Source organism: Pararge aegeria, chromosome 14 (genome assembly GCF_905163445.1).
Source record: "Pararge aegeria chromosome 14, ilParAegt1.1, whole genome shotgun sequence".
In the NCBI taxonomy this organism is placed as follows: domain Eukaryota; kingdom Metazoa; phylum Arthropoda; class Insecta; order Lepidoptera; family Nymphalidae; genus Pararge; species Pararge aegeria.
The window spans coordinates 6,932,237-7,004,325 of record NC_053193.1 but is presented as its reverse complement, the minus strand read 5'-3'; the positions used below and the strand labels follow the sequence as shown (position 1 = coordinate 7,004,325).

The 72,089-nt window shown below is 36.2% G+C and overlaps 1 protein-coding gene across 3 annotated transcripts; it reads left to right on the top strand.

The window, feature by feature from the left end:
- The first annotated feature begins 50,948 nt into the window (after nt 1-50,948).
- Nucleotides 50,949-71,523, top strand: LOC120629211 (protein rhomboid-like). Of its 3 annotated transcripts, none has more exons than XM_039898072.1 (6): nt 50,949-51,136; nt 60,575-60,687; nt 62,101-62,218; nt 65,872-66,057; nt 66,415-66,687; nt 67,418-71,523. In XM_039898072.1, exons 2-6 carry the CDS (start codon nt 60,575-60,577, stop codon nt 67,652-67,654), a joined length of 927 nt encoding a protein of 308 aa, XP_039754006.1. In that variant the 5' UTR covers nt 50,949-51,136; the 3' UTR covers nt 67,655-71,523. The 3 variants fall into 3 exon arrangements, with proteins under 3 accessions (XP_039754006.1, XP_039754005.1, XP_039754007.1); XM_039898071.1 differs by having other exon boundaries at nt 67,415-71,523; XM_039898073.1 differs by lacking the exons at nt 50,949-51,136; nt 60,575-60,687 and adding an exon at nt 61,473-61,536 and having other exon boundaries at nt 67,415-71,523.
- Nucleotides 71,524-72,089: the final 566 nt, after the last annotated feature.

Below are 72,089 nucleotides of genomic sequence, written 5' to 3'. Positions count from 1 at the left end.
GTGTACGGAGGAGTTTGAGATTTGGGAAAGTTAAAGTTTAGGTATCTTTATGTATATAATTCTTGTGTGCGTGTGTATGTCACTGAACTCCTCCTAAACGGCTGGACCGATTTGAATGAATTTTTTGGTATGCCTTTGGGTGGCACCCTGGATGGTTTAGATTCACAAATCAGCCCGACAGATGGCGCTGGGGTCCGCTTGTATATGACGAAAGTTTTAAGTGCAGAAAGTTGAAATTTACTTACAATCGGTCTAATTCAATTAATCATCGGTTTGTATTTAAAAAGGTGGTAATTACAAACAACAAAGATATTTAAAAACAACACAGTAACAAGGTTATTTAAAAATGTGATAAGAACAGAGCCCTTAGGATGTATTATTAAAAATTACAGGATGTGAAAACGATATTACTAATGATATATATACTAACCGGTACTAAAGACGTAACGTACTATCCGCGGAAACGATGGATAAAACAAATTCCTCCTTGGCTTGTTCTGATAGCTTCTTGAAAGAAAACCCAATACCTATACATAAATAATTTAAGCCAATCTGACAATCAAATATAGGGTGCATGATAGTAACCAAACTAGCAACCAACGCAAAAGTGTATTCAACGCCAGAAAAACTTAAATTTCTATCAGTTTGAAGTCAAAAATACTTTGCCAGTTACGATAAGGAAGAGCATCCACAGAGAACCGTAGTTTACTGCCGCGTATAATTTAGACACCACGAGGCCTTTTATTGTCCACTATTAATGCGCCGCCTACTAAGACCCGATAAATTATCGTATAAACTCGATACCGATCTGTTAGTTGCCGGTCAAAGAACTAAAATGGTTGTAAATATTTTAGTTCCAGCTCATGATAAATCGATAACATCGTTTTTGGTTCATAGGATAATACTGTGCGATGCTTTTATTTGAATGAGCTTCCCTAGACTTTCTCTCACATTAGTTATTACAAGTGTGGCCCATTTTTTGATGGATCATTCAGGCTTTTCCCGTGGCTCTTGATTTGTTGGTAGGATGGTAACTGGTGACTAGTTACCATCCTACCGACAAATCACGTGCCGCCAAGCGATTATACGTTCCGGTACCAAGCTACCTAGAAATTTAGTTAGTTTTAGTATCTCAGGGACATATGCAGAATCTGTCAAGAGGCGGTGGAAACACTACTACATAATATTATCTGTACTTATTTTTTTTGTTTACGGTGAAGAAATGTTCAAAGAAACACGACCTCAGAAAAGATCGGGTTATGTGGGATAGTATGATCTGTACCTGCCCTTCACTTGTTCCCCCATATGCATTAGCGTAGCATGCATATAGGGAAATTGTATACCCCGAGGAAGTTAAACAAATCTCAGCCTTAAAAGTTCGGCAACCGGTACTGGGGGAACTATCGACAATGGCGATTAAACTACTACTACTTATAATATCAATAGATCGGCCACTAAAAACATGACAATCTCTCTTTCGATATTAGGGAAAAATATAATACTCCTGTTGTAGTTCAAGGTCATTCAGTAATTAAAAGCATATTGGTCTCCGAACATACATTAGTCCATATCGTTCAGACAGTCTGACGACCTACCTTATTTTTATCAATATGACACTGCTGTGGCGTGTTACACGCGACATGGTGTTTTTATGGCACTTATTAACAAACGACCTCTAACATCGAAAGATAAGTTGATTGTACTGCGCCTAGAAAGGCCCAACCTAAGAATGCCTGGATCGGCGCTTAAATGGTTATGGATTATGGCAAATATGTTATAAATTATTAATTTTTTATACTTAATCTAAATCTATCTATCTTTCTCTTAACAAACGATCCCTAACTTCGAAAGATAAGTTGATTGTACTGTGCCTAGAAAGGCCCAACCTAATAATGCCTGGGTCGGCGCATAAATGGTTATGTATAATGGCAAATATGTTATAAATTAACAATTTTTTATTCTTAATCTAAATCTATCTTTCTCATACCTTTAAACAAGCAACTTTGATACAGCTAGGTTACTTGGTGGGGAGGACATTAACAAATAACTGTTGTTTTTTACAGGGTTGCCAGTTTTTTGACACAACGCCAATTTTCCTAAATTAAATATCGATCACGATCCAATAATCTCCTCAGGTAAAAATTATCCGTAGTCGAACATACTTACCACTAGACCAACGGGGAGCTCGGTTATAAATATGCACATAATCAAAAGCGAATTAAAACTTGGCCAATTAGCCAAGCTCAGCTTATCTTCGTAGTTTAAACTGCACATATAATATTAAAGCACATCATGGTGTTAGTTCTGCACAGAGAAACGGAATTTAAGGAGTAGTTGATAATTAAAAATTATATATTAAAACACTGGAAGTTTATTTATAAGTTCCCAATCTGAATGAAATGCAGAGTTAAAAATGACAGTGCCCCAATAAATTCGAACGCTTTAAAAACAAACATGGTTTTTGACATCGTCATATTAAAATAAACGTTATCTTCAAAAGACTTTGAAAAGTTTTTCTTTTTCCTGATCGAAACTTCCAACATTATTTATTTATGCTTCTCCCTATTCTTTACTTCGGTTTGAGTTGTACAGTACCTACTGGAGTTTTGATTGACAATAATTTTGCCACGAAAAGAAAGTTCCAAATAATTAATTTTTTAACTTATTTTATCAAATATATAAAAACAGAAAACGTTGTGCCTGCATAAAAGTCGCTTTATAAATACTCACAAAGAGAACAAACTCATAGCTTGAATTACGTAACTACGAGTTAGAACAACGAACTTAAACTATTGTACCGAATGACTGACAATACGAGTAAATAAATAGTAGGTACACCAAAACATCACACGCATTCCTGCCAGATTTATGTATCCGGCGGAATTAAATTGCAAATGAATAGAGTTGTACCGGCGGACCGCACGAACTTCCTCGCAAGACTTCGTGGGATTTACATTTTCTCAGTATCTACCTACATTCCAATCTACCCTGTTAGTGTATACAGGACCAAAATATTTTACCCTTAGAGTATACTAGCTGCGCCCCACAACTTCACCCGCTTTAATTTAAGGTTAAAAACTATTAAAATTTCTGTATTGTCTAATATAGGAAATTAAGCTATTTTAGTTATATCACGCTATGATCAGTAAGAGTAAGACTATAGAACCCTTACCCTGACTGCCCGTCTTCATAAATCGTGGGTTTCTTATTTTATGACCAAAAGCATAATTTAAAAATACTAAGTTTCATTAATGACATTTGAAAAATGTGAGACTCATAAAAACAAAAATAAAAAATAAAACATAATCAAGTATGTAGAAATCACAAAATTCTTTCTTAGTAGTTACTTAGGGTGCTAAAAAATATACTCTATTTCAAATTTCTGCGTTCAACCGTTTGCGATTTTGGTTTTTTGTCAGTCTATCAGGACAAAGCAATTTGAAGTTATAGATATATTGGATATATTATGTAGTTATTACCACTGTAATGACTGCATTTATGAAAAAATAAGGGTATTCATCGTCATTATATCAACCAATTACCGGCCTACAGTGAGAAGAGCTAAGGCCGTAGTCCAACACTGGCCCAGTGCAGATTGGTGTATTTCTCGCGCCATTGAGAACATTATGGAGAACTCTCAGGCATGTGGGTTACCTCACGATGTTTTGCATCACCGTTTAAGAAAGTGACATTTTTATTACTTTAAACGCACATAAATTAGAAAAGTTCGAAGATTCGATTAAGGTGTGCTGGAATTCGAACTCGGCCCCCCGAAAGTGAAGCCGAAATCCTAACAACAGGGCTATCACCGCCACCCTTCACCATTTTACCGGAATCGGGTATTAAGAAATTTCAATTATCATTTCTTTATTCAAATTGTCCGTGGTGGTACTTTTGATGCGAACCAAGACTCAGATCTTAAAAGGCTTCATATACCCTCTGGTCCTTTTCTATTTCAGGATGGGAGGAGACTGTTGCGTCAATAAAATGTTTTCGCAATACTTTCTTGTTAATGCCACAGACATAACGACACGCGGCGTTAAGAAGTAAAAACAAAGTAAATGCATTTTGCATGTATTAGTACAAGAGGCAATGTTAAAGAGAGCACAGTGAGCGGAGCGGCGCGGCGGCGACGGCGACGCGGATGTCGAGTGTCGACGCTTTTAGACACTTCGGGCGTTGTCATACTGCAGGCAATACCGCTCAGCCAAGCAATTAAACGTTAGATTACCAAATGACGGTGTTAACTTAATAAATTACCATATCGTTAAGGGATATGGTTAGGTTAGACCGGACAGACCGTGTCAAATAAATAAGTACCCGCGAAGCAGTGATAGCTGCGGCTGTGTTACATGAGAATGCAGACAAGCGACGAGTGACGGCAATCTCATCTAAAAAACTGTAAAACAAACATATGTTCAAGCACTTTTAAAATGATTTGAAAAATGCTTGAACTCGCGTGCCTTAATCCTATAACATTAATCATTCGTAAATAGTTCTATCCTCACTGCAGCAACCTCTCACCGAGAGAACCCAATGCAAAATCATAAATAAACAATTTATGATTGAAAGATGCTAGAACACCTGTGACAAACACTCCTATACTCGATTAAGGTGTGTTATTTTTTAGTTAATTTACGTCTGCTACGGCAAGTGCATGACCAGCAAGTGCGAAAAACCTGTCACTACGCTTAAAACGCTCCAAGCCTCACACAGGGCTTAAGCATCTGGCGTCTTAAGCCACTGAAGTTTTGCGATCCATCTTACACCATATGATGCTGCAGGTACCGCGCTGGAGTTATACCTTTTTATATAAAAAAAACACCCTCGCAAATCGCCGGGCAGTGTGGTGAGGCCCTTAAAGGCATAAGATTCGCGACAGGCACCGGCAAAGTGCTGCGTGCCCCTCGTGTTGCGAATTGTCTGAACTAATTTTGGCCATCGTGTGTTTTACGAACGGAAACGTTAAACGTTACAGATAAATATTGCCGAAGCACTAATTTTGCAAACTTAAATATATCGTGAAGTTGAAATTTTCCTTATACTGCAAATGGTTAAATTGGTTTTCCTTGCAGACACCACACCTACTTTCTCGCAAATCAACTCAGTTCCATTTCGCATCTATGCATTTTCACTTCTTGGGATTGGCATCCCCCTCTTACTATACGAGATTTATGCGTAATAAAACTGTAAAAATTGCTGCATTTTCATTTCTAGACGTTCTTGATGGTAGTCGATCCACCGAAAGTGAATTTTTGGAACACAAGACTTTGCCGTCTCGTAAAATGCTGCCCGGGCCATGTAACCCGGTTGTACCCGCCCAAGACCCGTGCTGTATCTAGCAAAATATACTTGCTATATGTATGAAATAACTTCGAAACAGTTGTTTTATGGCATATTAATAGGTTGCAGGTGATATTATAGTCCTTGAATAGTAGCAGTGGGCGCGTGCCAGAGAGCCAGCCTTGTGACCTATTGCGCGGCCTTGCAGATGTGCTCGCTGCAGGTGCCTTACCTTATAACTATTAAACAATTCATTGTCCGTAATAAGAACGACTATTTTTACGTGCTTTTATTTAACTTGCTTCGTTCGTATACCTTACTCCTACCAGGCTCCATATTAAAATATTCCAAAATGCTTTGAATATTTTAATATGTAGCCTGGTTTATCCTTTATCTTATCTTCCTATTCAGTCCAAATTCAGTTGGATTATTTATTAATACCTACATTATAACTAAATATTTATTTTTAAGATTTTGAAAAGATCATCCGAAGCGAAATTTGAACCTGCAATTCTCTGGATTTTTGCCCCAGGATTTCAACCAAGGTCTTCTTGCCCGCCGATGCTGAAATTTCGATATTTTCCATTTCCAACCCCGAGTGCCCTCTAGGCCCCCGGTCCCAATTCCCGGGTAGTTTAACAAACAGTTTAGTATAAATAATTGCATAGGTGCAATAAGGTGTATTTAAGTTCTATAAATATTTCATTAATACGGGCCAGTGCCCAGCAGCCCAGTAGTATTTATGTTTAGAATGGTATATCATAAATCGAGTTAATTCAGTTATTATATGGCGACTGCTACGTACATACCGAATATCTATGCCTGCTGTGATACTTAGCCAGGCAGAATCAAATTACGTTTGCGAAAAATTAACAAAGTTGTAATTGTGTTTTTTTTTGTAACTAAAGGAAATAAAAATAAAGCGACTATAAAATCTAAAGCGATTTATGAAGAGCGCCATAAAGTCTCTTTTCCCCCGTGACATAATATTAATGACGTGCAATAAAAAACTTACCGTTTATAAGATTTGTAGTCCGGGTCCTACAATACATAAGCTTACTTAGTATTTTAGTAAGCCACTCTCATATTCGCTCTATAAATACTAAATTTTAAAATCTTTTTAATATAAAAAAAGTAATTAAAACGATATTTTTAATACGTCAGTATTAGACGTACGTGTCCATGTATATTATAGTACCCAGTGAAGTCGCATTCTAAGCATTTGAATGCGACATTGCACATTTGCAATAATATCAAAGAAAGCAGCATTCTCTACAGATTCCTCAGTCACGATTTACATCAATACCAGTATATACGAAGTGACTAAGCGAGAATTCATTGTACGGTATTCAGTCACTACTCCAGAATGTGATGTTTCTGATATTTCCGTTTGCCATAAGATTGCCTTTCCATCTTTTTTGTCGGATTATAATAAAACCCTTGGTATGAAATTTACACGTTCGCGATTGTAGAGTGGTTTTCCAGTATCGAAACTTATTTTTAACACTGTATTTAGAGACAGATCAATGACAGAACATAAACTCGTACACAATAATAACATAGACACAGACAAATCATTATAAGGCGAATCAACATATTTAAATAAGATCTCATAGCACTGTGAAACAAGCACTATATGGACCATTTTCCTTTGACGCTATACTTTTTTGTACTCGAAAACGATTCTCCCATTACGAGCGTGTAAATTCTATACTAAGGGTACGTGCGCACCTACTTGCTAGAGTAATTATTACCACAGCTTTTTATGACGCCGATCGCGGGAGTTTTGCCAAAGGTTTGAAGATATCAAGGGAAATTTATTTTAAAGACCAAAAAAGGAATTAGGGCATTTACGGAATATCCATTTACGGGATCGTTTAATGGTCAAAGCAGGTGAGAGAATGTTAAGTTTTTTTAAAGTAATTGTCGGACCAAGCAGGTGGGCCATCTGAGGTAACCAAGTGGAAAATCATGTAAACAGAGGAACACTTCGCAGGATATGCCAGGAACACGTCCTCCAATGCGTCCATCGACCTAAAGCTAAGCTGGGATTTGGTGCAGCAAGACATACGAAATACTCCAAGATATCACCGCGCCACTAGGCACGATGGTAGAGAAGAGTAGAAAATTGAAGTTTCGATCAGCACATGTCAATATAACCTTGTCATTGAATATTATAGAATGTCGCAATCATCAGAAAATTCATTAATAATTTACTTATTACAAAATACTAAATAAACAAGTATTTAGATATGTTCAAAAAACTTTTTATTCACTTTGCTATTCACAATTGATCCATTTGAAAATCGTGGAAATAAGTAATCCTGATTGATTATGATATTTGCCACTAGCTGGCGTATAAGTCAAGAAGCGTGGAGTATATATGATACATACTTACGACCAATCCAAATTATTATTTTTAAATAGCGGAAACTACACGGACGTCTGACATAAGTATTACTTCCGCTAGAAAATACTCTGAGTCACTCCCTAGTCGCTCCTAAAGAAGTTTTACTTCAAAAAGTGAGGCTTTCTTTAAGGTAAAGTGATTCTCTAGCTAGTTACCCCTACAAATGTAGTATTAATTGCCGTGCAAGCTGCCTCACACAATCTGGCCTATAGTATCCTATTGATAGTGAGTTAGTGGCCGAAGCGTTTACTTGTACCTAAGTGACGTGTTTAGAAAACACTAGATAAAATGACGCGTGTCACGAAGACGATATCTTAGCTGAATAACACGGATTTTTCTCAAACTGCTGAACTGACATTGAACTCTAAAGAGACAATTAATAAGGTTGCAATTTACTCGATATAGTCTAAGTAGGTTTTCGTGTTAAAGCTTCGATCAAGCTGAGGACTTTTTGTTTTAAAACATTTTGTTTTCGTTTCTGACAGCACTATCAAAAGATCATTTTAAATGCAAGATAGCTAAAGTAGAGATAGATCAGAAAAAATTTCAAAAACGTGTGTAATTCCAAACTAATTGCATTCCAATGTAGTTGAGTAGTACTAGAACGTGCTGTCCTGTGTCCTTAGGTGTAGTTGTTAGAGATTAATCTGCCTGTAATTACCCCGGCAATCACGCCTTTCAGATTGGAACACAGCATTCCAACAATGCTGCTCGACAGAAATAAACATGGCGGAAAAAAGTAAAATGGTTTGGTCTAGGCTGTTCGGTCGGAAACATGTCGCTAATGTGTTTTAGAGCTAATGTTGCGTCGGATGGTTCAAACAAGGTGTTTGCGGGAGATAGCGGCTATCGCCTGGGAACGTCAAACAGGCGGGCCCGTCCGCGTGCCGCCTGCCACCGCCGCCTCGCCACTTGCGCCACGGGGAAATACCTCAGATAAGCGAAGACTAAACAACTGATTCTAAGATGACATTACTTAAGACTAGAAACACACTTTCAACACGCCAGACCCAATGTCTTCCGACGCGTGATGACTTAAAACAAATATTAGGAAAGCATTCCTATTACGGCCTTTCCAATTAACGACAAACCTTTAGTTGATTTTTAAAATAAAAGAATACGGAATCAAACACATTTGTAATAAAATATGAACCTTATTAAGTAATTTACTTTCACATAACTCCTTACTTAAAAGTGAAACATATACTATAATTATATCACTTTTAACCATATCCTATGCATAATTTATGTTAAGAATCAATTTTCTATAATGAACTGTGAATGAACAACATTTAAACATATTTTCCTTGTCCCGAAGCATCTGACAAGATGAGCTTTCCGGTTAGCTGTCACAACAGCACTATCAGTCAAACGATCAAATCTTTATTTGGAAAAATACATTTCGATCGATGATAGGCTAAGAATAGGTAAGCAGAACAGTTTGTAGGTATGAAGTGCAAAGTAAAAGGGCGGCATTCTCTCAAAATTAAAAGAGCCTTTTGTACGTCAGTACCTACTATTATCAGTCGAATCATCACCATGGCGAAATAACTATACATTCAGCCATTAAAAACAATTGCGATAGTCGTAATATGATAATCACGAGATTCGCAATCCGCCTACCGGTAATCAGTACCTAAATACATAAAGTGAAAACCTTCCATGGAAATGAGCAGCTAAGTGACAAAATCACGAACCTAATTCGATCGCTTGCCTTGTCGACTTTAGATATGCGTTTGAACTGGTTTACCATTCCTAATGAGATGATCCTCGCTTCTACAAGACTTGGAAAACATGATCTCGTTATCATAGAAAAGCTCCATACACATGTTAGAAAATATCTTTATTCTCAAGGTTGGTGTTGGGATAATTATTTATTAAGTAAGATAAATATTATTACCGTTTTGAAATCAGGATACAATAACTAACATGTTATTTTAAAATTTTATCGACATATTTTGGATTCTGGGAAAATTTCAGTTATTGTAACACACGTATCGTGCAACATAACAGGTTGTAACACACGTATCGTGCAACGTATCGTAAAAACCCGGTTGATAAAAAAAACTAAATAAGTTGTTTAAATATAATCGACAAGGTTGTTTCATCTAATAGATCAGCCTTAAATCTCAGCCAAAAGCCTTATGTCTGTACTGGAAATTGCAACTTCCAAAATAACTTGTCATAAAAAGTTGCACTGATCACGCTTTTATTGATTTTGGCTTGCATGACAGCATAAACACATCATTGTTAGGGTGAGGTCATACGTGACATTTTCATCCTATAAACTAACCAAAAAAGCAAGAGAAAGTTTTCACATTCTGTGTTAGTTTCTCGTCCTTATTTATTTCTATAAATAAAAATAAGTACAAATTTTTATAACACCTACGTGCATTTAATGTTATTTGTTACAAAAAGGGGCGAATTCGGGATAACCGGAATGATTCCTCATAAGTAAAATTATTAATATGTACTTTTTGAAATCCGTACAACTTAGACAATTAGGTTAGAATAATGGTTAGAAATTATGAGTTCCCCTGAAACTCAGAAGTTCTTATTTCTTCTTTTCCTGGGCCCGTCTCCGGACTTGGTTGGCCTTAACCGTCCGTTGTACTTAATCAGAAGATAACTACTACTAGTTACTGACCTCGACTTCGTTCGCGAGATAATTTTGATTTACGCCTTTATATATTGCTCTCAAACGCAAAACAGGTAGATTTATTGCTATGAACTGTACCTTTTTCGGGATATAAAGTAGTATATATAATATCTATTTCAGGCAGATATCTGCTATTCCAGACTAAAACTTTCTATATGTATCTCTGTGCGGAATTTTATCTGATTCAGATCTGTTCATCCATTTGATGTGACAGAGTAACCAATATCAATTCATTACAACTTTTGCATACTATTGGTAAACACCTACTGTCTATACCAATAGTATGCAAAAGTTTAGTTCCCCCTGATTTCACCCACTTTGACTATGGGGCGAAGCGCTATTTTATAATAACGCCATGTAAAGTAATTTGTTGGACTACCATGTAGGAAGGCTACGACGGACGGACGGACGATAATATCGCAAATGAGAGATGGTTTAAGAGCATTGAGGCTCCACGTTGCTCCAATGCATGTTGAAGGGGTATAACAGTTAAAAGGTATAATTGCATTTTAGTAGCACAAGGGTGACCACTGCGAACTTCCTAACTTCGGGCCTATAACCTTAATGGTATTCTCAGATAGGCTATAGACCCGAAGTTGGGAAGTTACTTGAATAACAAAAATACGTAACAATTTCTGGCTTAAAACGGGAATCGAATTCAGGTCCTCGCAATCCCTCATTAAACATGTTTAACCAACAAAGTCATTCTAAACATATATCAACCCATTACCGGCCCACTACAGGGCACGGGTCTCCTCCCACAATGAGAACTGACTAAGATAGCATAAATTCTAATTCTAATTCGAAAAGGTTTTATTAATGTAGAACTATCGCAGGCACTTTTGACACGTTCATTACCATCATTGGAAGGTGATGCTTTGCTAATATAAAAACTATATTTCATTCAGCCTTTATTAAGGAAGAATCCTTCCCGATAATGAAGAATCGTCAGCCGCAGCCCGCAGTCCAGTCCTCAGATGTTGTCATTTGTCAGAATGCTTCAACAATTGCTAAACCTAAACGAGAAAGATAGAACAGTGGTCTATAGGTTCTAAGACTATCTATCGATGTGTTTGACTAGTTACAATCGTTTTGCTTAAGGTGGTGCTTCTTTTTATATTATCTGCCTTTGCCTGGTAAGTCAACAGATAACATCGGAGGAATGCATAAATTGTTACCAGTTTAGTTAAAATGCGCGTCACAAATTATATCAACCAATTTCCCGCCTATTCTAGCCCTTATCTTCCTTGTTGTTGTTCATTTAGAAGACTATGGTTGTTACTGATCTTTCGCTCAATGTCAATTTCATATCGACAACCTGATTAAGCAATACATTGTTAGAAATAAACTCGTATACTTACTCTCTTTAATTATAAAAAGAAGTTTGAGCGCATAGACAATGTAAAAACAGAAAGAACTGGTGTATTCAATAATGTGGTTCAGCCTTTACGAAGGAAGAATCCTGATCCCGATAATCTAGAGCCGGCAGCCGCGGCCCGCGGTCCAGTCCTCAGACAACATCGGCGGAATGCAACAATCGCACAGGTGCACTCGCACCTGCTCCCTCGGCGTGTCATACTGACGATTACGTGCCCTCGATGTTTGTATCCTTCGTTGTACCGATGTACTTAATCGGAGATATTTCGATTGAACGGAACTAAATACTTGAACGTTGGATTCATTCATACATACCATCAAACCCGTCAAAAATATATTCATTCATTTATTTTTTTATACCCCGCTAGCTCATTGATAGTGCTGTAGTCTTATGTCAGAGGCCCCGGGTTAAATTCCCGGCGGGGTAATTTGGATGTGCATAATTTTATTGGTAGACATACATTTGATGTTATATTTATAACCAAGCAGATTTCCTCATGATGTTTTTCTTTACCGTTAAATGAAGTGTTATTTTAATTGCTTAAAACAAACAACGCACATAAAAGGGAGGTATAAGCTCAAACTACGAGGCCGTCATCGTCAAAGGTAGAGTTAAAGACCGTGATTTTAAATAGCATAAACATAACTTCGAAAAGTGTAAAATGCGTGACGGAGACCGGACTCGGTTCCCCTGAAAGTGAGGCCGAAGTCCTAACTACTAGGCTTTATCCTCCAATTGTTGTCCCACAGCTGGCCTTTTCTCTTATTAGAGACGGATCTTGTGCGTTGAAAATAAGAATTCTTGATAGATAAACCCAAAAGACCCAGAAATCGAAGCTAGGACCACATGACCCGCAATCAATCATAGTAGTAGTCAGTAGTATTACGGGAAGTGTAAAAGAGAATTTCTTGCCGGCTTCTTCGCGGTTGAATATGCCTTCAATGATATAGTTACGACAAACTGATAGACTTTTCTTTCCAAAACTTAGGTCATAAGTTTTGAAAAGAAAATATTAATTTAAAAGAAATGAATTGTTTATAATAAAAACAACATTAAAAAGCTTATTTTGACCATAATCTTCTGACTTCAATTCTAACAACCTTTTTACCATACTAACATAATCTTTTTATTACTTTATTTGTTCTTTATTCCGTCTAAATAGTGACGCAATAAGTCCTGACGTTTTTTTAACTTTCATGTGAGGATTCAAGCGTTAACATCTCGCGTGAAACGTAGGTAATTAACTGTAACGAGCTTTTTTGTCCGTGTGTAATTTCATGAAATTCTTATGCCGTCCGTCTGTCGGTCTGTCAATTTTAACCTTCTAAGGTTTCGGCCGTTTCGTGATGTTGTCTGCAAGGTGCATGTACATCTGTTTGCTTTTTTAAACAAATACTTTTTAGTTATACCTGAAATCTATTTGAGACGCATAACTTCTGAAGTGAAACTTGTTTAGGATCGCTGTGATTTGAAACTCGATGAAAAGAAAATACGGCACGACAAAGCAGAAAACGGCGGACTGGCGCAGTGGGCAGCGACCCTCCTTTCTGAGTCCCAGAAAGGAGGGTCCCAGGTCGTGGGTTCGATCCCCACGTCTGGAAATTTTTTGTGTGATGTACATGATTGTTTTTCAGTGTCTGTGTATTATAAGTATTTATGTCAATTATATTCATTAAAATATTCAACAGCTATCTTAAGAAGAAGAAGAAGAAACACTTTATTACACGTATAACATACAGCAAAAGAAACAGTAAGGAGTATACAGTACACAAAGTAGACATGCAAAGGCGGCCTTATTGCTTCAAGCAATCTACAGTAGTTATCTTTGTAGTAGCGATGTTTGTACTGTCGCATTATATTTATTATTTATCTATTTAAACATATGTATAGGATGAATTCGGCCAGAAAATGAGATAGATGATTAGAAGTGTTGTTTTTTGTTATCATGTAAACTGAATAATATAATATTTTAGTTTTAAATATTAAATATATTTTTAAGCTTTCTAAAAAAAATAAATATAAAATACTTTATAACACACAAGAACAAAACAGAAATAAATAAAAGAGAACAACGCTACAAGTCATTTAAATTTATGTAACAAAGGCGGCTTTATCTCCAGGCAACCATTATGAGGAATTGACTCACATATGAATCCTTATAGCGGTAATCAGAAATGCGCAAAGCTCTAAGAATTTACATAGATAGTAATAATTACAAAAAAGGCATTAAATAAAAGAACCAGAGTTGACGTCTTCTTAAAATCCTTAGTAACACGCATGATAAAACCAAGCATTCCAAATGCCCTATTAGTAATTATATTTATGTGCGACCTGAACAAGAGCTTGCTATCAAGTTGTACTCCCAGGTCACGCAGCTCATCCACTCTAACAAGCAAGCTATTGCTTAGGTAATAATTACTAATTATATGATTTTTCTTTCTGGTAAAAGTAATAACATTACACTTCTTGACATTAATATCAAGAAGGTTGACTTTACAATACGTATTCACTCTAAAAAGATCTTCTTGTAGGAGTTTACAATCATGAAGTGTATTGATAGACCTATAAATTTTCATGTCATCTGCAAAAAGCAAAACCTTTGAATTTCTAAAACAAGAAATAACGTCAGTGATAAAGATGTTGAATAGCAACGGACCAAGATGTGAGCCTTGAGGGACACCAGAGGAGACTGGCAGGAATGAGGAACAGTATCCTTTTATAGCTACAGCCTGGGTACGATCACTAAGGTAAGATGCAAGCCATCGTAACAGGTCACCATGTATACCAATTTTATCGAGCTTCTGTATGAGAATTTCATGCGATATTTTATCAAATGCTTTAGAATAGTCGGTATACATTGCATCAACCTGAACCCCGGCATCCATGGCTCTGTAGACATAGTCGAGGAATTCACAGAGATTGCTTTCTGTAGACTTCCGTGTAACGAACCCATGTTGTTCCTGTATAATTATTGGTCGAATAATACGAAAAAGGGTATCATATATAATTTTCACGAATAATTTGGGAATAGTACTCAACTTTGAAATAGGACGATAATTACTAATATTGTGCTTGTCACCACATTTGAAGATAGGAGTAATAAATGACTTTTTCCATACCATAGGCATTTTGCCCTGCCCTAAGGACTGTCTAAATAATAATACTAAGGGATACGCCAGCTGATAGCAACAACTTTTCAAAAATATAGGAGAAATACAATCGGGTCCTGCTCACTTACTAATATCTAATTTTTTTAAATACGAAGCTACTAGGGGCACACTGAAGGAAACAGAATTAACAAATATTGAAGTGAACGAAGTTAAAGACTGAGTATCCCTAGGGGAGTCCTTATTTTATTTACGAAGTTTATTACGGATCCCGTGGGAATCATTTGTTTTCTTGTGATAAAAGGTAGCTTATGTTATATACTCTCCGTCCACTCCTGCCAAAACTCAAGTAATGACAACAAAACAAACAGACAGACAAACACACTCGCATTTTTTAATATTGGCATAGAATATGGATACTAATGCTATAATTTTACTTAATTATTAATGCCCAAGGCCTTAACTATCGTATAAGAAAGGGATAGAGGCCCACCACGCTGATGCAATGCGCTATCGTGGGCCTAACGTTTTGACGACCTCCCTAACGCAACTGTGAGCGGCAATCCGGTGCAATGTCCTATAGAAACCGATTATGGTAGAGGTTGGGGGGTATACCTACCATTCTCCCTAACTTTTTGCAAATAGTTTGCATCGTAGAGATGGCCATAGGATATTTTTTATCCCCGGAAAATAAAAGATGCCTGCGGGAATTTTAAACATCGAATCGATGATGTCGCATACAATAGTTAGCTAAAATAACGGTTTTCTTTGACTCCACTATCCTTCCCTCCTTCTTTCCACCTGTTAGCACGATTTTCATGAACCTGAAATAATAGGTAAGAGTTAATTTTTCACAGGGCGTGTACTTCTATTACCGCTGTAAAACCAAATGAAAAAAAGTTCGAAATTACATAGAGACTTAAAATGTGGTTTTGGAGATGTTATATTATTAAGGTATAGTATTAAAAAGTGGAGTGTGCATAGTGAGGTACTGAACCCCCTGTGTGTGAGCCCAACTCGCACTTTTCTTTCCGCTGGTTAATTTCTTATTGTCAACTCTTTGTGCGAGTTTGGATTTACGTACTTTTTGTCATCGAATTCCAACAAAATGGACGCGATTGTAACAAGGTGCTAAGTGGATAATCAGCATAGCAGTTTCTTCAGCGTCAAACCGCAATTGCCGGGAGGTTGTTGCCGTCGGCGCCGCTGCCGTGAGAACCGTATCCGGCAATACCCAGACCGTGACAACTGGCACTCCTACTCAAATATGACACGGGAATCGAACGAATCAATTTGTGCCAACCGTGCGATTGTCGTACTAGGTAAAGTAGCAAAAAATATTTTATAAGACACATTGTGGAAATAAAATCCGCTAAATTATCCGGCTACCTCTTAATACCGACATGTTTATTCTAGAAAACGATAGATTAAATGGTTATACTTAACAGGATGGATATTCCAAAATGAGATTCAAATCAAACAAACTAATATTAAATCTATGAAGTTCTTTTCAAGCACAAGATTTTTTATTGTTGACAATATTTCTAACTAAATGGTTATCCACCGTACACAATTGAATTTTATAAACAGGCAAAATTGCCAAAGTTACCCCTAAAGCAAATTTGTAGTAAGGTTTTTTCAGATATTTATTAATGGGATAAAATATAAAAAAGGTATTTTATAAGAATGGATTTCTAATTATTTCGTTTATGTTCAATTTTATTTACGCAATTTAAAATTGAAAATTATAAAAATGGAAAAATGCACAGAGCGTCAAAGTAGCATTTAAGTACTTAAATTTAAGGACACATTTTTTTAAACAATTTTCTGTACCACTCAACTAAATCATTCGTATAAAAGCCTGATAAAAAGATTTATACCTAACACTTTTATAGCAAATGAGGTAGTAGAATATTTATACGACTACTGTACCTAATGCTCTAATTGACTCTACTTGGACCTTACTTTTTGCATAAATTAGTTACATTATGTAAATCTAATGTAACTAATATATCCACATAAGAAATGTAGTTTATTACTTAGTAGGTAAAATATGAACTGAGATTTATCTAAAAGCTAATTAATTAACAAACAGTTCGATTATCCCTGCTAATGTAGCAAAAAATTAAACACCTCTTGAAATCGGCCGATTGATTACAAGTTATCGATGCAAATTAATGCGTTTACGTTTCGACTCTGCGGATTGTTGCGCGTATTAGCAAAATGATTAACTGTTTATCTTACAGAAAATCATTTTGCTAATGCGAGTGACTTGGTAATAAGGTAGCCCCGAGAGTTTAATGTATGACACCTACTGTATATTCCAATAAATTTTCGTGTAAAAGTCAGCCGAGAAACCCCCTTTTTGTCTATGGATATAGTGCAATAACATTCATAATGGTACGGTGTGTACTTTAATATTTTGATATACGTACGTATAAAGGACTAAGTATGTTATCAATTTGTGTTTTACTAATACCGTCTTACGATACCTATTTATTTTACTCTACTTTTTAAGTCGGGTAATATTAGATTATTTCAATTATCCTTTAATAAAAATTATAATACTTTTTCATCCGGGAGGATGTATACGATTGTATGTTTGTCTAATTATATATTACTTATATTAAATATTTTAAATAACGACTCTGTGAGAGGTCTCAACATTTAATAAGCATCATGTAATATGGTGAGAGGATAGGGTAAGATTAGTATCTACGAGTAGTTTCTGTACGGTAGGTAGCGAAAGGCGTGGCGCCTACTCCGTCGGTGCGTCAGTAATGTTTTACAGCAGTTAAGGGCCAGGGTTAAGGTGATTAAAATTCGGCCGGCGCGTGCCCCCGGGCAGTGCTGCCCCGCGTATATCACATTCCAATATAAATTAGTTTCGGTCGGTGTGCTTACGCGCCGAAAATAGCTTAACACAGGTGATTAGCCGCACTAAAAAAGGTATGTACCGTAAACTGTTTCTACACCCACATTTTATTTTTTCAATTTAATATTGTTTAGAAATTTGGTTTTACAGTAACTCTGTAACATCGGTTTTAAATCATCATTTCATCGGATAGTTACCTACTGCTAGAAACAGGTATTTTGTAGCAACTTCCATACACCATGATCTTGTGCTGCTCATTTCACTTTATTGCGACTCGCTGCCCTTTCCGTTTACGGGAACTTCAGCACCTTTCGCTCCGCGTTGCATGCCTGTCTCATTACCACTTTGTTTTTGTAACTCGCTGAACTTTCTTTGGTTCGTCTATGGATCTTCCATTTCTGGTTTGATCAAGTAGAGGTATTTCGAGTGTAGCACTCTAAATGAAAATCTATTTAGAATTAAATCCAACTCTCCAACACTTTAACAAATAGTACGTACAAACCTTATGTAGAACACATTCAACAAAAAGGTAGTGGATTTGTTACGTAATATGCAGGTACAGTGCAGTACAATTTATTTTAAAAAACAAATGTTAGCACAGCAGGTACAAGGTTTTAAATAGTAAGTTTTATTGCACTATGTAAACATTTTTTAGAGTTTTTACTAAAATGGTACACTTAACCATATCGTGCGACATGGGCATCATTCACATTTCAGTATTTTCTAAGGCTTGAAATTATCTTGTTCAATTAAATGGCAAAAGTATAAAACTCAAAACTTGAATATACCTACTGATATTAACCTATTCTCTTTTTATGATGCTGGCAGGTTTTTGATTTATAATATATAATATAATTTTACGTAATTATGACGTTTATATATCTAGCGCTGTTCTAGAAGTATATCGATTTAAACATAATGTGATTAAATAACCGTTCGTACATTTACTTGCACGGTATGAAACTCTCTTTGCGCGAATGTTACTCGCACTTAGCTGTTTTTTGTTATCTGTTGTTGAATTTTAAGTCAATTATTCGATGCTTATGTTACAAGTCATACAAGACAAAACGCAAAGTTTTCGGCTCTTTTCACCACAGATAATAAGCATGTTACGATAAACATAAGACAGGTAGACAATAAGTTAACCGCAGTGGTTGTATCGTCAATGTGGCGTCGGAATTTACGATTGGTAATTGAAGAGCGCGTTTCAAGACGCCGGCTTGCGGTCAACAAGGCGTCCGACACGCGCACGCGATGTGTGGTACAAGCACAAGAAAATTCTTAAAAAAATCGAAAAAAATATATATTAATATTATAGAACTGTAGAGTTTGTTTGGTTGAACGTGCTAATCCCAGGAATTACTGGTTCGAATTGATTTTTTTTTAATCCATTTACCTAGGAAGCTATACAGTGGCGTGCATAGAGGGTATGCACAGGGTATGCAGATGATACAAAATGAAGGAAATCTCCAACACGAGTTATAAATACTAGGTTATTTTTATTATCAGGAGTCCGCGTATCTATAAAAGAAATGACTCATACGCGAGACCTCTAGTTTACACATATCAATCTATACAGTCCCAATATTTAAAACTATTGCGTATGTATTTAGGTTGTATATATATAGTGTACGTAAAGTTATTTAATTTTATTTATTGAATCTCCTATACCTACTTACTAAATTGTTTCTTTTAAATGTGCACCAACCACCGTTAGAAGTCATCTTGGAGAGATCACTAACAGTGATGAGGCCGCCCTTACACCTATTTGGTGTGTAATAAAGAGACCTAACGTCTTCGGTAAGAGCAAAATCCTATGACGATACTCTATTTTAAAAGGTATTTTTTTGTTTTTGTTAGTTGATGCTTATTACTGTAATTGCTACTGCAGCCAACAACAAACTATTGGTTATTCCGTAAGTCAATTGGCCCATTTTGAACGCCAGTATATATAAAGTAAAGGCACGCTCTGATTGTCGGGCTAAAGAATTAAGTCAGTGTAAGTATATAGTTAGATGAACAAAAAGACTTACTTCGCTCCAGCTGTCATGGCGAATCGCCACTTTAATGGTTGACGATGTAAACATTTTTTACAATATAAACTTTGTTGTATGCGGGTAGCCGTTGTGTGTGTTTAGCCTTTACTTGTATATTATGAAAATTAAGCTTAGTATGCTACCTACCTGCTTTGTGGCAAAGTCAACAATTTCCGAAGCTTAACGTTACACGCTTTTGTTTGTTCGTATACGGGCAGCAATAAACGGCAGTCCGTTTTTAAGGTTAGCTTGTCTGTAGTGTACAAATTAATGTACGGGTATAATATTTTACCCGTACATTAATTTGTACACTACAGACAAGCTAACCTTAAAAACGGACTGACAGAATTGCATATCTCTCCCAATCAGTGTAGTTTATTATGACACATCTGAATCCCGATGCAGCAAATCACTTGCCCCACAACTCCGTGAAGGTGCGCTGCTGAAACGCAATTTTTACTTCTACCCTCGGGGCATGGCCAAATTACAGCCGTTGGCGTAATTGCGAGCGATCCTCGCGTGTGGGAACCGACCGATTTATTAAGATTTAATCACGCCCAATTAAAATACGCAACACATTAATAGGAGAAACAAAACCGAGTGGATATTAGCGTAAAAATGTACCGCGAGTTTGTAACTCAACTGCATTTTCTTCATTATAGCTCTCGTAATCTATTTTATTGCTTAGTTGGTCTAGCGAATAGCGTGTTGGACTACGGTCCGGATACGAGGTCTTTGGGCTTTATTCCTGGATCCGACTCAAAATTGTTGTGTTCTTAGTTGGTTCCCTAAGGCGGCCCAGTTAGGAATTAAGTGTTTTCCACCCAATATTTTTTTTGAAGAAACTTAAAGGTTTATTTGGTTTACCTATTGCTGCTCGTGCAAACAAAAAAAAAAGGTGGCCGTCAAAGGACGCCCGGAATATCTCAATTAATTAGGTTAATATTATAATTTATATTTAATGAAATCAATATAGCAAAGAATAATCTTGTTAGTTAATTTGATATGACTATGAATATGGTATTGCATTAGAGAGAGACATGCCGTTTTCCGTGACGGCGTACGGCTTGATTTTCTCTCAAGGTGCGCCAACATATATTTGACATAAAAAAATGAGTCATTATGTATATGATGGAATTTTATTTCCATGCATAAGTTAAATAAACGTCATTGCGCTACGGCGCTACGTACTGCGTAGCGCATAGATCGTAGAGTAGTTGCATTAGAAAAGTTACATACACCAGTAGTACAATGATAGAAAAAAATTATAGTAAAAGAATCCAGTGGCATTCTTTTTCAACGTACCAACTACTAATGAATGCATTTCACAATTTGGTCAATTATGAAGTTTAATGGTAGGCGTAGGAGCATTCTAATAGGGTTCCAAATACGGCACCTGTCTCAATTGTCCATTATTGGGTAAAAGAGAAAGGTGTATGTGGGTACGGTCTTCCCACGACAAGGACCTCCCCGGCGCGCATACATTACGGTAGAGATGTAACAAAGCTTTGCATCCGACTTCAAAGGGGCCCTAAACATGATCCTGATTAATTGGATTGAAACTTTGAACCTAATATTTTTACAATGTAAGTTTTAGTATACTCGCTATTTCTCTCTTTAGTTCTTAGATTTCATAGAATTTATTGTTTTTAAAGTAATTAAGAAAATCGACTAATACAAAATCATAAAACGGGTTAAAGGCAACCGACCTTTTTAAACTTTTTAATTATTATGTTTAAATTTTACCATTTGACTAAAATTAATATAAATATTTAGAGCTATTTGTGATTACGTGCCATTTGTCTTTACGATTACTACTGTGTACTTTTTACAATATTAATATTTTGAGTAAATTCAAACACTGGCTGGTTGATTAAGTTTAGATTCTATTTAAGGTTAATTTCACCTCAATGTACCTACCTACATTAGAAAAAAAATAATTTGGTCATTAGAAAAAGTCTCGAAACAATCTTCATCATCAACAACCCACAAACGTCCAATGCTGAACATAGGCCTTTTCAAGAGAGGAGCTTCCAGCCACCTATTTAAGGTCATCTGTCCAGCGGGCAGTACACTTCGCGCGGTCTGCACTCTAGAACGCGTCTGTCCCACCGGCCATCGGTCCTACGATAAACATGACCCGCCCACTACCCACTTGCTTATCCTTTGAGCTACGTCGCGTCGGTGAGTTTGGTTCGTCTACGGATTTCCTTGTTGCAAATTTTGTCCCGAAGAGAGACTCCTAATATACTCGTAGCTTGCTGCATAGCGCGTTGTGCCACGTCTCGGCTCAATATGTCATTGCAGGCATGACACGCTCTTTAAAAACTTCCTTCCCTAGGCATTGGGCTATCGGCGAATTGAAGACTTGACTCAGTTTTCCAAAAGCTGCCCAGCCCAATTAAATTCTTTAGCGTCCTTGTCGAAGTTCTTTCCACCAAGTTTCATAATTTGACCTAGATAGTTATATTCTTCTAGAAACCAAGGTGGTTGCAAGTCTAGCAGAGACCGTTTTTGGCCACCACCGCCTGCCCGCAAATTAATTGATCTTTGTCGGGAGTTGGTTGGCTAGGTGTACTCTTAAGTCATAAAAATAAACCTTAATCAGATAGAACTATAATTTGAGGCATAGCCGATTTCCCAATCGAAATCTTTATTATAACTATCCCGCAACGTTCTCTTTTCGTGTCGCACGTTACATTACGTGACCAAAAGTACTATAGGTACAGTATTACACCTAAAATAAAATGGGAGTACAATTGAGAAATTAAAAGGCAAGTGAATGATTAGATTAAGCGAATCATTTTCAGCTATTAATCAGACTTTGATTAACAAATATAAACACCCGCCCCGACGTCGCACGGGTGCAATGCGGATACTAATGTGGGGTAGTTTGGCGTGATTATTAATAATAAAAGCCCGTAGTACAATAATGGAATCTATCTCGTAAGGTGTCGTTGGAACGAAAGTGCAAAAAAATATATTGGTTACTATAAGTCTTTGACTTTTTTGCCATTTGTATTCTTCATTTGATATGTATCTATACCCCATACAAACCTTTCGATTGAACTCTATTGCTGAAAACTGCATTGAAATCCGTTGAGTAATTAAAAAGATCTAAGCGTACAAACAGCGGGAGCGGGTTTGGTTTTATACTATGTAAAGAAGTTTAAAAATATTAATACTCAAGCATAAAGTTCACCTATTATACATTTTTTTTCTTCTGAAATAAAATGTTTTAGTACCTTCAATATAAATTACTTTAATTTATAATGATCTCTTATGAACTTTGCTCTAGTTTATTTGATAGCAAAATCTAAAGCCTCGACTAGAGTTCGGATAATCTCCGTACATCCCTATAGTATTATGGTGCATATTGTCGCCTGCGCCGCCCGCCTCACGGCCACACGCATGCCCAAACACCACGGCCAATTGAAAATGGCCTTAATTATTCTCGCTTTCGTATTAAATCAATGTTTATGAAACTGTGAAAGTTGTAAACTTTGTAACCTTTGATTCAGTTTTATTACCTTAATATTAATAATTTTTATTAATTTCTATACCATCGGAATCATTTGAGGATTAACAACTACAACTCTACAGGGTGTTGTTTTTATTTTGACAAGGCCAGACTTATGTCTACATACATGAACTGCATTAAAACTGCACGCCAGTCGCAAAATTGTAATTCGGATGCAGTTTTTGTGGGGTTGAAACAAATGCATCGAAGCTGCAAACATACTGCGAAATCCAGGTTCATTTGTGCAACTCTATCGACTGCATATTGACAGCACGCTAGCTATATGGTTGGTATGCAGTCCTAATGCAGTTGAAACAACTGTAATAGGTTAGGTAAAAAGATTATTAGCAGGCATATTTCACATAAAGGTAGGTACTTGCAAATAACGATTTTAAGCTTGTAAAATCGAGTGGTGGTTGTTGCGATTTCAGCAAGTAATTGCAAAAAATTAACTGTAGATTTCAAAGTTAATTAAAAACTATTAGAAAGGTTTATGCGTATTCCTATATCCTCTTATAATAAACCACCTCATTAGCTGTTTATTAAAAGAGGTTAATCGATTATCAAAACAATACTTTACAGAAAAAGTTCACATTTTATTTTGGGTAGATATGCCGCCGTTTTCTGTTTTAGCCCTTTTAAGCATTCATAGCCCAAATTGAAAAAAAAAACGGATCCGTCGTATCTAAAAAGCATCTCTTTCATCTCTTTCTTCAATTCGTTATAAATTATCATTTCAAGGCTTAATTTTGTATGGTAGTCTAGTAAGTAAAGTGTTAATTGTATCACATCACTCATAATGATATGAAGTGCTCGCCTACGGCGCGTACGCAACCCAGCCTGGACGCACTGGCACCAGAATCAGTATTAGCATGTTAATGAAGGGGCGGGTCGGCCACGGGACCACAAATCACGTCCCGTGTCTCCCACGCGGTTCCCGGCCCAGTGATATATGCACTTTTTAATAACCAATTACATTGTCCAACTTAGCCGACTAAGCAGTCGTTCATTGTTGTTCTACCCGTGTGCCGTAAAAATAGCGTTTATAGTTTTAAGCGAATTTAACATTTAAATCAATGATACAGAATTAATAATCACATTTACGGAGAAGGATTTTTGGCCCACATTTGTACCGAAGGCGTAGTGTTTTTATACACATTTTACTCACCTTCAATTTATAACTGAAACTCGTTTGTACAACTATCCTGATCACCTCAACATTGTGGATTGAAACAGATTTTCCGTATTTTATCTAGGTTCTGTATCTGAGAATTTAACAATACCCTCAGTACCCAGTCTTATAAACCAATGTCAGTGTAGGATCTGCTAATAGCGTCCCCTAGTCACTGGCTCAACAATGCTCACGACCAACTGTCGCCTGCGGCTCGGGTAATACTCCCGTAGTAACATTGCTCAGGAACACACGAGACAGTGTAATCACATACACTAAAGTCAGTACCTCTAAAACTGAGCTTATCTTTATTTTTCTTATTTGTGAAAACGGCTGGTAAGTACTATTTTATAAACATCGTAAAGAATTAAGTACAGTAAAAATTAGTATATTCGAGTATATTAACAAGTCTTTGGGCTCAACAAAACTTGCCGAATGGAAATTGTTGGCGTTATTATGGCTGTAGGTTTGTGAAAATTTATCGCGAATGTTGTCACCATCCCAGGTAATCCCACCTACATTACACTTGGTTGAGCAATATTATCTAGAGTGATTAATGATTGCAGGGTTGACCCTTACGTAGTGTAGAGCAGGAGTAATATTTTATTATTTTTTTAAAACTAAACGAGACTGACAACTTTTCCGTATATAAATATTCCGTATATAATAATTACATGTTGAAAGTCAGATTTAAATGTCACAGACGCTATGCTCATCAAATTAAGACTTTTTTTATTATTTTATAATATAACTAGTCTGCGTTAGTAGGTTACCTACTCGCCGTCCTTTCAACGATCTATATGCCAAAAATTAAGTTAATTGGTTCTTTATTACGGTCGTGTAGGAAGAACAAACAAATTATAAAACAAACTCACTTTGGTTTTTATAGTAAGGATTGATACTTATGTTAATAATGTTTCAACTATCCTGCTTCTCTTTCTCTATACGCTGGCCCGTTTGTATCACACAAAGTTCATGCTTCATATTCAGGCCTTAGCTATGTCACGTAGCCCAAAATTAAAAGTCCAAAAAGTCTTTGCTTGTTTATTACAAAGATGTGCTATGGTATAATACGAGTAAAGGAATGGGATGGTATCTAATGCCAGCTCATCTCAACAGGTACCGTTCAGGTGGCACGATTAACATAGTAACGAAGGGGCGGGCCGTCGGTAACTCACGCCCGCACAAAATAAATAATTTCTCTGGAATGCGACCGTAATAGGCTACTCATAATAAACATTCACGGTTTGGGTGCTGTTAGAGATTTTTGGAATTTTGGAAAACATTCTAAAAGCAATCCAAAATTATGCACACATTATAAAATGATTGGTTAAAAATTAAATTTTCTGATAAATTGAATATCTTATTTAAAAGTAATAATTCTGATCAAATGAATGTCTTAGCAATTAGTTCATTGTAAAGTCAACATCTTCGAGGATGCTCCGATGTCGAAGGGATACGTGAGTAGAGAGGATATTGCGGAAGATCTGTTTCTTGTGGAGTATGAAGATTGAAGAAATCATAAAGTAGTAAAAAAGGTCTGAAATATTGACAACTTTTGATACTCACTGTTATCATCATCTCAAAATACAAAAGGCATAAAGAACAAAACACTTTTATGAATAAGCACTCTCAAAATAATAAGCTCAGAGCTCTCGCTATTGTGGAAATCGGAAACAAAAATTGCATAATGCGCTATTAAAATGACTTTTGTATAACTGCAGCTCAGACTAAAATTCCCGAGGAACTTATTATAAGTTAAAGCTGAAAATGCTCATAAAACTCTGGGGCTTTAAAATAAAGTAACAAAAATAGTACAACTGCAGCGATCAATAAGAACAAAACCACGCTAGAAATAAGTAAACTGATTGCGTAATCTTTAAAATACACATTTCGCATCGTCACTTTTTGCGCGAACCAGATTAATCTCACGATGGATGATTAAAGCAGCGGCCGTCCTTCGGTTGGTATATATTTTTATATTGTCCTCTAATTTACACGCCGGCCAATTAAGTATTAAAATAAGCTCTGCATCGGAATTTGCTTTAGATTTACGTACTGAAGAATTTTAATTGGTTATACTTTTTACTCGATTCTTTCGGAGAATATAAATACTTAAATCTGATCTGAATATAAATATCGAACTTGGGGATGATCTAGGTATTTAATCTTTTTACTACTTAATTCAAAATCAATAAACCTCATCATCATGATCATCATCCACTTAGGCCACTTAGGCCGTAAAACTCAAAAAATTCATATTATATACCATAAAAAATCTTTTAAAGAACCGAATTCGAAAGCCTATGCTAGACTTGAAATAATGTAACTTTAATAAAACAAAACCGACTCCAATCCATAATATAATAATACACATAATACATACATGTTTGTTTGTTTGATTGTGCTTCCTTTACACCCTAAATTAGCAAGCAATGAACTTGATATTTGACATAGAGTTAGTTGAAAGATCGGAGAGTTACATAGATCTACTTTTTGTCGCAGGAAAACAAACTGTTTCCCTATGATTAGTAAACCCCATAATAAACGCCCACAGAATATGTTTATATATAAATTCTAACTAATTCTAAAAGCCTGATGCAGTCTAAGAAGGTCGCGGGCTTACCTGTTAGAGTTATTGCAGTTATATTATACCGATACCGCTATACAGTTTGTATGCGGCATCGTACCGAAACGGTAATAACTAGCCTCAGCCGAAACCTCGATCGGATTACAAAAAAAATCAAATTTCCCCTGATGGGGATCGAACCTGGGTCCTCCTAGTTGATACCTCAGTGCTTTGCAACTGCACCACTCTGCAAAAGTTAAAGTTTTGTGTACATCACCCTCACACGACCTCTTTTGTGTATCACTAGCTTGGTGTGTGAGGGTGCGAAACTCTAAACTTTGACATAGGTATCTAGAATTATTGTTATGTTTTTCATAATACGCTGGTACAATAAATTACAGTAATTTTATAAAGTGGGTAAATAATAAAACATTTCATTAATAACATGACAATTAGTGGGTATTTTGATATAAATACGACTGCTTCATCGATACACTGCAGTCCTACATGGACTCGAACGATGCAATAATACCTCCCGGTGTCTTAGTCGTTTATCATATATTTAGACCTGGTAAAGTTTAATGTCCAACAATATTGCCACAAGTTATATGTGATTTAAATCTATAAGGTAAATGACTCGGTATTATATTCATTCCATCTTACTTATCTCGAAAAAAGATTCACTACAATAGTTTTAAATTAAGCTGGGCTGCTCCAAAGCACGTTGTAGAATTGAATTAAAGAAAAACGGCAGACATAAATATCGTATTTGTTTGAGCGTGTTGCGGCGGGTCGTGCGGCAGTGGGTGGCATCTACATTCGTCACCGCAACCAACGAGCACAAAAACATTGCTTACATACAGTATTTAAATGTATTCCAGCAGGAATCACTATTAGCCTATTAACCTCCCACTGGTGGGCATAGACTTCTCTCAGGGTTTTGGAGCATACACACACTACGCTGCTCCAATACGAGTAGGCGCGTTTTAATGATTATTATTACTTGTTAGTGATAATAACAAGGATTTACATAGAACAAATACTATACCATTATAAAAAAAATAGCTGTCTACTTTACAGCAACGCAGTGGTCTGGGAAGTTACGGGTTCGATACCCGGCAGGTGCAATTAAATACATAGTTACCATCCTACTGACAAAGACGCGGCGTACTCTGGATCAATCACAAGATAAACCTTTACATGTTTATCACTTTCCCTAATATAGTGTGTAAATGGCTTTATAGCAAAGATTTAAAGATTTAGGAATTCTAAACAAATTTATTTCAAGCTTAGGATAACCCTTTACGCACTTTTGAAACGGTAAGTGTGTCTATTTGTTTTGACTCTACACATGTTCGGAAGGCAGATTCCGCTGATTCTGAAGAAGCCGACAAGAAACTCAGCACTTGTTTTTATCACAAATCAACATTTTTCAAGTTAACATTCATTATTTTATATTTTGAGCGATGAAAATCGAGCCGGCTGCTTACAAGCACCCTTATCATTAAGGAATAATTAATTTGTTAAAACATATCATATTATTGTCGAGGTGATGGCAGATCAGAATATATCACCTCTCCTCTTCCCACGATGGCGTCTGACATAATTTAACCGAGGACGGACAGCAGCGTGCCCTGTGCAACAACTATAGTACTACTATAATCAGCTGCGACCACCAACCCGTCTGCTCAGCGTAACTGGCAAATCGGAGTTGGGAGAGGCGTCCGGTAGTGGAAAGTTTAAACTTATACATTGAAGGCCCAAAATTGCCTTATCACGTTAAAAAGCAAGCTGAATCCCACAAATGATTTCTGTACCATTCGCAGACAATACGGATACATATAGATATCAATAATTTATGTCCATTTGATAGCTTATCCAAACATTCGTAATCCTTGCGTAGGCAGTAGAACTGGCGGCGGCCGCTATCAGCCGCATCGAGCTATGCAAATGTAGTTTTTGCTACCAATTGACGAGCAGAACGTAGCAATCTCTGCACTGGGTGGGCCAACTTTTATGCACTTTCCATTTCTTTTCAATGCTCTACCAATTCCATCTGTTATATGGTCGTTACTCTATGATTGCGCTTTTGACGACCGTTTCAGCGAAACGTTGCGCTGAGAAAATGTGCATACCTACTGTTTTTATTCCAATTAGATCCAGGGCCTACGATAGAAGATCACAGTTCACCGAGCTGTCAACGTTTTTGTATCTAATGAGGCAATGTATTTGCATTTAATTGGATTCTTAAAAATAATTATACGTTAATTTGGAAACTACCATCAGATGTAGATGTTAAGCTGGTTTAAATATATATATATTTAACGTTGTCCGTATCGTTTCTGATAAATAAAAAAGAAACTGTTTACACGTACTTTTTTGTTAGGGCTTTTTATTTCCAAATCTAGGCTTACTTAACTAACTTACCGCAGCCGAACCTCCTTTGGACGAGACTAAATTCAGAAGTCAAGACTTCACTGTTACGCCAAAGGGGTCATTAAACATGTTAAAACGTTAAAAAGTGTGTTCAATTACAACCAATTTAACTGTATGAGCTTGATATAGAAAGAAATAAATTCTATTTACACATTTCTCGAATTATCAATAAATGTTTATAACCATTGTGAGTTTTTTATTCGTAAACACCTCGAAATATAAACAGTCATTCATCCTAACACAATCGCTATTCTAATAAATGTCACTAATTGTGTCTGTCTCGGGATGACAACAACTCGAATGCTCCGGTGAACATCAACTAGTTTACAATTTACATATTATTATAATATTCAAAAATTGCTCTCAACAACTGAGTCATCCTTCGTCAGGGCTCGTGTTCGATTTCGTTTAAGGTGACGATGCGGGTACATGTAAAAATGTTTCGTTTTTATTACCTTCTCTCTATGGTTGTTCCTTCATTATATAGTAGGTAAATCCACTTCGGTTGGAGCCCATTTTGGTGATTATTAGAACCGACTCGACTTGGACTCTTTCGGCCCATCTCGAATGTGACCGGCCTTTAGGCTTTTTATGACACGCGTGCCAGTAAAATGAACATTCAGCTTAATTTGCTATAATCCTAGAAAACCAGGAAAATCTGTAGGTTCGCATCTGTTTAGCGTGAAGTATATAGATTGAAGAAATTGTAAATTGCACTGTACCGTTTTTCCAGGTTTTATTTATAGAAAATTAAGCTTAGCCTTTATTATTTGTCATAGAATTCCGCAAAGTAACGCCTGGTTCTATCCAGTGCTACCAGTTATTTTGAAATCGTAATGTTTTAAAAATGGAAAATAAACCAGTGTTAAGTTAAATAATTTATATAGTTTGATAACAATCCATCGTGGTGAATTAGGCTGAGAATGGGGATTTGAGTTAGCATATCAACAACTTTGTTGGCTTTTGTAGGTTTTGGGGGTTACCTAATGTCAGAGAAAAATGGACCAAATATTTATTGTTTTAAAGCACGAGTTCCTCTATACATCTACAACCAGCGACCCTACCAAAATTTTGTGAAAGAAACCTGAGGAAGCACTTAGTAGTCGCTTTGACTGGTATGTTTCCGGTATTTAAGCAGAGTGTGCTTATTAACTCCCCACTTTAGGGTGTTTGTATCCTTATTGGTTTGAGGATTTACCTTTTTCGTTCAACTAAAATATTCTTTTGGTTTTAATTTTTTTAATAAGTATTTAATTAAATTAACTCGTTTATAGTATTCATAAAGGTTAACATGTTCATTGCAGAATAAATCCATTGCTTCCTGTTTTCGAATATTTATTGCTTATACCTTCTATATACAGAAAGGCTTCTGTGTTACTATGCTTTGACTATAAAGACTTTGACTGTTACTATCCCACCTTTTCTTGTTTATCAATTTGCAATCTCGCACGTGACATCATGATTGTGAGAGCTGCACCTTAAGACAATATTTTTTGCGCGCGGCTCTGCGACACGACAATAAATTAGATGCGTTGAAATGTTTGTGTTGTGGCGTTGTAACCATCGAGTTAAGTTTATATAGACTGTTCACAGACTCCTTTTAAATTATAAATAAATAATTTAAATAAAGCTCGCGAAGAAGTTATGCTAGAACAAATATAAAAAAAATATATACAGATATGTAAAATTATGTAACTAGTAATAAATGGCGGACAAGTATCAGGAGGGCCGACCCCAAATAAGGAAAGCGCCAGGAGGATGATGATGATGACGATGATATACAGATATGTAAAAAATTGGACCATCCTCCTTTTTTATAAAGTTAGTTAAAAAATTGCGTGTTTTTGTGCCGATGCATACGCAAATTACTTATTGACCAATAGATTTAAATAATGAAGGAAAGAAGAAAACACAAGTTACTGAGTATAAAATGTAATCTAGCTAAGCAACTTGATGCAGTATACTATTATTTTATAGAAAACAACTAACAAATTTTCATTTAACAAGCGACGTTTTGGTAAATTATTATTCGTATTTTCATCTTTATAAAACTACTGGTACTTCGGTGAGTACTTTATATAATTATTTATCTACGTCAACCTCTTTATACCTACGCTTGACTTTAGTCTACATTCTCCTTAGTTTTACATCTTGAATGGTTAATCTCTTTAATCGTATATCATTGGTGGTGCTGTCGGCGACGCACGCGCATACATTATCGCACAATACTGCGGGGGGCGCCCATTGTGTCCTCACACTTACCCCTACCCCCCTCGCGCACCCCACGCCCCTAATGAAGGATTCAACGCGAGACCTGCAATTATGAGATAAAAATCGGACCATGTGTGGTCACAGCGTAAGCCTCTTATCCCTTAACTTTACCTCAATTGTAACACAAAGATCGACTTTGCGGATTGCTTTTAGAATTGCGTATATTATTGATACAACGTTTCTCAGGGTTCCGTGCTAATAAAGAATCTCATTACTCAGATATCATTTAAATAAATTTATTTATGAAGATTGCCAAAAATCAAAGCCAAGAATGAGTTTTTTAGACTCGTCTTGTTTACTGACCAGGTACACAGTAGGTACTTGGTTCCTAGAATATGAAGCTGTGACAGACGCACAAATTAGCTTCCTTTATTTATCCCCATTACAATTTAGCCCATGACTTAATCCCCCCTGCACGGCTTGTATGGTCACGAGTCATTTGTATGGTAATCTTCTCTAACAGCTTTATACAGTTTTTTTTTGTAAAGAAACCTAACAATTATAGTATTTCAGTTCTGGACCTAAAAGCAAACCTGCTCGAGTGATGAACCTCATGATCGAGTTCGCGCAGTCCGATACGGGTTGCGCACGCACTAAAGTACGGTTTCCGCGGTTCCGTGCCGTGTCGACTAATGACCAGATAATTGTAGGTACGGCAGGTGCGCCGCCGCACGCCAGACGCACACGCCAACTCGGTTAGACGGTCAAATCAAAGGGCAACAGATCGCGCGGCGAAGCCAAAAGAATAGATCTTTTTGGCAATCCGTTCGAGAAAATCTAACAGATTCAGTAAGTTCCTTATTTCCCCCTTTACTACTCCCTCATTTTTGACGACTTACCTGGCACAGCAGTGAGTGCTATGGTTTCTAGTGGGATGTCCCGGGCTCGAACCCAGACAGGGACAATTTAGGAATTTATAATTTCTGAATTTTCTGTTCGTATTTCTGATTTTTGCTATACAAACGCTCTGCCATAACTGCGGGGTTAAGTCCTCGATTGCAAGCAAAAAAAAATTATAGCTACTGGTCTTCGGCCGTGGATAGCTACTACGTAACGACAAAGACGTACCGCTAAACGATTTAGCGTTCAGTACGAAGTCGCGTAGAAACCGATTAGGGGTATGAGTTTAATATAACTGCCATACCCATAACATCAGGTTACCTCGATAACATTTTAGACTGCATCATTACTTTACCATCAGGTGAGATTGCAGTCCAGGGCTAACTTGTAATACAAAAATTCGAAATGAGATTGATATATATTTTCAATAAATAAAATTGCTAAATTTTGCGATCCGCCATGATCGCTTAAGCTTTGAAAATATCTGAGCATATCAAGTATTTTCTGATTTCAAACTAACAGTTTCTAAATTTTATGTTAACAATATCAAAGTCAATAATCTTTAGCTATGGAACAAGGACTTACTAAATGTGAAAAAAAATGACGTCACGAGTTTTTAAAATAAAATATGTTTTAGACTTAGTAGATACTTTCATACTACTTGAGTTTTTCAAAATAAGTCATCATGCCCATTGCGTTCAGCATACGACCAATCACAAATAGCGCGCGTTCTAGCAAGAGCCTTGCTATTGGTCAATCGTAAGACGCAAACTTAAACGGAGCTAAGGACGCGGGATATATGTGGCGGAGTGGCTAGCTTGCCGATTATTTTTACCTAAGAACTTAAGATTCCTATATCACACCCTTTTAAGTGAGGAGCCTAGAGCCCAATAGTTGAACATTGGCTGTCGATATCTAATGTTCTTTTCAAACCTGAAGTACCTACCTACCACCGCTTCAGGAAGGAGATACTACAGCGAAAACACTAGAAAGAAACCAGCAGTTACTCTTTTCAAATATCAATATTTTAACAGCTTTACTTTTCTTGTTCCCAAAGCGAAGCAAATACTTACATGCATCTTTGTCATTAAGATCTTCGCATACCTTGCAGGACCGGAAAGTAATAATTGGAAACGAAGAATGATTTTCGCTTAGGTTTGTTTCAAAAATCTAAAGAAAGGTTTGGAAAGGTTTGGAAAAATCTAAATTTAGATATAAACTTGTGTTATATTTTGTAATACCCAATTTAGATGGTTGTAAATTGTAATAAATTGTCTCAAGAAATTAATAAACTACTAATTAGCCAAAATTGTCGGATCGAAAATTAACTTTAGTGGTACTATTTTCCTACAATTTCTTGAAAATAAGTGAATGATTACTCTATATTATGTATTATGCTTCGGCCTGCGTTATTTGTCCGCGTTTATTTCGGTTTGTTTTACAAATTCCGTGAAAACTGTTTGTTTTTCTGGAATAAAAAAGCCTATGCTACTCTCCGCCTTTTAAACTAACTCTATGCCAAATCCCATAACAAGGCAATTGGTAATGCCAAAACAAACACACTTGCATCTTTATGTAACTAACTTTTTTTCACAAATCAAATCAATTAGTTGCTTAGCTAGGTCGTATAAAAAAACAAACACAATTATAATATTAGTTTGGATTAACTTCTGGCATTTGTTTTTCATTAAGCGATTCCTTGTTACATGTCAAACATTCAAAGTTTTCCTACATTCTGAGCCAAGTATAATGCATATTTTTTGACTTCAAAAATTTTATGAAGCACAGCTAGTATATCATTATAAGAAAAGTAGCCACGCTAGTGTAAATGTGCAGATCAAGTCTCTGGGGGTGCGCACGTGACAGCTGCCACATGAGCTTCCGATTTCTTTCGTCACTTTTTATCTCGTTGTTCATGTAAATGTTTACCTACGCATAAAAACACAGGAATTCATACTTTAAACCACGTAAGATCATAATTCAAATTCAAGTTCATTTATTTCAAGTTTTTTATAAGATTTTAAGACGTAGGGTCGGATTTTTGGTAGAACTCTTCCAGCGCGGTACAGAAGGCAATTTCTACTAAGAAGAACCTCGGACCTTGGGGTCCTGAACTGTACATGCTAGTCTGAGTCTAACGCTGTTGGTTCGATTCGAACAACTGTAAAATGTTTGTGTGATGAACATTCATGATTTTCAGTGTTAGGGTTTTTATCTGTATATAATAAGTATTTAATGTCTATCTTCTGTGCGGTTTAGATTAGATGATGATTGGTTTTCACAAGAAAACTGTATGTTTCGTGTTCCCGATTCGGCAAACAAGATAGTCTTTATATCTAGGCAGACACTGGAAGAAGAAAAAAATATTGTATATCCGCAAGGATTGCAAAATTAAACTTATATGAAAAGTATTCTTTGTTTTGTTTCTCATTTCTTAACCACTCAATCACAATGTGCAACAGCGAAGCGTGGCAGTTTATAGCTAGCTACTCGTATTTATAAAAATATTCATCAGTCATCTTAGTATCCATTAAACAAGCTACGCTTACTTTGGGGCGAGATGGTGATGTGTGTTAGTATAAGTATTTATTTATTTTATTCCACTAAGTAAGATGGTAGCAAGTTTACCTCTCCTAACTAACCTGACGAGAAAAATCTTAATTATAAATTCCCAAAGTGCCCTACCGGGGATCAAACCCGGTTCCGAAAACTTATATATCTATCACAGCGCTCACTATCTCGCCAGGGTAGTTGACAAACATTTTAAAGAATGTTTAAGATCGATGGTCGTCGATGTATCGATAAGTATGTAAAACCACTTCCTCAAATGTTACTGACTACATATTCGAAAGTCATCCACTGAACGCTACATAAGAGCAAGCTGTTATAGCAAAAAGGGAGTTTTTTCGAGACCACCTGGCTCGCACCCGCCACGGCCAAATACAAAAACTTGAAGAAAAAACGTCATAATATTTGAATATTACACAAAAAACAATTAAGGCTGCCGCGCGTCACCTGTCGCGAGCACGAGATACGCATTTGCATAGAGACAATTTCCAACCCCAGCACCCATATATCATTATGCATTGAAATATTGTCCCCAACAATCGAAGACATCTTGGGGTCGCGTTAACAGCTAACAAGAAAAAGTTGTTGTTATGTTAATGTGATAAACAAAAAACTGATAAAGTTGATTCAAAATAATTTTTGGTATTGTAAACTAGCATAAGCCTTGTGGTGGACGGAGATCAGAATACAGTTGTCACCAAACCTCCAATTCGCAGCTGACGTACCATGAGGCTAAGGTAATATAACGGAGATAAGTCAGCAGCGTCCTCTGTGCTGCTACTACCACCTGCCCTGCGTGTTGATTATGGGCAACCCTTCCGTTAGGGAAGGCCTTTTGTCCAAAATTGTACTATTATTATTGATGATTTTATTACAAAAGAATCGAATTAAATCAATAAAAACAAAGTTACAGTGGTTAATAGGCTAAATTCATCATCAACCTCAGACTGTTAAAGAAACTTACAGCCTTATTCTCTCATTGCAGAACTGAAACCAACAACGCCGGTCTTAATCTGTTTGGTTGGCTGTCTCTGTCTCTAAATACGCTACGATTTTTATTGATGTCAATGGAAGCTTGACGCTCATTGACACCACCTACTGCCGTCGGTTATTATACCTACATTGAAATATATGAGATAGGAGGCATGTGACGAACAGTACACAATAATTAAGGTTGAGTATAATGACCATAGAAGCAGTGATAGCCCAGTGGGTAGGAGCTCGACTTCACTTTCGGGGGACCGAGTTCGCATCCCAGCACGCTCCCATAACTTTTTAAGTTATTTGCGTTTTAAGTAATTAAAATATCACTTGCTTCAAAAGTGAAGAAAACATCGTAAGGAAACCTGCATGCCTGAGTTATACATAATGTTCTCAAAGGTGTGTAGAGTCCACCATTCCGGACTGGGCCAGCGTGGTGGACTCATTGTGGGAGGAGACCCGTACCCTGTAGTGGGCCGGTAATGGGTTGATATGACGATGATCATTTTTCTCATCCTGAATGTATATCTGTTTGGCTGGCCTAATCTTCGAAATGGTTGAAGTGTTCGCTGACAACAAAATAAATCTACTCAAATCATATGAAAGTGAGACCATTATGTTACGCATACTCTTACGCATCTATGAATAATGTCAACATTTTGAAAACATTGAACCACACAAACAATTTTGATCTGATGTCAACTATACCGTATGTTACACGTGACACAGCGATAGTCATCGTCTAATAAAAGCTAATCGCGCGTAGATATAAATACGCTCATCTGCCTATTGTCAAGGAACAATCGTGTATTTTGAATACTCCAACGCTAAGTCATTGGAGACTGTTTTTTACTATTTACTCTGAGAAAGAGAAAACGTATGGCTTGTATTAGTACTAAGCTTCTCCTACTAAATTTCCTAGAGCAGTTTGAAACCGGCCTTCGAATCTTGCCGAAAAACGCTCGTTGGCTACTTCAAAGACGCGGCACACTCTTCTTAGCTAAGCACTTGTAAAATACGAAGGATATACTATAGATATAATCACATAGTATCCAAAAAAGCATGCGTCAGCGCTACAAACTATTTAACATAGTTTATTATGAAAAATCAGCTTAATTTGCTATACTCCGAAAAACAGGAGAAGGTATGGTGTAATTTAGAGTTTCTTCAATCTTTATACTCCACACCAAACGGATCTTCGGCAATGTACCCTCAATTAAGCTGACTTTTCATAATATGTATATCAAAAATATGTAATACACTATATTTACCGACGACTTGTAACTGTTGCCAGCTACTTCGTCCGAGTTTTGTCTGGTTTAAAAGATTCCCTATTGTCCTACAAAGTGTCCGTCTCTAGGTTGTTATTTCTACTCATAAGTTAAACTGTGTATAGATAACAAAGACCCTTTTTTAAATCAAAAATTAGAGAGACATAATAAGTTATATTATAGTTACGATGCAAGCTATACTTTTAGGTGTAGGTTTATATATGGAGTGACAATTAGTGCACATTTTCGAATTTATTAATATTATATTATGTACTTGAATAACTAATCAAGTACAGAATTAATCCACTTATACTTTTATCATATTAAATAGAGTTATAAAGCAAGATTTTAGTTGCTATGTGTGTATCACTGTAAATAAACGGCAAAGAGCGAGTCAGACTCGTGCACGAAGAGTTCCGTACTGTAATATACAAAAGGACAAAAAAATCAATTGTTGTTTGAGAGCCCCCTTAAATATTTATGTTATCATGCTTTTCAATATTTGTTTTTACAGCGGCAACAAAAATACATCATCTGTGACAATCACAACCGTCTTACTATCACGGTTCACGAGATGCCTGGTGGCAGAGGACAGATCAGAAAGATAGACGGACGAGCAGCGAAGTCATAGTAATGGGGTCCCGTTTTACTCTTTGGCTACGGAACCCTTAAAACTAAGTGGCATATTACGGACAGTGTAGGCGCGTGCAGCCGCGATCCAGCGTGTTTGGTGCGGGCGTGCAATCGGTAGCGAGCAGCAAGTGGCAGCAACGCCGCCGCGGGCGCTCGCCGCTCGTGCCCCTCTCGTCCCAATTCCCAATGCAAATCGTTGCGAAACAAAACAATACACACGAGCAAATAAAAACAGTATACACTTATTGACTTATTAAATGCACGAACTTTGAAAAGGCCTAGCACCGCGTGCGAGATACGCAAAGTTTTACTGCAGTTATGCAGTACTTAAAAAAAGATAAATCGAAATATTATTAATGGTTGCCCGTGAATTTATTGCGTACAATTTTTGAAAAGTATTTCTTTACTAATATTAATTTTACCATTACCCACAAGTAGGTATTTAGGGTTATTTTATTTTTAAATAACACACATAGCATACAACACAACGTATTAATCTAACTGCAAGTTTAAGTTTCAACCCGTATTTCACCTTCTTAAAGGGGTAACAAAAGGCGCTTCGATTTTATGAATTTTATGGCAACAAACATCATCACATAAGTGCAGCTTTGTTAAAGATAAACAATAAAATGCAGTCTATCAATCGATTTATTATGATAGATATAATATAACGCCTGTGGCAAGGTCAATTTGCCCAAAGTTTTTTGACATATTTTTTTTGCAACATGTTAAGGAAACATTGATTTGTTATACATACATACTCTTCACAAAAGAGGTAGACTTTTAATTTAAGATTTGTAAGTTTTTAAGTAGGTACGATTAAAAATAATAATGCGATCGTTAGTAGCCTAGTGGTTTAAAACTCGGCTTCCTGTTCATGGGGAGCTAGTACAATCCCCGCCATGCTCTCTGACATTTCGGAGTTACGTGCGTTTAGAAGTAATTAGATATCACTTTTCTTAAAACCAAGTTGAATCCCTGACCGAGTTTTCATGTGACTACCCATCATAATTCGGCCATCGCCGCGTGGTGGCCTACAGCCTGAACCCTTCTCATTCTCATTCTGGTTATTTTGCGATAGTACCTATACATTTTCGGAAGAAACAGGATTCTGTAATAAAGGCGCGAGCAAGGATTTTGACCGATTGCGTGTCTAGAACGTTGCTCCGCGCATCCATGCCTCGGGGTTATTATTTAGCAAACTTCCCCTATCAATCGATTTAGAGGAAATGAACTTATGGAACTTTTACTGTGCATTTATACAGATAAATTACTAAATTGTGTTTAGCTCGCGATATTGGTACGGTAGCTTACGTTTTTGTAGCACGCAAGGCTCCGGTATAAATCGAGTTTAATTGTAAACCAAAAGATTGATTTCATATATGATTGTTGAATTTATGGTAATTTCTTCTTCTGTTATAAATTACAGACGCATATTAAACGTAGGGCATCTTATAAATTCGTTGGAAATGCGAGTTGAAACTACAATAACTTAATTCCAACTATACAGAGTAGTCACTTAAAGTGACCGCCTTGACGCCTCACTTATAAGGTAGATAAAATAATACACTGATCAATTTTTTTTTAATCTTAAAGAGCTTAGCTGGTACCTTACAAACTAGCTTATTCTACGTCTACCTAAGTTCATCTTAAATCTATTGTATTTTTTATTACGCTGCCTCAAAATACGGACAAGTTATGACATAGATCAATTGCTTATAGGTGTCTAATAACATCATTATAACAACATTTGGGTTAATAACTCAGTAGGTAAGTTTTTTTGCCTTCCACCTAATAAACTAATTTTTTCTCATATTTTTTTCTGTTATGTTATATATATTCACCATTCTTCATTTCATACAAAAGCGGCGATAGCGTAGTGGTTAGGACTCCGACGAACTCGGTCCCCCGCACCCGGATCAGAGTTCGATCCTCGGCACGCATCTCTAACTTTCCGGAGTTATGTGCTTTTTTTAGTTTTAGCCATTAAATATCACCTACTTTAACGGTAAAGGAAAACATGGTGAGGAAACCTGAATGCCTGAAGACTACTCCATAATGTTGTCGAAGGCGAGTGAAGTCTACCAATCTGCACTGGGCCCGCGTGGTTTCCTGTGGCCCTAAACCCTTCTCATTCTGAGAGGAGGCCCGTGCCCTGAAGTGGGTTTCTTACCAGGGTATGCATCATCATCATCATATCGACCCATTACCGGCCCACTACAGGCCACGGGTCTCCTCCCGCAATGAGAAGGGGTTAAGGCCGTTTTCCACCACGCTGACCCAGTGCGGATTGGTGGACTCGACATTATTTTGAGAACATAATGTAGAACTCTCAGGCATCCAGGTTTCCTCACGATGTTTTCCTTCACCGTCGAAGCAAGTGGTATTTTTAATTACCTCAAAAAATAACTTAAAAAAGTTAGAGGTCGTGCTGGAATTCGAACTCAGCCCCCTGAAAGTGACGTCGAGCTCATACCCACTGCGCTATCACCGCTATTAATGCATACAGCAGGAAAATTGCATAAAACGGTAAAAATCCTCCTCTTATACGAGTTATACATACATTTTAGGGTAGGCAGTGCTTTTGTGCATGTATGAAGTGCACGCCTCTGGTAATAGGTAGATGATGATGATGATCCATTCATTACTATATATTAGCAATCTGAAAATAGTTCTTAGTAACTCTATGATTTATAAACAGACTAAACGGAAAGTGAGTAGTTTATGATGCCGAACGCGACGCTCGCCGGGGTCGGGCGATTCGTAACCGAATTTCATTAATGCGGGCAGCAAGGCCGGTCAGTCACATTAGCAATCTTAGACGTGCGTAACGTGGTGTAATACGTGACTCACCAGCTCTACTGAACTGATTCACTTTCACATCTCGTACCTTGTAGTATTTTTCTTTAACCTAACTAGTACATGCGCCTTTAAGTTAACTTTAAAATGCTTTTATTTTTCTCTTATCTTATCATCATCATCAACTCATTACCGTCCCACTACTGGGCACGGGTTTCCTAATCCTAATAACTAAAGGATTTTAGGTAGAAGTGTGGATGGGTAGACTTAACACGCCTTTGTGATTATTATAGAGAACTCTCAGGTATGGTTTCCTCACGATCTTTTTAAAAATTAAAAACGCACATATTTAAAAACTCCGAAAAGTTTGAGGTATAAAACTCGGCCAGGGATTCAACTCGGCATTGAAAACGTTATAGTGAAGTTCTCAGGCATTATGATCTCACGATGTTTTCCTTCACTGCTAAAGCATATGATATTTAATTGATTCAATTAAAGACGCACATAACTTCGAAGTTTGGGGTTGGTGCCAGGGATAGGAGTAAAGATAACTCTGACGAAGTAAACCGTGTTATGTCGCATGTGTCGCACTGGTTTACAGTTAACAACTTACTTTTAAATGCAAAAAAAACAAAGTGTGTCGAATTTATCTTACCAAATGTAAAGAAAATTGATAAAAATATAATGATAAATGGTGAATCACTAAAAATAGAGACTTCCACAGTTTTTCTGGGCGTGACGTTGGATAATAAGCTACAGTGGGGTGCCCATATAGATTCACTAGCGGGTAAACTAAGCTCGGCTGCCTACGCAGTCAGAAAAATTAGACAGATTACTGACGTTGAAATAGCTAGGCTAGTTTATTTTGCGTACTTTCAGAGTGTTATGTCCTATGGAATCTTGTTATGGGGTAAAGCAGCTGATATCGAAACTATATTTATATTGCAGAAAAGAGCTGTACGGTCAATATATAAACTTAAATAACGCGAATCTTTCCGTGAGAAGTTTAAAGAAATAGGCATACTTACTGTAGCTTCACAATATATTTATAACAATATAGTATTTGTAAGACAACATATTAGTCTTTATAAACAAAAAGTGGACATAAACAGTCGACTTACAAGAAATGGTCATAAATTAGTGTCATCTGCATATCGTCTGCGTAAGGTACAGGGATCATTTGTGGGATTGAGTATACGCTTTTATAATATGATTCCTAAGGTGATTTTGGACCTGCCAATGCACAAGTTTAAAGAATTTGTTAAAACACATTTATTAGAGCGAGGTTACTATACAATTGATGAATTTTTTAATGATAAGGTTGCTTGGAAGCATCCGGCTCCGCTTTCAGCTCTCACAAGATAGAAAAATGAATGTTAAAATACAAAATGTAAATGGTTGATGTTGGAAAAGAGCAACTGCTGAGTTTCTTGCCGGCTTCTTCTCGGTAGAATCTGCCTTCCGAACCGGTGGTAGAATCACTACAAACAGACAGACTTGACGTTTCAAAAGTGCTTATATTAGGCCTACTTGAAATAAATGAATTTTGAATTTGAATTTGAATTTTGATCTAACTGAAGTGTCAACCACTCTAACCGCTCTAACTCTTATTTCAAAAAATGTTATCATGTATTAAAAAAAACAATAATGACATATTTTTTTCACGAAGCACATCACTAATGTATTAAAATCATAGGGTTTCCGTAAGCTTATAAATGTAAGACGGTAGAGGAGACTACGGCCTACACCCTTCTCATTGTGGGAGAAAACCTGTGCCCTGTAGAGGGCCGGTTATGGGTTGATATGGTGATGATGAAATTATCATAGGTAAACCTAGGCACGTGCTGCTTACATTATTACTAGAGAAGTGCGGTCAGCTAAAACTACACTATGGCCGTTCATTACTAAAACAAAAAGCAAACTTGAAAAAATTATAAAAATGTTGGGAGCTTTAAACGAAGTAATTGCTAACCGTTTTACATCCAGGTTAGGTGAACGATGTATCGATTTTAAACCGATCAGGAAGGCTCAATTTGTCGGCGCTACTAAATCATTGGACAAAAGAGCCGCCCGATCTAATTCGATGTGTCGAAATTATGAAAACCGGCGGCTAAAAACCACTACGGTTAGCGTATCCAAGCATTTAAACATTTAAGGACAAACCGTTATGTCTTTCAGAAATCAAAAAAAATATTTGTACCTAAATAAAAGCATGTACTTCCTTATCATTACAAAGAATGGTTGTATGTATCCGTACCTAAGTGTCACCGTCGTAACATCTTTTTGTGTTGTTAGAGAAAACTTTTAAATTCACGCATATCTCATATTATTTATGCAAACATTATAAATGAAGCCTCTTAATAAGTCTGACCGGCCTGGGACTTCGGAGAGCTCATTTTCGAAATGTGATTCCTTTCCAGACCATAGTCTCACATATACAAAACCCACCAAGTGCGACTCGGACTCGCGCACGTAGGGATACAAAAATGTAAAATAAATAATATATCGGCAATACAAAAACGTTAATTAAATCACATCTGTTGTTCGGGACACCTTAAATATTTATTCAAATTCAAATTTTATTTTAAGTAAATGACATGCAAGTATGCCTGTCGCTATGGAATCTACCATCGGTTGGGAAGGCGCATTCTATCGAGAAGAAGCCGGCAAGAAACTCAGCAGTTTTTCTTTTCCAACATCATTTTACAATTTTAGAATCATTGTTCCATCTTGTGTGAGACGAAAGCGCTCCGGCTTGCTTTCAAGCAATCTTGTCATTAAGAAATTTATCAATATTTTAGTAACCTCTTAAGTGTAAAAGCATACACTCAGCACTTTTCTAAGAAAATTAATAGGGAGGGTAAGTTTCTTAGTAATAGGGTCCCACTAAATTCTTTGGGTAAGGAACCCTAATTAGAGGTACTAATATGATATATTTTTGCTAAGCTAAAAGTAGGAGGAAGCATTATTGCCGACTTCCGAGCCGTATGAGCTTCAAGACGTTCCGACTTATCCTGATAATTTGGTCGCACTAACAAGTTATCCTTTTCTGAAGTCTACGCTCATATTTTTATTTATTGATAAGTAACTATGCAAAAAACGTTCCAAATATTGCTAATCTTGTATTAAAATATAACTACTTGATAGGCAACAATATAATGGGCCATGGCGGTTAAACATTAAACGTTGCTTTATAAAGGGAACGATATTATAAAATAAGACCGGAGTTACGAAATTAGTATTGCCCATTTGCGTACCTCGCAGAGAACGTGAATTCGCTTCGGTCTCAGTTACTACACTTGGAGCTACTTGGTGGGTTTTAGCTCTATTTCCTGATCTCATATGAGAGATACCCTGTAAACAGCAGGGCATTAATAAGCTGAGTATGCTAGTAATGGGTAATACGCTCATAGGTACATAAAAATATAAGGTACCTACATCAAAATGTTCTTATCTGTAGTTTTAAATTATTATGTTTTGTTACCTAATGAGCCTAAAATACGTTAAGGGTTCCACGCAAAAAGGGGAATGAATGTCTGTTTGGAGTATATTACCGAAATGTTGATAATAATACAGCAGGCCCACACCATATGTCGGGTTCGTTAAGAAACGCAGTATCCACTTCCCGTTAGCGTACCTATGAGAGCAGTAACGGTTTGCCTTTGAAAGTTTGTCAGTTCGTTTTTGGCTTCCTCTCAGTTGAATCTGGTTTCAGAACCGGTGGTAGAATCCCTACAGACGTTCTTGTTGAAGATTTTTTTTTTAATTTTTACAAGTTACCCCTTGACTGCAGTCTCGGCTGACACAAGTGATGTTAAGGGTATGGCAGCTCGTTTATCGGTTTGTACGCTTTATTGTACTGGAACGTTAAAACGCTGGGCGGTACGTATGTATTTGTTTAAAAAAAAAATTATATATATTTTTTTAATTTAGAATTTTAGCATTATTGAAATCAAACTATAATAATATCAGAACCTAGTCTAGCTCAGATACAATTTCGCATGTATAACAATAATTGTCTTCTAATTAAAGCTTACTGTAAAAAAAACTATCTAAAATTGTAATATTTTAAAATTACAATTTTCCTACTTCGCTATATTTATCATCTATTTCGTATGTATTTTTATATGTACATATGTTTGATTACTCTGCTTGACTGACATTATGTTTGTCCGTACAATCAATGAGTTAGATCATAGAGTTTAAACGAATATTCAACAATAAAAGCGGCTTATACGTTTAAGAGCAATATTAGACACGAAAGCTTGTTGGTTGGGACATGTTTTGTAATTTTTCTAGACATAGCACCACTGAAGCATTGACGCATTTGATGACGTCACATATTAACTGACATTGCAACTTGTAATTCAAGTTGGTGGCTAGTTGAGAAAGCGATTATAAGCGATGGGAGGTCACAAAGTCGGTAATTGAGGATTACTCACACGCACACACACACCCTCAGCCTATTAACCTCCCACTGGCAGAGGCCACTTCTCTCATAGAAGAGAGAGTTTTAGAGCATAGACCTAAAACGCTGCTGCAATGCGGAATAGTTTTCTTTAACGACTATTATCGCAAAACGTTAATAATAACCAGATCCGTAGTCTTAACGTCATCATCATCATCATATCAACCAATAGACTTCTACTGCTGGACGTAGGTCTTTGTAGGGAGTTCCAAATTCACGGTTTTGTGCCGCTTGGATCCAGCGGCTACCTGCGACGCGCTTAATGCCGTCTGTCCACCTCGTTGGGGGTCGACCAACGCTGCGCTTACAGCTGCGGGGCTGCCATTCCAGCACCTTGGGACCCAAACGTCCATCCTTTCTCCGAACTATGTGCCCCGCCCATTGCCACTTCAGCTTCGCGACTCGTTGAATTATGTCGGTAACTCTGGTTCTTCAACGGATCTCCACATTTCTTATTTGATCACTTAGAGATACTCCGAGCATAGCTCACACCATCCAGTCTTAACTTACTCTTGTTGAAATTTATTTTCCTTATTAATTAAAAGTGTCATACTAGGCACTTAACAAGGAAATAATCGAAAGACCGTAGACATTGTTTTACCTTGAGCTTTGAGAACCACCAAAAAAAAAAATGAATTATCAACAATAGGAACAATATAAAAACCACCCTAACGTTTCACACATTCAGACAGAAAAGCTCATTAGCAAAGCCGCCTTACCAAATGTTGTTCGTAATGACTTACGATTTGTGTTGACGCCATGTTGCGAATAAATATTGGCCAAATTATCAGGCCGCGTGGCACCCACCTGCCTTTGTTACCAATTCAATCGTAGATACCAAAACGGTCTACGAAAGTTTTAGGGTTCCGTCAGAAATTGTCTAAGTATAATAATATATAAGTGCATATAAAAAATACGCAATTTTTTTTTTTTGTTTGTTGTAACCTATGCTACCACTAACATAAAATTTTAAAGAGGAAAAATAAGGGTTTCATATTATTAATCATGAGCTTTGCAAGCCATTTTCAAATAACTTACCAAGTTCTTTATTTTTATTTGCATAGATGTATACTTTGTACTACTTACGAGGAAGACGAAGTTATATTTCAAACCCCTTTTCGTTATTTGAAACATCGTCATTTTTATACGATTCTCAATATTAACTTGATATTGAAACATTCAAACATATTTTGTGATTATGAGTCTGTGAGTAAAAGTGTGCTAAAACACAAACTGACAACAAACTAACCAATATTTGTATTTAACGATATTAGTTTCCAGTAAGTTATTTCACAAACTATATAGTTATAACTCTGTTTAAAAAATCATTGAATATTTATATTAGAATTATAACGAATTATATGAAGCAAATAATTACCATTTAAGCAATTCTATATCAATGAATCTAGTGACATTGCAGCATGTAATGTTATGGCGTAGTCTGTTGTGTAGCACTGGCACTCGCTAACACATTTCTTACATTTATATTAATAACTAAATGTGCCCTGCGTCTCCGCCCGCGTAAGTTACGGAACGCAGCGTACTGCTACATAGTCTGCAGTCTGGACCTATCTCAATAAATCAGCAACCAAACGTTAAGTTTATTCAATCGTACTGGAAGTGCCAAATATGTAAACCCATGATATTATGTACATACAATGCTTCATCATATTTTAACAAACAACAGAGGTGTGGGCGATTAGTGATTATCGGTTCTTGCTCTTGAAGCTTTAAGCATCCAGTATTTGCAACTTTCAATGGCGTAACCATTGTCAAACGCAAACGCCCGTCCCGAGGACCAACTCCCATGTTGCCTTATTTTAAATAATTTGAATTCCCTATAAAAAATGACTGCATTAATAATGTGTGGCATAGCAGCAACACGACATGTTAGTCGATAGCGCTGACCCAACGTTTAGCGAAGGCAGTAAATTTCTTTGAAGTTTGCAATATTTTTGATATCCATGAGTCTCAGCTCCTTCCACTAATACAGAATAGTAATCATTAAAAGAAGAATCGAAATCGCATTGTTGGTTGGTTCGTAATTAGTATGATTAAGGTTAACCAAGAACAAAACTAACATTTTTTAGTCCAAGCACTGAAGTCCTCGTAAATGTGGCAACTCTTTACGTATTCAATATCGTTAAGCCTTTAGAGAGAGGTTTGCTGCTGTCCGCTGAGGAGTTCTGTCCTCTATCTCCAATCATATTCAACAGATCTTCACGAAATTTAATCAAAACAACCAAACATACAAACAAACTGATATTACAACCTATACAATACAACAATACTAACTATGTCCTACCTCGTAGTATAACCTCAAATTCTTTCGGTATAATTAAGCGTGCTGAGCGGCCCAAATACCGATAGACAGACACGAATGAAGAAAATTTAAAGATTTTGGTCCAGTATCCTTTATAGAGTGCCCTCCAAAAAAATGTTTTTAAATATCTTGAACGTACAGAATTTGACCCGTTATAGTTTTAATATTGTTCATTATTGTTTTATTATTGTTGTTAGATGGTTAGTAGTAAGGAACCCTAAGTTACACTTGGGTAATTTATTTCTACCACGTGCCAACTAACCGTGAATATATGGGATCAAACATTTTCACCGAACCATCTGTTGATTATCTGTAGGTTTACTTTTTTTAGTAACCGCAATTACAGATTACCACATAATACTTTTAAATCTGGAAAAGTTTTTGATTCCCGCGGGATTTATGAAAAACCAAAATAACCCGTCGAAGCCGGGGGCAACAGCTAGTCTACTATAATTGTTTGAATATAGAAAATAACACCCTACATTGTTTCCTGCATGCAATAGGTGTAGAAATTTCTGGTAAATTTCAGGCACTTCGAGATACTAAACAGAACTTCATATGTATATTATAAATCAAAAGATGGCCGATTGGCGCAGTGGTCAGCGACCCTGCTTTCTGAGTCCAAGGTTGTAGGTTCGATTCCCACAACTGCGCAATGTTTGTGTGATGAACATGAATGTTTCTCAGTGTCTGGGTGTTTATCTAGGTATGTGTTATAAGTGTTTATGTATATTATTCTTTAAATTATTGATCAGTTATCTTAGTACCCATAACATAAGCTACGCTTACTTTTGGACTTCATGGCGATGTGTGTATCTTCGTAGTATATTTATTTAAAAAAAAAAATATGACTACTCACCTTGCAAAGCAGGCTAACCTGTTGGGAGGGTATAGCAGTGTTAAAATTAAAATCATACCTACAACTTATAGGCCAAATTTTATAGATATCTACTATAAATAAAACTGAATTTAGGATTTCGTTTGAACAAGCTAACTCAAAATACGAGTCGCATTTGAAAAATCCTTTTTGCATTTAAAAACCGAATATTATCTACAAATTATTATGATAACAATAATGACCCAACATCTGGAATAGATTAACCAAAGGTAATAAACTATAGTATAAATGTATTTACTGTAGGATAAATATTCGTCCAGATTTTCCGGGACATATCTATATTTTTTCATTCGGATTCCCATATTATGATTCAATAAAAAATTACAAGTTTTGCATGATTTGTAGATATTAACTATCTATATTATAATATAAAATAATGTCTCGCCACGCGTCTTACGCGAAAACTCGAAACAGGTGTCCTTTTGGTTTTAGCCACGGAAAAATCCAAAGGAACAGTCGCAAAATAGGAATTTTTATAGGTGGTTAGAAGTTTACCCGATCATCTAGTATTTTCAGTTTAAGTGGTTAAATTTGATGTGATAGAAGTTGAAAGTGTGTCCTGGATGTGTAATGGTAACCCTGCGCATTAAAAAGCATTGGAAAGATGGTAAACTTTTCCAGATATTTTCATTTCAAGCGAATAAAACTGCTTTTATTTACCATGCAACACACCATGGTAAACCATTCCTGTGTTGCTGCTTGAACGAAGGACAAACAAAGGCTAATACTTTGGCATATATAATATTGCAGCTCTAAGCAAATATACATCCCAAAACCCTTCACCTGCGCAACATCTGTTATTGTGCCATTAGTTACTGTCAGTTTCGCTGAAACAGTTAACTGTCTTTAAGGTATCTACAGATAGCTCATATACTTAAGTTACTAATGCAAAATTTGGTGGTTGGATAAAAATGTTCTAATGTAGATACCATTCGATACAGTGGTTGTTGGTTCAACTTATCCACGTACCACTATTTTTCAATAACAGAAAAGTACTGTTTCGATTAGTTTCATCTATATATAGGTATATAATATCTACACCTTCTTTTATATCATCATTCTCTTTATCAACCCATTACGGCCCACTAAAGAGCACGGGTATACTCTCAGAAAGAGAGTCGTAGTCCACCACGCTGGTCAAGAGAAGAGTGGTAGACCGGTAGTAGTAACTCTCAGGTTTCCTCACGATATTTTCCATGACTGTTAAGGCAAGTGATATTTTAATAGCTATAATAAAGACCGCAGTTAACTCCGAAAAGTTAGAGTAGCGTGCTGGGGATCGAACTCAGGTTCCTCGCAAAAGTAAAGCGGAGCCCTAACCGCTAGACTATGACCGCTTTAATATTTCAAAACCGATTCGCATATTTTTTTATTATTGGCAAAGTAAATTCTCGTAAAAGACTCATAAAATATTCTGTCCCAGGTTTATGTGTTTTTGGATGGTTACACTGCGTATGACTAAAAGACTAGAGAGAGGTAAATCCTTTCCAGATGTTTTCACCATGAAAGCAAATGAAGCGATATAACAATACTGCAGTTCTAAGTGAAAATACACCCCTACCCCTTTACCTGCGCAACATCTGGTGTGCTTACATTAGTTACTGTCAGGTACGCTGAAACGGTTAACTGTATAAGGCATCTACTTAAGCGTATGTTACGATAATTTTATAAAGTGGGTAAATAATTAATCTTATGTTTATGACATTGAGTTGGTCGGTATTTTGATATAAATACAGGTGCATTTTCTTTTTTATAAATTTCCAAATTGCCGGAGATCGAACCCGGGATCTTTCACTTAAAACACACACACACACAGCTGTGACAGATAAATCGTCAGAAATCGAAATAATATGTCGATTAATAATATATAGTTACAGATGTCGGGAAAATAAGCTTATTCGGAGTGATGTTAGATATATAGATCTCGTTTTGTAGATTGAAAATAGGTTTTTTATTTTCTAATAAGTTGAAAAATATAAACAAAAAACAAGAAAACATTTTAACAACTAACATATATACAAATAAGCCGAAAAAGAATAGTTTGTATTATTTTTATAATATTTTTAAAGCTTATAGAGTAGATAGTTTACTTTACATTCAAAAGTATTAAAAATAATGTCTACATCCATGTATATGTCATTTCTGAGTTTAAAGAAAATAAACAGCTGTTCGCTATATTAGAATATAATTCACTTTATATTGAGAAAGCAATATCAAATGTGTAAGTATTCAGCAATTGGTTTAACACCTGGAGTGTACGACAATAAACTTAAATCTCAAGCCGAACTAGTCACTACCGCCCTCGGAACCGGAACCACCCTCTCAAATAGCAACCACCACTCTGCAGCCACAAAAAAACCCATACCGGGACGAAACGACTCCGAACGAAACTTGGCAGACGACCGTGCCGGCGAAATCAAAATTCAAATCAGTCAGCGCGTAGCATTCGGAGGGGACGGTTGCGTTAACTTCGTTCCGAACTACGTTTACGATACATCGCGTGTTTAAAGTCGGAATTAAAATAAATAAACATTTAAAAGTCTACCTCATTGATTAGTGTCAATAACTAGGTGTTGTGAATGGTTAAAAATACTGTTTATGTTACAAAACTACATTAACAACGAAATATTTACGTGATGGGTAAGTTCATTTTATATTATATTTTGTTTTAATTTTGATAAGTTTTTATAGCCTTCAAAAACATCGCTTACCTCTAGTTAAATAAAATATGACAGTGGAGAAAATTTGTTTACAGGTACCTACCTACTTAAATTCGTTCTTTAACCAAAATACCAATATTTTGTATAAACAGTGAAACTGTCATCGTGTCTTTTTGACGTTTGTATTAAGACCGAGATTTTTATTCTAGATTATTATATGGGCAATAACTATTTCGAATATTAATGATCAAATAAACATAAAAATGTACAGATAGGTTTGTACAGACAGTAAATGTACAGATATTTGATTTAAAATACATTAGATACTCAGTTACTATTTCCTAGTCATAGATATTATTCAAAGTGCTCTAATAAAAACTACCCATTGAGATTTAAAAGTTTGCGAATAGCTGCAATATAAAATATAATTCTATGCAATACCTATTATTTAAAAATTTTACTCTTGCATTGTACTGCAATTAGACCACTTTGATACTCTTTAAATATAATTTTTATTAATATGAATGTATGTGTCAATGTAACTTAAATATATTAGAATAACACGATTGAAAAGTATAACTTTGACTCCATTATAATATGGCTCTTTTAGTAGACACGTAAAAAATTACCTAGTAGTAACCTAATCATTTACAATAAATTACCTATATTATTATTTATTAGTACAAGCCAAGTTACGGTTCGTACAATTTTACGCGTGCCATCGTTAATAAGCCGACATGCCTTTTATAAAATTCCAATATTTCAAAATGTATGGTAAATTGAAAAGTATTGTTCGTATCAAAAAGACGTGGGTTTGGCCATTTTATTTCACTCACCGGCATTTTTTGTTGATACAGTTCTAACTATTTTGGCTTGTTATCTAAAATGACTTAAATTTTATTTTTGATTACTAATAAAACAAGCGGTTTGACCCGAACTTCGATAAAATTACTACATCTTCCATCTTTCGATAAAAATAATGTTTAAAAATAAAGTTTAATTTGCTACAATCAAGCACACAAATCTGTATGGGTAATCTTCGTGTTTTTAAATAAATAATTTATAGCTAATAGATTTATTTTTCCTGTTTTATAGCCTTTAAATAAAACCGTTTTCGAGATACAGGAAACAAAAACCAATTACCTAGCAACTTAAGTAAATATTATATTATAATTAAAGCACATTTTAATTAAAAACTGTTTTGTGCTCTATTTGAAAAGCTTTACTTTACTTTTATACCCTTCAAGTTATAGGTTAAGATTACCTAATATTATTTTTTACTAAATTATAAACATTCAAAACAAAATTGTGAATTACGTCTCTAATTCGGAAGTTAAAGGATTCTGCGAGACAGCCCAAATTCAATTTCACCCAAGTTAACTCTCAGCCCATAGTTGCGTATATTATGGTGGTGGATTCTTAAAGATTGTTTTTAATAAATAGGAACTTAACTCATTAGTTATATACAAACGCCGTTCAATGGTTTTAATCGATTCGGGAATCGTCACAAGTTCGATATCTCTTTTCACCTAAAATCACGAGCGTGTTAAATTGGCTGGGAATTCAAAGCTAGATTTATGCTCTATTATTTATGTGGATCAACCGCTATTGACTTCACGGTAAGGCACGGATATCTGATAAAAACGAAAGCATCATAATAATTAATCATAAGGCTATGCAAAGGTATAATAATTATTATTAGTCTAAACAAATACTTATCCTTGCCCAAATACCTTACTCAGTTCTGCAAGACAAATTATCAAAAATCTAAAATGCAGAAAGTAGTCTGCATTTTTGATTTTAGACCGCGTAGGTATGTAGAGTTCATACACCTATAGTATTTTCTATTCTGCAATACATGCATGATCTTTTATAAATAGAATAGACAACACGAAATAAATTACGGTTAACAGAAGGATTCGAACGCACAGATATTATTTTTCTTTTTAATATTGATTACAAACAAAAAGCAATCCATATTCTTATAGTTGTAGTCTTAAATTGACGAATTAATTTAAAAATCTTTCGGTAATATATTTTTGGGATTCGTAAATAACATTAAATACCCTTATTACCCTACCCTATTTAAATAATTTCCATAAAATTTACTATTTACCAACTTCTCTCCAGCATAAGCCGGAGGTAATTCAAGCCTTCATGTCCTCCTAAATGGCGCATAGTCTCGCTTTATAGCGATACTGTGCCGGGAGACCCTGCAAAAATAACACAATTGAAAGTGAATCCTTATATACCAATAAAATAATATAATGACACAAAACGTTTCGGATCTTACGCCGGATCTAGCAATAACATGTCTCAACAAGTCTGCAACGTAAGCATATTGAAGTATGCCATCTTTTGTCTTTTAAGTTTTTTCCCGTTGTTTTTTCATGCAGCGAATTTTTTTAATTTGCATTAAAAAACTTTATCACATTTAACGTAAGTTAACGTCCTAATAAATTTCCGCAAATCATTAACTAACCGCTAGCTAATGTATAAGCGTACTTTCACGGCCCCGGAATAATGTAAAGAGACTTTAAGAGATTAGAATTTAGAACATAATAGTGCGGAGGTGGGCGCGTGGGAACGCTCCCAGAGTTCACGTGCCCAACACATCAGTTCGCCACAGTGAATCTACCATTAATATGCTAGATTTAGATAAACCTCTCGTTAAGAAGTACGGTTAAAGAAGTCATTAACTCTAGCGAAACGACTAACGGTTAAGCCTCCACGTTTTATTAAAATCAGCATAAAATATTATGTTGATTATAATTATGGACTGTCCTTAATTTCCAATATTAAGATAGTAAAGTCAAATATAAGATTTTGAAAAACTACACTTAAATTTCACATATTATTTTTTGACAGAACAATTAACTTAAAATCCATTAATTCATTGCAATGAAGTTTGAATGTGACAATAAAATATAAATTGAATAAAATTAAGTTTTTTAACTGTTAGCTGACCGGCCTTAAATACACTTAAACCGTGTTTAACAATACAACATAATAAAATGATATTATTAAATCACCACCATCGAGTAAGTATTCAATAGTTTTGACTTTTAATAATGAATAATAGTGTGGGTTATTGAAATGAGTAGTGCGTCGTGTAGGCTCGTGCGCTCGTTTGACGAGACGGCAATAGTGCCTAGTTAGTGGTTCCGGATACGAATCGGACGTGTCGGATGTCGGCGTGACTCACGCGGCGCCCACGTTAGATTCACTGCGCCCACTGGCGCCCAGCCCGCGCAATTCCCGCGGAAAATCGATTTATTGTTCTATCATAAAATCGATTAATTGTAACGTTATGGAGTACTTTATTGTTGGCTGATTGTATAGAAGGAATGAGATGGCACAATGGCTCAAGACTTTTAAGTCGCTGTTTAATTCGCTTTACATAATTATTACTGTAGGTGGTAAAATTGAAATTTTAAATGAAATTAGTAATCTTCTCTCTCCAGACAGCGACAATACTTTCTTCACACTGCATTAAATAGAATCTAACGAGTCGTCGCTGTTTTCAGAATTAGATATAGGTAGGTTCGCCGTTGCCGAGACAGATATAGCCGGCGTCTGCGCCGCGTCTAGGCTATTTAGGTTTTGGCATTGGGCATTTAGCAGTGTCGTGGGAAACTGAGTTGAACGACTGCGGGCCGCAGTGCCGCGGGGACAATACGGTGGCCCGCGATGGATTGCGATGCGAGTCCGACCAGTCGTTCACCGGCGGCCGTACCTACATACCGCCCACCTGCGCGACCTGCTAGCTCTTTACCACTGCCCCGTGTGTAGGATGACAATGGTGTCAAGTCTGTTGTTCATAAATCTCTAAAGTAAAAAAACAGGTCTAAAAATTGAGCTACCCTTTACCACATTGTTAACCATGACACTAATGTTAGATAAAGGGTTATTTAGGAGATATCTGTACCAATTGGCGCCATTAACATTTCATTAACCTCCTTACAAAATTTGCTTTTGATGACAAATCATGCGATACGTTATTTTTAATATGCAAATGTTAGTAAGGTTACTGAATTGTACAGGAGGACTCTCCTGGAACTTCATTGAACAGCAAATTTTAATATCTCTTACTTCAGAAATATAAAATCTGCATGTAATCATCCAAAGCACATTTCACTACTTTGGGTGTGTAAATTATACCGGCCAATTATAAAGCCTCCGAAAGACCAAAGCGTCCAAATTATATCGTATTAACACTGTTACAGATATAAATTTTCCCACGTTTCCCATTTTCATGCTGTATTAAATGCATTTAGCATGTAAAATATGAATAATGACACTGTGAGATAACGAAAAACTTTCTCGGGACCATTCTTCGTAAAATTCTATAGAACCATTGCGACCCTACCTGTATGCGAACTTACATTGTTATGGCACTTTATAAAGTTATTTTGTTTAAACGCTTTCGGTAACATTTACTGCCATTGTAATGTTTTATAGCTTTAATAATTTTAAGATACTACTGCTGCGTAGCTGTACTGTTTCAATAACTGGGGTCAGACCCCATCGCAGTTCATGTTTCTTATTTTATAGGCTTCTACGTTTAAAACTACAACATTATAATCTACTAGTTAAAGCTAAATGAGCACACTTAATTTTAATTAAGGATTTTACATTGAAAGAGGTTAGTTAACTTAGGTTGGTTGTCCTAGTGAAACTAGGATTTGATACTTAAAAAAGTAAAAAGGTAAAGCTTAAAAGTAGTTAACGTTCATTGATAACGTCGCGAGGGTGTTCTGTGGCGGTCGATAAACCTGGCTAAGCGCCAACTACCTGGTAACCGACAAAACGGAACTATACCTTCATTTTTTAAAGTAGGTAGAAAACTGTTGCAAAATTATCTCTTGATTCTGTAATTCTTGATACTTGAACTTGAGATACTGACGCGGACGGTCGAATAATCGTGCTACAAAATTAAATGCGCTAATTTGGAAAAGCTCTGATAACTTTAAATAGGAAATACTTAAGCAAAGACAATTTTTTTTATTACATACTTATTCTATTTTTTTTTTATTAATATACTTGCATTTTGCTAACTTAGCAAATCTTGTTAAGAAAAAAGATGTAGGGTCTTTTCGCCCTTTCGCGTCCGACGCCCAATTCGCGTCCAAACGACGGTACACTGTTTTACAACAGTAAAAAATAACAATACCGACACACCAATCTAAACAAGAGCGCTTCTATTGATGATCGGACCTATGACAGGTACTCACACACAAACAAAAGATCTGTGCGTGCAACCCAAATTTAATGAAAAATAAACTAATCTTGCGTGTGCAACCAACAAGTGCTGACGCGCGAATGTGTTGTAAAAAAATAGTGAGCACCTGTACTTTTCACGGTAAGTATTTAAGGTGTTTATGTGAAATTTAGAATACTTTGTTATCCCTAGACCTTAATTGTGAACCACACTATAGGAATAACGATGTTTGTGCTTATATTTTTCTACTGACAGCTTTATATAAGGTGGACGCGAACTGGTACATAAAATTTATAAAAAAATCACTTTGCGTCCGCTGTGGACGCAGATTACTCTAACTATTTCTCAGTCAGATGTTTAATTAAATACGATTACATGGGAAAAACAATATAAACTTCCTATCAATTTAAACAACATTAACATGCATAATATGATGGCCGATTTGCGTCCATGTTATTAGAAATATAAAAAAAGATAATGAATGTAAAAAATCAGACTTGGACGCATAGTTTTCCTACATTAGAAACCCTATAACATTTTGCGTCCATCTTTTTATCACACGAAAATAATAGAATAAAATTTATATAATTTTATTTAAATATACTCTTTATAACCTACCTTACCTAAAAATTTTCATGGATGATGTATTTCTATTGCCGCTATAACAATAAATATTAAAAAATAGACTAAAACACGGAACGCGCGAGTCCGATTCGCACTTGGCCAATTTTAAAGGCTTTGTACCGAAATGGTAAAATAGAATCCTATAAAGCCATCGACATGATATTCGAAATAATAGTGAATCTATTAATTGAGTTAGTTGGAGGAGAAAAAAAATATCCTGAAGTGCAATTTATGTTTACTTTTATGATATCAGCAATTATTAAATAAATGTTTTGATTAAAATCACAAGCTTCCCTATTTATTTCCTAATTATTTCTAAACAGGTGGACGCCAATTGGTCTACAGGCGGACGCAATCTGGATTTTGTGGACGTAAAATGGGAAAATCGCCTGTTTCAGCTATTTGTACTTGTGTAGAATAAAACATCAGATGCGTTGTCCAAAACTGTGCATTAAACTTGACAAGACTATATAGGGACTACATTACAACCATATTTGATTAAAAACTACCGCACGGACATTTTTTTTTTCACGTTCAAACCTAACAACTCCACTAAGTGGACGCAAACAGGCGAAATGACCCTATTGTGACTATGTTTCTGACGCTTTCTGTTTTACAATATTCATTGCCCGTGTTGTTCGTCCACGTTTTTACGTTTTTTTTTGCAAATCCCCTCGTTTGTTTTCATGGGTCAAGTAGCCTATGTTACTCTTCTTACTTTCAACATTGCTTTGTTCAGGACAAAGAAACACACATTTTTTTTTTATGAAACTGTAACCTCTTGCATACAAATTTGTGTGTCGAGAAATCACGCTGGCCACCCTGGCCTAAGCCAAAGTTCGACGAATTCTTATCGATAGCGCGCCGATGATGGTCGCGGTCGATAGGCCTGGCAGTGTGCCAGCCAGCCGCCACGCCCGCCGCCTCTTCGAGACCGTGACACGGACTGCCGGGACATTAGGCGTAATCCACCCTCGGAAGTCGCGACGTCAAGTGCGAGCCCGTTCGATTTTCACATGATTACTTTATAAACCCAAGTATCAAGACCGCACTGCGGACTATAATCCCCCTCGGTATTATCGAATTTAAGCTCAAGCATTTTTTCTAATATACTATAAGAGCCCCATTATCAAGACTCATCTTAACTATAATAAATTGAAATATAAATAATTATATTTTTTTATATTTATTCCATACCCATTAGGCACCTTACAGGCAACTATATTGCTATTTATCGACCTACACATTAAAACTGAAATGATTTACAGCACCTTGACTAATGAAATTATCAAAAAATAATTGAACCCTATTGCGTACAAAATCACAAATAAAAAATAGTGACATAAAGGCACCTGACTAAACTGCATCTTCGTTTAATCTCTCTTGTATCCAAATTTTTCCTGATTACCGAAGTAAGACAACAACTTCGTGTTGGGCGACTATTCGATGAGCACTAGGCGATTCATCAATGGGCAAATGAGACAAAACGAAATAACCTAGTTAACTACAAGACGTTTTTTTGTTAAGTTCCGGTCCCCCCTAGTGGAGAGCGAAGAGTATGAACCAAAGCCAAACCAAGTATCAAAGCCGTCCTTATTTTGTCATATTTATCCCAGACATTAGGTATTTGACAACAATGTGATGGGCACTTAACAACCCACCAGCGTGCAACTAAGATACGCAATAACCTAGCTAAGTAAGTACAAGATTCTAGTTTTCTTTCCTGTTCCGATCCCCCTCGCAGAGAGCGAAGAGAATGAAACTCAAAAAGAAGCCGATTAAGACACTTTTATCAACCCTCGGAAGTGTACTCAAGAGCGAGCTCTTACGAATTTTAAGCGTTCCAAGTTGTTTTAATTGGCAGAGGTGTTTGTGAGAGGTGGTAGTTAAAAATTTCATGATGGAGATTTTAAGGGTAGCTCTGAGTGTTTTTAAATGCACTCTTAAGGTAGAAAAAGTTTGGAACATAGGTAGATAAGTACCTATCTCTCCATATGGTATTCTTACATTTAAATTATTTTATAGATACCTATTTTCTATTAAGCTTTTAACTTTTATCCTTACTATCATCCTTACTCCTTGGGTCGTATGTTGGTGCTGCACCCGTTATATGACCTGACTTACTATTATGGAAAGAATATATACCTTCATTAACTCCGACCCTATGCCTTACATCGTCCCTATTACGTTTCTATGATTCCTAACACTTGCTGCGAACAAAGCAAACAAAATATTGTACCTAGGTGCCTACTTACATTTGCAAACCTTTTGGTGAAATGCGGTTTTATTTCTCGATAATGTGCGGTAACCATAAGAGATAATTCGTAAAGGAATACGAGACTGTGAGCACGACACCTCAAGGGGAAAAGGAACAAGAATGAAAATCCTCACACTTATGTCCACGTTCATTGAAATGATAATGCTAATGAACTGAACGCGTGTTATTTTAAATCATGGCCAGCCAACAAAGACACAAGAAACGAAACGTGCATTGCTGGTATTGTTTTTTTCGAGGGATAGTACCTAGCAAAAACAAACTTCAATTGAACGTTTGCGCGGAAATGGAAAATGGGATTTTACTCGTGTTTTATTTATTGTAAAATGTAAGTCAACTTCGGTCGGTAAAATAAGCCAATTGTTTTGCCGACCGAAATAATAAATAACATTTATTGTGATATTTGACATAAACTATCGAATGCCAGTAATTTATACACACAGTAAAATAATATTATTACCAACAAGTTCCCTATTGACTAGAGCTTCCATAGTTTTGGTCTTTAAACCAAAGAACTTGTGCGTTTCAGAATATGTAGGTAGGTTTGTTTACCTGCTATAATCTTCCTGGTAAATTCACTTACGTTATTGCGGTTAGAATTGCCTATTACGATTTATAACTTGACATATATTCATAATTTATTAATTTGAACTAGGTATAAATGCATTGAATATTCAAAGTTACTCTACATGAATTCATGCTATCAAAATTAACGAAATAATTACACGATTTCTATTACAATTAATTTAATTGGACCAATATTATTTTAATTAACAAATTCATAATTTGAAAATATAATTTAATGATTGTAATTGGAAACTATAGTATTAGAATTGTACAACACGGATATTTCTTTATTTTTTTTACAACTTTGGCGATTTATCTTCTAATCTGTACGCGGCACAGATCCGAATGAAGGCAATCAATGCCTCAACACCAATCGCAAACCTTCCGATTAGCTAACACTGTTTCAATATTAAATTAATTAATTAAAACATAATATTTGAATATTGGATAGAACAATGTAACGCCAGTTTGCGGAATTCCATGCTTTTGTATTTCCAAGCTAAGTTTATATTTCATTTTTGTATCTAAAAATTAAGATCAACTTGCTGTACTTTGCGAAAAGCAGGACAATATGTATAGCGTAATTTATGGTTTCTTCAAGCTGTTTTAGTACACTAGAATAGTGAAAACAAATGAAGCCTATAACAATATATAGTATCGTGCTCGAGGGCCAAACCAGATATTTATTTTTAATTTACAAATTTTCTGACTTAATGTTTGTTTTGTTTCAGATGAGCGGCAAGCGTACACGCAGCTATAGATGCGCTGTGCACCAAAGAGACCGTGAGGTCAGCTCTGAGAACGACTTCCATCTTCTCCTCGAAGACCCGACACTTTTTGCCAGGTACCTACTTAGATCTAATAAAGTCCATGCGCGCTAAATTGGTTAGAATATATTGACCAATTGAAGAAACAACTGACAGTTATTCCCCATAATCTAAGTAGAATATCTATAGCCTAGGTAATCCAAGTGTATAGCATAGAGTCATCTGTCAGCTGCTATAGTTTAAATAGGTGTTAATCCAGAAATAACGAATTTATATCGGATTGGATGATTGGATTGTGATGATCGTAATCGGAAAATGCACTAACACGTTAGAATTCATTTTTAAATCGGCTTCAAAAAATTTGAAACCTTGGATACTTTTTATTTAACTCGCGAAGTTTGAAATGTGAATTTTGACTATGTGAATTTGGACACTCGAACGCTACTTACGCATTCAACGCTTCTTGTACACCGTAGATGTTAAAATGTAAGCTTGTACCAGTTCGCGTAGAAGTCTTTCTTCTGAATAAGGTCTGACCATATAACTTCCCTACTGCGAATTTTATCAATGATTAGTATTTGTTAGTCTGCGGGAGTCTTAAGCTCATGAAATTGTCATTCACCACAGACTAAAAAAGCAAATCAGGTATGCCATGACAAATTGACGTCAATGTAATTAATAATTTAACAACAATGCATTACAAAATTTTCAGTGCTATGTAACAAATTAAATATCTCATCTAGCAAACAAAAATTGTATAAGTAAAACAAAATTTTCAGTGCCTGCATTTCAAATGTGTAAAAACCAACAAACCGTTGAGGTCGTTACAAAGTGTTTAGGTTGTTTCGTGTCATGTTGACATGTAGTTTCTTGTAATAAAACGTTTAATAAATTACCACACCGTCAATAAACCCCTTAACGCGAAAGTAAGCAATTTAATACATTCAGCAGGTCGTTTAGATCGTACGTAGAAATCGTTTTCTTGTAGGAACCACAGAGTTAAGAACATAGAGAACCCTTATTCTGCCGTTATTGCATGCAGTGGAATGTGTCCAAAAACTGTGACGACGTCCCGCATTAACAAACTTTTCCCATTTTATGGTAAACGTTTAGAACATACAGAGGTAAAATTACTGTCAACTAAATGAAATGAAGTGACTAGCCGACTGTTCGAGAAACACTACTAAAGTGGAGTGGTTTGTGATGCTTCTTATATATATAATTATGAGTCGTGTTCACGGTTTTTTTTGTTCTTAATTCTGGGGAACCGTGGAGTTAGTAACCCAATATAAATCTAGGCGGAGTACTGTGATGGTTTATTCTGTAAGGGGATTGTCAGTATTGTATGTAGTTTTTCAAAAAAACAACTTTACTGATTTTGATGTTGTTCTGGCTTTGTATAGTCAAGTAATTTCGAGGTCTCTAAACTATAAGTCATAAGCCGTAGACCTATTACTTGGAAAAAATTTCAAACATCTTAAATTTTCCAGAATGGTGCACCTCGTCGCAATGGAAGTGCTCCCGGAGGAGAGGGACCGCAAATACTACCAGGAACGGTACACCTGCTGTCCACCCCCCTTCTTCATCATATGTGTAACTTTATTAGAGGTGAGTTTTGCTTTTCTTTGAATTTAAGTTACTTGACATTTGCAGCTAGAGTAACGTAGCCTAGCCCGGGATAAGCGTATGGCAGCAGCGTCCTCCGCACTTCTATTGGATAGATGCAGGCGTTACTTTGCGGAAAACCATAATATATTATATTGGTGATCGCAGTAGATGGTGGAAGAAGTACGGAGGATTATGAAAATAAACTTAATTTGCTATACTCCGCGAAAAGCAGGAAAATCTGTATGGTGTTATTTATAATTTCTTCAATCCTTATACTCCACACCAAACAGATCTTCGGCAATGTACCTTCTATGGACGTTTCGGTCCGAAACCGGAGCATCCTAAGGAGAAATTGACTTTACAATGAATAATTTTTAAGTCGAACTTTTGTCTCTTCAATTATTTCGCGGAGTATAGCAAATTAAGCTTTATTTTCATAATCCTCCGTACTTCTTCCACCATCTACTGCGATCACCAAGCCGTCTGCCAAGCGTGGCGATTATAGCCAAACCCTCCCTTTGGTAGAGGCATTTACTCCAGCAGTGGACTGCTATAGGGGTTTGATGATGATGATGATGATATTGCACTCGAATATCTCACATAAAATTTCCTATTCCGTGAGTGATTGTAATAAATTTTCACGCGGTAACATATACCTGTCTACAGACCGCAATAATTTTCATCCTATCTCGAAGAAAATCAGAAAAATCCCGAAAATTGGGTTACCGAAGTAATTAATGTAAGATTGTGATGGCAAAAAAGAACACCCAGCTAAGTTTATTGTGGGCTTCATTTAGACGATAGCGCGTTTGGAACCCTCGTAAGTTAGGGGTCTTAGTTTAGGGTTACAAATTTGGCTATCTCTCAGAAAACTAAAAAATATCAGGAAATAAACTTGGAGCTGCTCGTAGCAGCTCCAAGTTTATTGTTAATGGAAAAATCAATGTTACAAAACTTAACGTAGAACGAGTACCTAACTAACTCATACGTTGAAATTATGCACAGTCGTCGTGAATATGAATTATTTGCCGTTAGGGGAACTAGAAAATCGGTGCATCACTTTCTACGGCGAACACCGGCGTTCGATAACCGCTCTAGTTACTTCGGTTAATTAAAAATTGTAATTGCGGATTTCACATCCGTGCAAACAAGCGGTTTACGTCAAATCATAACAATCGAACGGCGCTTGCGCACGCTTCTTTTGGATACCTATGCTCGTCACTCATTGATTCACGATGTTTTAGGCTCCAACTACAGGTGTAGAGATCCCGTTTGCAAGATCCTACGCTTACGCCCGTTTTCACTAACGACGGACGAGGAAATCCCTAAATGAGTAACGTCTAATCACAGAAGAATCCTATTACATACATTTAATTTCACCATTCCATTTTCACTAGGCAACTCATACAACCTAACTTGTCTATGGATCTTTCCACTAGGTGTGGTATCAGCTTTTAAATTTTTCGCATGGATATTTATATATTTTTCATCTGCCAAGTGCTCGTTAACTAGTCCCCTAAACTTTACAATCTGACGGTATCCTAACTTTCTAAAGTTAGGATACCGAATCCTAACGACGTTAGGTATGGTATAAGATTTCGTGAAACGTTTTTTTTTCTCTAGGAATCCCCTAATTCATAAGGCAGCCCGACTAAGGCGATTTCCCGATTAAGGTTTAGTAAAATTGGAGTGGTAAATAACTTGCGACGTCTTGCCTTTACACCACTTACCTACGGTGGAAACATGCCATCGAATAACATAAATGAACTCAGCTGGTATCTTAGTTTTCGGAATGCAAAATATGGATTATCACTTTATTTGGTGGCAACTTTCCACATTTGCTAGATAAATTAGCTGTCAAATTAGATACAGATCGGTAAGCTTAGGCTTCCGGTATTTAGTGTCAATATCGATTAGGGATAAGAATTTGATTAAACGGCCATACCATTACAGGTTAGCCCGTGCTGAGTTGAGCAATCTCAACTAATGGCAAGATGGTTACGGTATTTCAGTGCAAACTTGTAGTAAAATAAAAGTTAAGATAATATCAGTCGATAAAAAACTGGTGTCATCTACATTGTCTAATACTGATGACACTTCCTGAGACACATCATTTTTATTGGCTAGAGGATAACAATTTTCCCCTTTTACTCGTTCCTCGTTTGACTCTGTTGCTATCTGTCCTTTCATTCAGATTCATTCAGAAATATTTATACATATATATTTAAACACATAGTTGACAGGCAATCGCTGCTTTGACCGTCGACTCTTCTTGTATAATTAATTAATTGCCTCCCATGGCATACGAAATTCTTGAGAACTAGGAACTTGGAAAGTTTTTACTTGAAACTGGAACTTTGAAACTTTGGTAACTGAATGCATTATCGGTTGCACTCTCGGTTGTATAAAACAAGAGTGTCATTAAAGCTTTACAAAAATTCAAATCAACATGCACAAAATTTTCGCCGAATACACTTTTATTGTATACCACATAAAAATACAGAAAAGTAAATAAAAAGTTTATACAATGTATACATTTTGACAGCCTTTATCGCTACGTAGCCATCCCATCCAGGCAACCAATCAATCAAGGATTAATTCAATAACCGCCTCCGTTGTACACGTAGTCAGAGCCTTAGTAAGGTACTCTTTGGTGATAAGACACACAGTTCTAACGGGTTTCCCTCAATGAATAAGTAAATACACGTCAAGCTGAAAAGGTTTTCATTACGTAATTTTTACTATAATATTTGTGATACCTACATAAATGCTGGAGATTGCTTGACCGAACATCTATCCTGAATTAAGATAATATTAATGATATTTTACGTAGGGAACATACGTTTTTTCACCTGAAAGAGTCTATTGTAGAAACTTCTAGATACTTGAGCACATGATACCTTTCATTACCATCCATAATCGCCTGAAAATGTTTGTCTGAATTAGACGTCTGGATATTCCAATAAGCTAGCTAGCCAAATAGTTTTTTGCTCTCTAAAGAGTTTTGTTACATATGTTTACAATAAACAGCTGGCAAGTAATTAGGTATCTAAGTGTATATCTACCTATGACAAATAAAATTGCTATATTCACTCTTACAATCTCATATTTCCGTGAAAACTCGGAAACATTTCTTCACCACATAAAACTTTCTATCAGATACAATTGTAATGGCAATTTTCTAGCGCTTTTTGCGTGCTCTACGCATATTTCTCATGAAGTAAATTACATTTTTAATTGCTTAAGAAAGGAATTAGAAATCTATGCATTCGTGTTGATGTTTATCGTAGCCCCAAACGATTTGAAATCATTGTACGGAACTTTGACCATAGCTAATCAGGATTGCTTAATTACGACTGGGTAGGTGACGTCGACTTGACAGGCTCCATCCTAAGTGACCTCCGCAGGTTTATTAATAATCTTTACCGATATACTAGCGCACCCCAGTGCCATCTGTCGGGCTGATTTGTGGTGCATGCCACCCTAACGAATACCAAAAATTCATTCGAATCTGTCCAGCGGTCGGGAGGAGTTCAGTGACATACACACGCACACCAGAAATATATATATATATATATATAGATATGGCCTCCTATTATAAAGGTATATATTATATATTTTATTTAATATAGTTTGTTTGTGGTTGTTCACAGTTAGGAGTATTCGCATGGTATGCATGGGGTTCGGGCGGAGTCGCGGCGGCGGCAGGCCCTGTGCCAGTCGACTCGCCACTTGTATACCGTCCTGACAGACGACGCGAGCTATGGCGGTTCCTCACCTACAGTGTCGTACACGCCGGATGGTTGCACCTTGCGTTCAACCTGCTAGTACAGTTAGCGGTAAGTGTTCTCGAATTATGAGCCAAACGGACAATTGAATTGATCTATAATTCTTTTATACTTATTCATAATTTTGATGTCCGATTTTCCGGATGTCCGGAAGATTATATTATTATAATTTGATAGTAGGCAGAACTTATAATATGAAATTATTAATAAATAATAAAAACTAGTTTTGTTAATTAAATTAATATATTGCTTTTTCTATTACATATATTATGTGAATATAAATGCAAAAGTGTACAGCTAGTCAAATATATTTCTTTAAAACCATTAAATAAAAATTATTAACAAAAAAAATCTGCATCATATCTAGTGATGTAATCTGTTATTAATCATCATTGATTTGGTTTCCAGGTGGGATTGCCGCTAGAGATGGTGCACGGGGCGGTGCGGTGTGGCGCGGTGTACCTCGCGGGCGTGTTGGGTGGTTCCCTCGCGGCGTCCGTCCTAGATCCGGACGTGTGTCTCGCGGGCGCGTCGGGTGGTGTGTACGCGCTCTTAGCTGCACACCTGGCCAATGCACTGCTGAACTTCCATGCGATGCGCTACGGCGCCGTACGGTTGGTCGCTGCGCTTGCGGTCGCGTCGTGTGACGTCGGTTTTGCAGTCCATGCTAGATATACTAAGGTGAGTTTATAGATTACTATAAACTTAAAGGAAGGTATACTTGCTGGATGGATGGATTTTATATTATGGCTTTGAATATAAAAAAATATATATATCTTAATGAAATTTGAGAAACAAACAAAACTTGAAACAGAATCGTCAAGTCGGAATTATTGTAACGACTCGGAAATATTCTACCGGAATTCTATATACCGGATATTCTATTGCAGATTCTACCGGAGAGCTGGCAAGAATCTCAGCAGTTGCTCTTTTCCAACCATTACAATCAGATTGTATTTTTTAAGTCTAATAGGTAAAAATGGTAATTATTTAATCACTTGAAGTTCAGCACAATAACTTAATATACAAGTGGACTTCCTTATATCAGCAGTCCCTGTAATCTAGCCGACCTAAAATATATTAAATTAAAGACCTGATAAAATTAAAAACCTATTCAAATATTATTTCGCTGAATTGAATAGAAGGCACATACCGTGATACAGCCACCGCGCAGTGTCCCTGGCTTTCTCTTCTAAATGTTTCTTAACGTAGTTTTTATTCTATGTTACAATAAATATTAAATAAATAAACAAAAATCAATGTGTATATTTTTCGAGACGATGCATTACAAAGTCAAACTGATCTAACTTGGATTAAATACGGTTAATTTTGCCCAATATTAAGCAAAATAATCCATTGTTACAAAGTATTGTTTCTGTAAACTAAAGTGTTCTGTATCCTTGTAAAGCAGGAAGCGCCGCCGGTATCGTACGCGGCACACGTTGCGGGCGCCCTCGCGGGCCTCACCATCGGCCTGCTAGTACTGAAGCACGCGCAACAGAGGCTATGGGAGCGGTTACTGTGGTGGGCGGCTCTAGGAGCCTACGCCGCTTGCACCCTGTTTGCGGTTCTATACAACGTTTTCAGCGCGCCAGTGGACGAACTACACTATATGCCGCCTGACCCACCGCCTGATGCTGGGTTCTGATCTGCCATCACTAAATCCTGCACTTAGGCTTCGATTATTTTTCCGTCGCCCTAAATGCCTGGGCCCAACCTGCTATTAAAATTGTCTCAATGGTCGATCAATGACAAAAAGTACTAATTAGTATGTCATCTCCTCAGACCCGCAGGAAGAGAAGGGATAGTGACAACTGTAACACACGGCACTAAAGTATTATTGCAACAAATAGTCAAAAAAGTTTGCACGTCGCATATTTACCTTCAGCAGTGCACGCTTTTCACTTGAAATAGTTCGTTGTGAAATAACTTACGGTAACCGATCGAAAATCGATCGGCCTACATATGGGCTTACCTAGTGGGGGTACTAATGGAAATTTTATTACTGAAAGTTTTTAATTCGTTTTTTTTTTCATTGATCGACCAATGAGAAATACAATTATTGTAATAGCAGCCTTAACGCCCTGGTGTATCGTATCGTATAGACTATTTATGTCAAGTTTTAAAAGTTTTGTTGTGTAGTGTAAATGTATGTATCCGGCCCCGGAGGCCATTGTGTTGTAAGGGAAAACAATATTAGTGAAGTGTAATTTTGCAATTTTTCATTTTATTTGTATCGGAACTAATAAGTCTTTTATAATAATTACCATCGAAAGATAAATTGAGCTTATTTTTATGGATATTTGTATACGTATTGAGTGGTTGTCCCGTTTGTTTATACTTAACAAATATTGTATAGTCTATCTTATCCTTTGTAAGAAAGTCTGCAGGATTTTCCTGATTGATTGGGATAATTTTATCTTAAGCAAAGCACGTTTCTTTGTGTATATAACGAGAAAAACCTGCGGCTTATCATTTTTTTTTTTAGCCAAGGAAAAATAGACTAAAGTAAAAATATTGTCTGTACGATACGGTACATACGCTTCGTGTGTACCGGGCTTATTACCACGCTTTAATATAGTAATGTTAGTTGCTCTAAGTCGAAGCCTAAAGATACAGTCACATCGTGACCGACTCACAACACGCCTAGTCAATTTACCTTAGTGTGATACGCGATAAGTAGCATTATTTGAGGAGGCCCAACAAACGCATGCCTGTTTCTGGGTTTCAGCACTGATTCTCTAGGGCATTGATTGATCTTAACTGCAAATGAAAGCTATTAGCACCTTTTATGGCAATGTGTCAAAAAGATTGACACCTTGTCAGAAAATTACTGTTCTACAACGCATATAAGGTTAAGAATGTTATGATTGTAAAGATTGGAATTTAATAGAGATCTGTAAGATTTGTCGGGTATTCGGTCGCGACTTGAAACCTCATACAAAACTGTCATGTTGACAGCATGTACTTACTAATATGACACTTTGGTCTAAGATGTCAAGAAGCCATTACAACCACAATGTCAATTACTTTACGTGATTCTCTATTACATTGTGATCGTAATACAGTTTTTCATATTCAAAGTTCCCACTGGCACTATACATGTGTCCAAATATGTATAGCTAATATGTATTGTACCAATACTTGAATAGGCTTGTCCATTATAAAATATTTTATGCTTAACGTCCAAAGTTGCGAGTAAGACAAAGTATATTCTTATTCACTAAAACACATCATCATGTAAAATTACAATCGACTACATTATATATATAAATCACGAGGGTGTCAAAACTATTTCACAACAGTGTATTTCGTTCGATACGTCAATGTCATAGAGTATCGGTGTCCGATTACGATGTCATAGAGATTTTTTAATCTATGTTATGTTCCGTTACCTTGCGCATTGCAAGAGACTGTGCCGTTGAAATGTATTGCTGTTATATTGGAGCGGTCTCCTCGCGATACTTAATTGTTAAGTAGTCCTAATAGTATTGGATAGGTGAACTATTTTTGTACCTACTATCTGCGTCCGTAGTGTATAGGTTGGAGGCGTTACCGCAACACAGTATAATATGTTCCGTGAGGACTGACAACTCGACCAAATGCCGTATCTAATTAATTATTATAAGTTTTTTTTTTTTTTAATGAATAGTTGATTATTGATTTTAATATAATGGTACCGTTGAAGAAGGCATTTTGTTGAGCGTCAGCGTTGTAATGCTGCCTTTCCACCGGAAACGTTTAAGGATGCGTAGCAATGAATGTATACCTATATATATGAAACTCCAATACAGCTTAGTATGAGATTTGAACTCTCTATTAACATTATCAGAGTAAAATATACCCTTTTCTCCTTGTTTTTTAAAACTTAAACTCGTGCACTACTCTACATTGAGTACTTGTTTAATAATAAATAGTAGTAACTAATGAACTGTAAAACGCAGAACATTCGGTCCATTTTACTTCATGACAATTCTCATAGTACAGCTTTTTTTCATTTTCATACCATAATTCAGTTGCCGTTTTGTGTTACTCCATACAAAAAACACCATTTCGCAGATTTCCAATGTCCAATGGCATAATCGTCACAATTTTGTATGGAAGTTCAGCAACCTCCAATAAGGTTTACAATACGGTGGCAAAGGGTTCAATGTGCTTGTTTATTAACATTCGATTGGTAGGTTCTACATATCCATAGGACCCAACGCATCCTAGCACATCTCCGATGGAAAGCTAGCTTTAAGCCCAGCACACCAAAGATTAGAATAAAATAGCGTCCATGCTTCAGCGATGGAATTTCCTTTCTGTATTTGAAAAATTCAAACGCGAAACTTACTTGTCGAAGATTGAGAATTTACTTCAATTGATTGCTCAGAACGTTGAGAAATAAAACGCTTTACTTATTTGTAACGAGTGTTATAAACGCGTATGTGTAATTGCTCAATTGCAACGTTTTTAATCAGTAATGATTATGCTCAAAAGTGAGTTTTTGTTTTATATGGGATCAATTGTTATGTTCACTAATACGTATTGTGAAGTGATTCGTCCATTAGTTCACTTTAATGTACCTCTTCGGTATGATGCTTCGATATTTAAACGAAAACATGTTACTACAGTAAGGCCAACAAATCTAGATAAAGAATGTCAACAAACTGAAATTAATTTTATTCTAAAGAACGATAATTCGTTATACATAGGGTAGGAAAGCATGCCATCGCCCAATAGGATCTTCATATCCATTTAACAGGTGGACACTTTATTTAATCCTTTTTCGGAGGATATAATCTGGGATATATTTGTCTCCTGCCTGTGATAGCCCTGCTGAACCTTGCTTTAGAACCCCTACAATGTCTCTTATAACGTTTGCTAGTCTTTCCAGTGCGTCTATATAGCATTTCAATTCTTATTACTATCTGATAAAGAACAGGACTGTTAAAGGCTCTACACGGTAAAAAAAACACCACTTGACTCTCGGCCTGGTAGTCCCTGTATGAAAACTAACAACTTTTGTTCTACGACTTTCAAAATTCAGTATTAATTTGTTTCATACAAAAAAAAAAATTGTTATTTCTGTATAGTTACATTACACTGTGTACACCAAATACATATATGTGTTTCGACAAAGTGCGGAGTCTGGTCAGTGACCGCACGTTAAGAGTCGTGGTTCGCACGCTGTAGCCGATGTTACTTTACAAGTAAAGTATCTATGTAAGATATTTAATATTTCGCTAACTATCGAGATAAAATAAAAGTTATACAACAAAATTTGCTAATTTTAATCTAAACAACTTCAGGCCGAGAGCTTTCTTTTTTTTTTTTTTTAAGCCTGTATAGCACGCAGTAACACATCAAAGTTTGTTTTAATTCTTTATCACATCTTGTTGGCCATGCTTTACTCATTAGTAAATAGATTAATTATTATAATTATTATGATGTGCCTGATTCCTATTATTGTAAAATTGATTGTATACTTTTAATACGAATCAAATAATGTCACATACCGACTGATTTTTGTTTGTGTATAAATTATTGCAGAGTGTTTTCATTTAATTTATTTTAAAATTTATTTTAAGCGTGAATCGTAAATAATTATAATTATGTGATTATATGAAAAAATAAGATTGAATATGATTAAAAGTGATTGATAAACTATTAAAAGTGATTGAAAACTATTAATGACTTTTCGTTTAGTTATTTTTGATACCTTAGGTTAAACAAGAAAACTACTTTATTAAGGCTATGGATATTATTTATTTTGTAACAATAAAAATTAAACGCCAACAGTCGTGACTTACTCCGGTACAGCCATCATACGGTCAAGATTAATAATCAACCTGATCCGAAATCTTCAGATCGAAGATTAAATTCATTAGTGGTATCACTAAGTGGGAAGGTTAAGTAAGTCTTACTTAACCTTCCCATTTGGTAAGGATATACCTACTAACTTCATTAATTATTACTATGGGACATAAGACTGCAATAGTGTAGTGTCTAGAGTTAGATTTTCTACCTAACATACGGGGGACTAGTATTGTCACTAGATGGCGATCTTGTGTTTCCATATAAATCGTTGCTAACTTTCA

Coding starts and splice junctions, on each gene's coding strand:
- LOC120629211 (XM_039898071.1), top strand. CDS start 60,575: ATGAGCGGCAAGCGTACACGCAGCTATAGATGCGCTGTGCACCAAAGA. Junction 62,219..65,871: donor TATGTGTAACTTTATTAGAG/GTGAGTTTTGCT, acceptor GGTTGTTCACAG/TTAGGAGTATTCGCATGGTA. Junction 66,688..67,414: donor TCCATGCTAGATATACTAAG/GTGAGTTTATAG, acceptor ATCCTTGTAAAG/CAGGAAGCGCCGCCGGTATC.